The sequence below is a fragment of the Nicotiana sylvestris genome, chromosome 2, assembly GCF_000393655.2.
Source record: "Nicotiana sylvestris chromosome 2, ASM39365v2, whole genome shotgun sequence".
In the NCBI taxonomy this organism is placed as follows: Eukaryota; Viridiplantae; Streptophyta; class Magnoliopsida; order Solanales; family Solanaceae; genus Nicotiana; species Nicotiana sylvestris.
In genome coordinates, this window is record NC_091058.1 from 61,515,458 (window position 1) to 61,587,546 (window position 72,089).

General features: G+C 38.3%; 3 protein-coding genes across 5 annotated transcripts; 2 read left to right on the forward strand and 1 right to left on the reverse strand.

Moving 5' to 3' along the window:
* Window positions 1–23,442: 23,442 nt before the first annotated feature.
* On the forward strand, window positions 23,443–29,673 carry LOC104247099 (uncharacterized). 3 transcript variants are annotated; one of them, XM_009803048.2, is made up of 8 exons: window positions 23,443–23,531; window positions 24,254–24,353; window positions 26,057–26,124; window positions 26,777–26,849; window positions 27,258–27,367; window positions 27,461–27,565; window positions 28,776–28,875; window positions 29,265–29,673. In XM_009803048.2, exons 2-8 carry the CDS (start codon window positions 24,270–24,272, stop codon window positions 29,439–29,441), a joined length of 717 nt encoding a protein of 238 aa, XP_009801350.1. In that variant the 5' UTR covers window positions 23,443–23,531; window positions 24,254–24,269; the 3' UTR covers window positions 29,442–29,673. The 3 variants fall into 3 exon arrangements, with proteins under 3 accessions (XP_009801350.1, XP_009801351.1, XP_009801349.1); XM_009803049.2 differs by having other exon boundaries at window positions 23,526–23,870; XM_009803047.2 differs by lacking the exon at window positions 23,443–23,531 and adding an exon at window positions 23,535–23,605.
* A 1,145-nt stretch (window positions 29,674–30,818) lies between these two features.
* Window positions 30,819–35,825, forward strand: LOC104247098 (ras-related protein RABF2a). Its single transcript, XM_009803046.2, has 7 exons — window positions 30,819–31,157; window positions 31,691–31,768; window positions 31,871–32,038; window positions 32,149–32,197; window positions 32,587–32,660; window positions 34,379–34,472; window positions 35,490–35,825. The coding sequence occupies exons 1-7, from the start codon at window positions 31,119–31,121 to the stop codon at window positions 35,588–35,590; spliced, it is 603 nt and encodes a 200-aa protein (XP_009801348.1). The 5' UTR covers window positions 30,819–31,118; the 3' UTR covers window positions 35,591–35,825.
* Window positions 35,826–38,177: 2,352 nt separating this feature from the next.
* Window positions 38,178–39,717, reverse strand: LOC104247101 (probable aspartyl protease At4g16563). Its single transcript, XM_009803050.1, has one exon. The coding sequence runs from the start codon at window positions 39,715–39,717 to the stop codon at window positions 38,197–38,199; it is 1,521 nt and encodes a 506-aa protein (XP_009801352.1). The 3' UTR covers window positions 38,178–38,196.
* Window positions 39,718–72,089: the final 32,372 nt, after the last annotated feature.

The window sequence follows — 72,089 nt, forward strand, 5'->3', positions numbered from 1 at the left end:
AGACCTCCAGCTAGATGGGATGAGTTTGTAGATGCATTCATGGACCACTTCTTGCCTACCGAGACAATGGCGGCCCGTGCCACTGAGTTTGAGGTCCTCAAGCAGGGCAGTATGAGTGTTTGGGAGTACCATATGGAGTTTGTGAGATTTTCCAAGTATGCTCCCCAGTTAGTGTCGACCATGGTGATCGAGTTCGGCGATTTGTTCAGGGTCTTAGTCCCTTGGTGATGAACGAGGCTGCTACAGCGGCCTTACACTCAGATATGAATTATGGGAAGATTGTGGGATTCGCTCAGGCCACAGAGGCTGGGAAGTTGAAAATACAGGCAGAAAGGGAGAGTAACAGCAGGGCCCGATCAGTGGGTCACTCAGGGAGACCAGTTCAGAGAAGGGGGCCATCCGGGTCATCCCAGTCATATGCTCAGTCCTCAGCGAGCGTACCGCTATCTATGCACAGTTATCAGCAGAGCAGTCACTTGAGACCAGGTTCAGATAGCAGGAGACCTCATCAGTCCGATTGTCCAGAAGGGGGATCACAACAACAGGGGGGAGCTCTATGCCCCAAGTGTGGGAGATTCCATACGGAGGCTTGTTATTTGGATATCCCGGTGTGATATAGATGCGGGGTGAGAAGTCATATCCAGCGGAGCTGTCATGCGCCCAGACAGGGCATGGGTAGGGGATTTTCTCAGCCATCTGTTTCTTCAGCTACTACATCATCCGCGCGCCCTCCAGCTCCAGCAGGGCGTGGTGCAATTAGGGGTGGAACTCGTGGTAGAAGTGGACCTAGCCGATTTTATGCTTTGAGTGGTCGCCAGAGTGCAGAGGCTTCTCTAGATGTTATCACAGGTATCTTGTCTGTTCAAGCCATTGATTGTTATGCTCTTATTGATCCAGGGTCCTCTTTGTCTTATGTCAACCCATTCATTGCTTCAAGTTTTGGGGTAGAACCCGAACAGCTTCATGAGTCGTTCTCTGTATCAACTCCGGTTGGTGATTCTATCACAGCCGCGCGAGTTTATTGGAATTGTGTTGTCACGGTATGTGGTCGTGCTACCATGGCCGATCTTATTGAGCTTGGAATGGTGGATTTTGATGTGATTATGGGAATGGACTGGCTTTATTCGTGCTTTGATAAACTTGACTGCCGAACGAGAGTCATGAGGCTTGAGTTCCCTAATGAGCCGGTGATTGAGTGGAAGGGAAATGGTGTGGTGCCGAAAGGTAGGTTTATTTCCTACCTTAAGGCTTCAAAGATGATTAGGAAGGGGTGTATCTACCATTTGGTCCGGGTGGCGGACACCACTTCAGAAGTGTCTGCCCCCAAGTCTGTGCCAGTCGTGAATGAGTTTCTTAAAGTGTTTCCGGACGAGCTTCCAGGGATCCCACCAGATAGGGAGATTGATTTCAGGATTGATGTATTGCCAAACACGCAGCCAATATCTATTCCACCATACAGGATGGCGCCAACGGAGTTAAGGGAGTTAAATGAGCAGCTGAAGGATTTATTAGAAAAGGGGTTCATACGGCCAAGTGTGTCGCCGTGGGGTGCTCCGGTTCTTTTTGTCAGGAAGAAGGATGGGTCACTCCGGATGTGTATTGATTATCGGCAGCTTAACAAGGTCACCATCAAGAATAAATATCCTTTTCCTCGGATAGATGATTTGTTCGACCAATTGCAAGGTGCAAGGTTCTTCTCCAAAATTGATCGACGGTCTGGGTATCACCAATTGAAGATCAGAGAGCACGATATTCCTAAGACCGCTTTCAGAACTCGCTATGGTTACTTTGAATTCTTGGTCATGTCTTTTGGGCTAACCAACGCCCCGACAGCTTTCATGGATCTTATGAATCGGGTCTTCAAGCCATTTCTAGACTCCTTTGTGATTGTTTTCATTGATGACATCCTCGTTTATTCGCAGAGCTGGGAGGATCATGCCGATCACCTCAGGGAAGTTCTGCAGACTCTTTATTAGCACCAGTTGTATGCTAAATTTTCAAAATGTGAATTTTGGTTGGAGTCTGTTACCTTTCTGGGTCATGTTGTTTCCAGTGAAGGGATTCAGGTGGATCCCCAGAAGATTGCAGCAGTGAGAGATTGGCCTAGGCCCACGACCCCGACGGAGATCCGTAGCTTCTTGGGTTTAGCGGGGTATTATCGGAGGTTTGTGGAGGGATTCTCTAGCCTCGCCTCCCCTTTGACTAAGTTGACGCAGAAAGCAGTTAAGTTCCAATGGTCCGACGCTTGTGAGAAAAGTTTTCAGGAATTGAAGTCGAGATTGACCTCGGCGCCGATATTGACCTTACCGGAGGGCACAGAAGGATTTGTGGTTTATTGCGATGCCTCCAGGGTCGGTTTGGGGTGTGTGTTGATGCAACAAGGGAAGATTATAGCATATGCGTCAAGGCAACTCAAGAAACATGAGAAGAATTATCTGACGCATGATTTGGAGCTTGCGGCAGTTGTATTTGCCTTGAAAATATGGCGGCATTATCTTTATGGGGTCCATGTGGATATGTTTTCGGACCACAAGAGTCTCCAATATTTGTTCAAGCAGAAGGAGTTGAATTTAAGGCAGCGACGGTGGTTAGAGTTGATCAAGGATTATGATATGGATATTTTATACCATCCAGGGAAGGCGAATGTGGTGGCCGATGCTCTCAGTCGGAAGTCCATGGGTAGTTTGGCTCATTTGGGAGCGGATCAGAGGTCGTTGGCTCGGGAGGTTTATCAATTATCCAGTCTGGGGGTTTGTATTTCGACCTCAGATGAGGGGAAGGTTGTGGTGCGTAATGGAGCAGAATCGTCACTGGTTGCGGAAATCAAGGAAAAGCAGTTCATTGATCCAACATTGGCACAGATGAAAGAGGCAGTTTTGAATAACAAGACTTCGGACTTTTCACTCGGTGACGAGGATGGTGTATTACAATGTCAAGGTAGGCTATGTGTTCCAGATGTGGATAATCTTCGGGAGAGGGTAATGGCGGAGGCTCATAATTCCAGGTATTCGGTGCACCCAGGTTCTACAAAAATGTATCATGATCTCAAGGAAATTTATTGGTGGAACGGTATGAAGAGGGGTGTGGAGGACTTTGTGACTAGATGTCCGAACTGTCAGCAAGTGAAGGCCGAACATCAAAGACCTGGTGGATTGACTCAAAGCATAGAAATTCCAATGTGGAAATGGGAGATGATCAATATGGATTTTGTAGTGGGGTTGCCGCGCACTCCACGCAGGTTTGACTCAATTTGGGTGATCGTTGACCGACTCACAAAATCAGCGCACTTCTTGCCAGTTAAATCTTCCGACACAGCGGAACAATATGCCCAGTTGTATATCAAAGAAATAGTCAGGTTGCATGGCACTCCAGTCTCAATCATTTCAGGTCGAGGGGTTCAGTTCACGGCCAACTTTTGGAAGAAATTTCAGCAGGGCTTGGGCACTCAGGTAAATCTCAGCACAACTTTCCATCCTCAAACTGACGGGCAAGCAGAGCGGACTATTCAGACGCTTGAGGACATGTTGCGAGCTTGTACTCTTGATTTCAAAGGTAGTTGGGATGACCATTTGCCACTCATAGAATTTGCTTACAACAACAGCTTCCATGCTAGTATCCAGATGGCACCATTCGAGGCACTGTATGGTAGGAGATGCAGGTCTCCCATTGGGTGGTTCGAGGTTGGAGAAGCAGAATTTATAGGGCCGGACCTCGTGCATCAGGCCTTGGAGAAGGTCAAAGTTATTAAGGAGAGGTTGAAAACTGCTCAAAGTTGCCAAAAGTCTTATTCGTACATTCGTCGTAGAGATTTGGAGTTCAAAGAAGATGATTGGGTATTTTTGAAGGTTTCCCCAATGAAGGGAATCATGCGATTTGGGAAGAAAGGAAAATTAAGTCCGAGGTATGTCGGACCATACAGAATCATTCAGAGGATCGGTCAAGTGGCATACAAGCTTGAACTACCACCCGAGATGTCGTTGGTACATCCGGTCTTCCATGTGTCTATGTTGCAGAAGGTAGTGGGAGATCTGTCCGTTATTGTGCCAATTGAAGCTATTGAGGTTAATGAAGAACTATCTTATGAAGAAATTCCAGTTGTCATTCTTGATAGGCAAGTCCGGAAATTGAGAACTAAGGAAATTGCCTCTGTAAAAGTGTTATGGCGGAACCAGCAGGTTGAGGAAGCCACTTGGGAAACCGAGGAAGAAATGAGAAAGAAGTACCCACATTTGTTTGAATAGTTATGTAATAGCTTTCATGCATTTGGTTCCTGTAAACTCTTATCTTTTGATTTGATCTATGTTAAACTATTCCATTTTGACTATGTATGTTGCCTATGTGGCCATAGTTGGTGTTGAACAAGTTATGTTATGTCTATGGAACATGTATATACTGTTAAGATATGTATCTGGGGCCCTCTGACAGGTGGATAGTCCTAGTTACAAAGGAAACTCTGGCGAAATTCTCGGAAATTTAAGGAGTTAGCCAAATTTGGGGTTGATGATATATTTCATAATGTGAAAAAGCAGAAGTTACATAAGTATGGCTAATGGATGAAACTTGATCCTCATTCGAGGACGAATGATCTTAAGCGGGGGAGAATGTAAAACCCCAGGAAAAAAAATTTGCTTAGTAATTTAAGATTTTGTGGTGCCAAGGTAGGCCAAATATTTTATCTTCCGTGCAAATGAGGATTAAGGATATTATGGATATCAATTGGATATGTTAAGAAGTGTATAAGTCATATTAGAGGTGAATTGGGGTCTAAGGAGAGGCCTAAGTCTAAGTCAAGTTAGAAAGGTTTCATATTAGACGAAATCTGTAAATGAGTGCGCACAAGACCTCACTTTGAATGATCATATCTCCAGCTATATAAAGAGTTGTATGATGCATAACCTATCAAATTAAATCCCTTTGAGTTTAGTTTCCAACGCAACAAACCTTTTGTCATTTGGAGGTATATACGGAAAGTTATGACCATTTTACTAGGAAGGTGTCTCTAGTGCGAACATTAGCGCGAAGTCGCGCATTATGCTGAGTATTCTGCCTCCTGCGCGAACATAGCGCGAGCTCGCGCACCTGGAAAGTTTTTAAATATCCTAAAGACCGAAAATAAGAGAATTTGAGCCATTTCTCAAGCTTAGGGCTTCCTCTACACCCCCAACTCGACCAAGGCATCCAATTGCACACCTAAGGTGAGTTTTTAAGTGTGTTTTCATGGTGATTTCACTTCTCAATCACTAGTTACAACATGATTTTGATTGGGTTTCATAGGGTTTCTTCAAAATCTCAAGAACACCCCAAATTTGTCTTTCAAGATTTGGTCTACAAGAGGTAATCCTACACCTTAGACTTACATATATGGAGTTATTATGGAAATATGAGTATGGATTAAGTATTGTAACTCATGGGATGGGGATTGGAAGTCATAGGTGCCTAACCTAGGTTGTGTTGGTATTGTAGAGATTGTGAGGTGGGTTATTGGGGTATGATTCTTGGGGTAATAGTATTATGTATACATGCATGTACAAATTAGGTTTGTGGGAAGATTGATGAATATAAATAAGTAAAGATTGGGTTGGGGAAAGAAGAAAATCTTGTAAAAGGAATTTAAAATCAAGATGCTCAACTAGTGTTTGATAAAATGCTCAAATGAGCTGAAACCATGAATACCTTCCTAATTTGTGTTAATTTTGTTATGTCTCAAGTAGATTGGGATTGTTAGAATTTTTGAAACGTCATAGTAACTTAAGGAAAGCTCAAACGAGGTATGTATGGCTAACTTTGACCTTTGTAAAGTCACTTTGTTTGGTGTACGAATATTTGGTATGTGATATCTACGTGGATTATTTGTGGAATTCTTGTGATTGGTATGATTTGATTGTTCGTGGTTAAGTCTCCCGATATAATGGTGTACGTAATTGGCAATAAACCAAATGTGTGATTGTGAATGTGTTATGTGGTAAGAGTTGAGAAACAAATGATGGAAGGAAATCGTAAATGATGCAGTTGGAACAACTGTGGTAATAACATATATGGCTTGTATTGGCAATTATCGCGGTGACATAAAATGCATATGAGTTGTTGAATATGATGGAAATAGTATTGATGGCTATAGAAATTCTTTGAGAATTGTTGTTGTGAGAATTGTTGTTGTTGTTGTTGTTGTGTTGTATGTGAATTGTGATTGTTCGGTGGAATCGGGTTGCGCGCCGCAACACGAAGTAATAAGGTGTAGGTTGTGGTGATAAGGGTGGCCGAGGTAATAAGGGTGGAAAAGTGATCGAAATCACTGTTGAAATGAAAATATGAGAAAGTTGTGAAATCATTGATGTGAAAATGTTGAAGGGGAAATGGAGAGATTGTAACTTGTTTGGCTTGATGGTTTTCTTTCATGTGTATTTGATTGTTGGTTCCATTACCACTTGTTACTTGTGTATGGTTTGAATTTACTTAGGGCAAGTTTGTTCATACATACTAGTACAATTCAAATGTGCTGACGTCCCTTTTGCCGGGAGACGCTACATTCGTGTTATGATTGTAGGTGGATCCATAGCAGGTACTCCAGTCCACCGACCGTAGCTCCCCTTCACTTTTTGCCAGAAGCATTGATGAGCCCTTTTCCTCCCGGGGCCTTGCGTGGCTCATACTGCTTTTTATTTCAGAGTCTTGTTTTGGTTTTTGGTGTAAGGTATAGCCGGAGCCTTGTTACCGGCAAGTATTGTATCACTCTTTTGTATCCCTAGAGGCTTTGTAGACAGGAAATGTGGGTTATGTGCTTATGTATTTTGGGCAGTATAACTTGTAAACCATGCTAAGTAACTATGTATGCTATGTAAATCTCGTAAGAATGTGTTTAAATTTATAAATGACTATTTCACTTGGTTAATGGGAAATGGAAACGCGGGGTAACACGTGGAATAGGAAAGGTACCCAGGTCTGCTTGGCTGGGGCTGCCCGGTCGAGCGCCGGTCGGCCCCTCGATTTTGGGGCGTGACACGCCTATCAACCCACCTCCTAGCCAAAGGGAGAAACGACAGAGGTGGTGCATCCTGATCTATGGGTGGTAAAGGTGGCTAAAACTGCGGGAGCCGCTCCCAGGCCCAAACCTAATATACAATTTGGATGTAAAATTTAAGGTTTATTTTTATGATGTATGTTATAATGAAGAGAATATTTGATTATGTTTTCACCTGCAGCAGCGACATAAATCCTGCATCCTCTTGCTGGGTGCCCATGTATGCCTGACACATCTGTCGGTACAAGTAACCAAGAACAACAGCACCCCAGATGATGAAGAAATCTCAAGCTGACTAGGTTTCCTGAAGTGTTCGAAAATAATATGCCTCCAAACATAAGCAGCAGCAGCGACCTCGTGTACCGGTTAATATGAAGCTCCGGTGTATCATAAGTAATCTCATCATGCATGGCCTCCAAATGCAGCCGGATGGTTGTCAATGCAAGACGATTAGCCCCAACCAATACACCCTCAACCTCTAGACGAAAACCGGTGAGCCGCTGCAACGTATCCAGGTACTAAGCTCCCGTATAATATCTCATGGGTTGTGGCAAAGCAACATGAAGTCTATCAACCGGCAGCCCATACAGAACCTCCACATCCTGTAGCGTGATAGTGGCCTCACCAATGGGCAAATGGAATGTATGCGTCTCTAGTCGCCACCGCTCTATCAAAGTCATGATCAACGACCAATCCAGCTACAGCCGGCCAATCTCAATGATCCTATAAAAACATGTATCCTGCAGGCATCTGACTATACGGGGATGGAGCTGACGGTCTGATAACTAGGGATTCTAGCCTATTTTATGCTCCTTTTTGCTTAAGTTTTGGATTAAAAGTACGTACAAGTATTTCCAAAAGCTAACTCAGTATACTTGTTTGCAATGTTTGGTCAAAAAGAGACAATGAAGTCATAACCAGCTCAAAAAGGAGTGAAACCTGTACAAGTTCAAAGTTGAAAGCAAAGGGGCGCTGACAGCGAGAAATAGCAAGTGACGCGAGGGGCTTACCGCTGAGGCGGTCCTGATACCGCTCTCAGCGGATTGAGGAATCAGAGAAGTATTTCTGAAGCTTAACAAGTTACCGCTGCCCGTGGTGAAATTGCATGACAGTAGTGTCTCTGACGCGGCAATGGTCAAGTTCTCATCCTCAGCGGAAGTGAGAATCAAAGAACTAAGTCTGGAGCTCAAATTGAAGACCGCGGTCCGCGCTCTTATTTCGCGACCGCGATTGGAGGAGCGTTGAGGTGGTAGTTTTTCCGTTCCCAACGAACTCAAGTTCAGAACCATCTAAAAAGAGAAGAACTACGGTCCGCGCTTGCTTTTGCGCGGCCGTGGAAGTCCAAGCGCCGAGGCGACTCATTTTTCGCTATCAGCGGAATCTCCGTAGGGGCAATTTTGTCCGAAAAATTTAGCTGTGTAAAAATAGTTCTTTTTCAGATTTTTAGGGCATCTGTTGTTTGGTAGAGGATGTGAACAACCGTTTTTAGCCTTTTTGAGTAATTTTAGAACATCTTTAGCACTTAATCTTAGATTTTAATCTTGTAATTACTTTTTATGGCTTATATTTCATCTCCATTTTTGATTTCTTCTTTGATTATGAGTAGTTAAACCCATTAGCTAGGGTTGTGACCCAACCCTAGTGTGAGTATTTAATAGGTCTTCAATTTTAGGGCTTAAATGTTTATGGGTTAATGATATTTAGCATGATTTATACTTTAATTGTTGAATTGGTGGTTGCAAACACTGATTTGTGCCTTTTTGACTTAGGCTTTTCTTGAAAAAGAGAGACTAATTTTAGGAAATTAAGGCTAACAAGGAATTGGGGTGCATTCAAGAGATTGATAGCCCCAATTAAAGGGTTAAACCTAGAGATAGTAATACCCGACTTGAGCCAATTTTGCTTGCATTGTTTAAACACCCAATTAGGCTTGAGAAAGCCATACAAGGAGGTATAGAGTGAGTAACTATGTACACTGGTTATATCATGATCCCAATTATAACAAGTTTGTCCTAAGTTTTAGACCCTGTTAGATACCCACCTAGTTGTAAGTCACTTCCCTAGTCCCTTTTTACCAATTGAGAAAACCTTACAATAATATCATACTTAGCTTATTTTCATTCTTCATTAGTATTAAAAGTAGAATAGTAACCAAACAAAGCATGATTGGAAGTGCAATTAAGAACATCACACATAGCTAGATTAGATAGAAACCCAATTCCAAATCAATATTAGCTCTCTGTGGATTCAATCCCGACCTTTTGGGTAAAAGCTGCATCGACCACTCTTGCCATTCTATAGTGGTATAGGGTTGGAGCCGATCACGGTCCTTAAGAAAGTCCCACATTTCGTCTATTCTCCTAGAACGTAAAGTCTGAGCCAATAAATCTCCCTCCCATATGTAGGAAGACCTATGCTCGGCCTGTAGCTGTAGTAACTCTAGGGAGGCAGGTCCGGGATGCAACAGCGGAACCTCCATGATGACTACTATAAATTGAACAAAATTGATTGAATTATTTTTGCTTTTCCATTGCTTAAATATATTACAATACCTTGAATATTAAATTTTATTCAATATCTTTACTATATTGTTAAGTAGGTTGACACATTTTCAAATATTATAATTTTATATTTTATACATTAGTTTATTATGTTAGTTTTATTATTTTATATGTTAGTTTTATTATTTTATGTGTTTGTTAGTTATTCACCTATTTTTTACTATACATTATTTAATTATTAAATATTTATATTTTGGTTTCGGACACAATATTTGAGGCCCAGTAGCACCAATGTATCCTGAATTCTTATGTTCATGATGAATTTTTTTTTTCAATTTTTCACTCAGCATGTCTGTTATTTTATATGTTAGTTTATTATTGTATATGTTAGTTTTATTAATATGTTAGTTTTATTATTTAATATTGTCACGACCCAAAATCCACTAAGGGCCGTGATGGCGTCGGACACCGCTGTCAGGCAAGCCAACCAAAATACTTAATTAATTTCTCATTTTAAATATTTCCGAAATCACTTCTTTTATACGTTTAAACAGTACATCGTAAATTCCTCTAAATAAATAATGAAACATTTAACAACTTTTAAAAATTCTGAATAAACCCATAGACATCCCAGAACCCGGTATCACAAGTGCATGAGCAATTTCTAAGAAATAATGTAATACAACAACTGTCCGGAATACAATATTGAACAGGAAATAAATACAGTAATCTGAAAGAGACTCGCTGGCTGCAGGTCATCTCGGGAAATGCAGCTCACCTAAATCTTCATATCAACTATGCTACTACGCTCATTAGGCCACTAGAGATGCATGTGCATATGCAACAAAAATGCACAGAAGTGTAGTATGAGTACGAAAACAACGCGTACCCAATGAATATCCCGTCTAATCTCGAAGAAGTAGAGACGAGAGGTCGACTTTGACATTTACTAGTGGTCCAATAATAATATAGTGAAAGTGTGAGGAAATCATGGATTTTTATAAAGCAATTATAAACTCGTAAAACCAGATAGCAGGTAAACAACATCTCAAATAAATACGGATTTCCAAGGTTTACTTTTCATTATGCTTATCAACTATGTCTGGCCAGAGAAGGGAAATATTATCACATAACATTCTCAGGCAAGCAATACAAGCATGCACATATCATGCCGAGGTCGTATGGCTCGATCCAATAATATTTAAACTGTGCACTGCCGAGGGTCGAACGGCACGAACCATAGATGCATCTATTACCCCGCTCGCAAATCATCCATGCGACGCGGTCAACATAAAATAAACAAACACCTTGCTCGCGAATCATACATGCGACGCAGGTACACATGGAATCACATATTCAAACAGTTAATCAAGACTTCATCAGGGAACAACCATCCAAGGAAAATCCAATTCTCCTTTTACAATTTAAGAAAATGAAGCTCAATCTTTTAGAAATTCACTTACTAATCCGATGTGATTTAAGCAATCCAAACCGTCAATAGGATTACAAATATTTCCAAGTACAACATGTTTTTGGGTCCTAAACTACCCGGACAGTAGCATGATAGTAGCTACGCACGGACTCTCGTTACCTCGTGCGTACGTAGCCCCCACAATTAAGAGCACATAACCAATTAACTCACCTATGGGGACAATTCCCTCTTACAAGTTTAGAAAGGAGACTCACCTCGCTCCGAAGCCTATATTCCGATTCAAGAACGCGCTCAAACCTACAATTTGGAGCCGAGTGATCCAAAACTATTCAAATAGGGTAAGAACTAGTCAATACATGCTCAAAAGTTCATATTCTAATTATTAAACCCATTTCCCAACCCTAAATGCAAGGTTCCTAAAATTCATCCCCGGGCCCACGTGCCCAGATTCCGAAATTTCCCAAAGGAAGTTGTTCTCTATAACCTAAGGATCAATAATATATGATTTCTAATCCATTTCATAACCAATTTCGTGGTAAAATCTAAGTTTTATTAAAACCCTAGGTCTAGCTCTAACCCCTTGATTTCTCCAAATCTTTAGGTGTTAATCTACCCAAAACTTGAGTGTTAAACTTAGAAATAAGGGGGATAAACTTACCTCACGATGCTATGTGGAAATCCATTCTCAAGAGCTCCAAAATCGCTCAATACCCGAGTGCCAAATGGTCAAAAATGGCTGGGGCTCGACTTAAATGAAGCTGACTGCTTCAGCAGTTTCAACATCTGCTGTCCCGCATCTATGGAATTGGCTAAAAGGGTTGGGATCGCTTCTGCAGTCTTGAAGCCGCATCTGCGAAGCCGCTTATACGGCTAAGGAGCCGCTTCCGCGGTTTGGCCTGGCCAGCTCTGGGCCGCATCTGCGAGGCTACGACCGATTCTGCGGTCTCGCACCTATGGTCGACCAACCGCAGGCGCGGTTATGATAGAAGCAGATGCTTCAGCACTTCTCCAAGTTCCATCTTCATTCCGTTAACCACCCGGAATCCATTACGGACTTGATCGAGGCCTCAAATCATATCAAACCACGCTAAAACCACGAATCGACCTCCAATCCAAGCTTTATGAACTTTAGAATTTCAAACTTCTACTTTCGAGGTTTAAACCTATCAAATCACGTCCGATTGACCTCAAATTCTGCACGCAAGTCATATTCGACATTACGGACCTACTCCAAATTTTGGAATCGGAATCCGGCCCCGATATCAAAAAGTCAACTCTCGGTCAAACTTCTCAAAAACCTTAAAATTTCTATCTTTAGCCAAATGACTCCAAAATGACCCATGGACCTCCGAATTCACTTCCGATCACGCTCTCAATTCCAGAATTACCATATGGAGCTACTCCCTGACTTGAAATCCCAAATGGACATCGATTACACCGAAATGCACTTCAACCCAAACTTATGAAATTTCTTCCAAAATGCTAACTTCCACAGTAGGTGCCAAATCGCTCCTGGGTCATCCAAAACCCGATCCGGACATACGCCCAAGTTAGAAATCATCATACGAACCTGCTGGAACCTTCGAATCCCGATTCCGAGGTCATTTACTCAAAAATCCAACCTTAGCTAATTCTTTCAACTCAAAGCTTCCGAAATGAGAATTCTCTTTCCAAATCAACTCCGAACTTCTCGGAATTCAATTCTGACCGTGCGTACAAGTCATAGTACCTGAAGTGAAGCTGCTCATGGCCTCAAATTGCTGAACGACGTGCTAGAGCTCAAAACTATGGGTCGGGTCGTTACATTCTCTCCTACTTAAACATACGTTCGTCGTCGAACGTGCTAAGAACTGCGCTGGAGTTACCCCAAATCACTGTTTAACACCTCGAACACCTATCCGTGCTACCACAACTCAGTTGGGCACCCTAGCTTGATCAATCTGAAGGTACCCTTTTTCACTTAGGCAAATAAGCCTTAGAGCCCAATTCCAACATCCGGAATTCTCTGCCATGCATGTCCCAACATACACTCACCGAATCGATAACTACATGCGGTACCAAAACATGACTGCACACCTTAGCTGAATTCACACCTTGCACTACTTTACTCACAAGACCACAATAACATTCTCTGATCAATTTAGTCGAAATTCCATGAATCTGATGCTCCCATTGCACCTCATGACATATATAGGTCTTGCTCTAACTCTTACAATACCGCCACGACGGAAGAGATGTGTAGAAATTCATAACCAACTACTGAATCAATAATTCATTGGGTCTATACTCCTGACAAGAACCATCACCTCATTCTGAACAAAATAATGGTCTTAGCTCATTAATATACGTCATATAATCAGATTGCACTAACCCTAAATCCAATGATCTCGTCTTAACCAGTACGAACTGCTCAGGCAATAAGCCATCCCGGACACGATCAAAAGTCTCATATGATGCCACAATGTGCCAATAAGCTACCAATTCGAACGTGATACAAAGGAAAACGAACTTTGAAAAGGAAATCCAACTGCCCCGCTCGCGAATCATATATGCGACGCAGTCAACATAATTAAACAAACACCCCGCTCGTGAATCATACATGCGACGCGGGCACACAGCTAATATGAGTTTTCCTCAGAAAGATAGGAAACAAAACACATAAAAACAGGTATAGGAATCTGTACTTAACATCACACTATTGCAGCGCGCAACCCGATCCAAACAACATACTTATGGCGGCGTGCCACCCGATCCACACATAAAATTCACAAAAGAGTTACACACCGAGCCAGATTGCTCATTACAACAAAATACCGAATATCGGTCACAAGCACATTAAGTGCATAATACCATCCCTGGGGAGACATATAGCGCCATAGGCTAAAAAACTCAAGCACAACTGAGGTGCGATATACGATCTGAATCTCGATAGCTATCTTGCTCATATAACATCATCTCTACGCGGAACCTCAACATATAAAAAATTCACCAAGCCATATCTCCACTCATACGATGCAATATATCATTACATGAAATAGCTGACGACGAAATAGTACCCCGACTACTCTTTTATAAGGAGCGCATTGCTGAAATGAACACATCTGGCCTGATATAGAGCCCATATTCACATTTAGATTCATCCACAGACCTCAAGCTAATTCTGATCACACTAAACTAGTCTAATAACCTTTCAAAGGTCCATAATAACTCCTCATTTTCTCATAACACCCGAGAACTACTATCATGACCGGAGTAATCCTCCACAGTCCACAACCCAATAAACCAAATGCCCTCTAGGCATCAATTCTCAATTCAACGACATCACTACAATCTTCATACTTGGTTTAACTCTTCAATCAATCAAGTGACTACCTGCCACACTTATATAACCTTCTCGTGGGGCACGCTCCCACAACCTTCCGTAACATATAACAGGTCTGTACATCCAAACCACCGGTCGTACTAACGCTGAAAAGTGATCAAGAATCCTTAACCAGGATGCAAAGCCTTTTTCACAAAGCACCAATCTCAGGTGATGCCGAGGACAATACCAACCTACTTTAAACATCGAAACTCCTTTCCTGCTCATCTGAGCCCGTGACATCCTTGTCAACACTGAACTGCAACTTTGATCCTTACTTCAATTTCCATACCACTTACTGCACCCATCATGCCAATATGCGATAGAACACGATTTTCATCATAACTCCGAAACCACTAATAGATTACGCTTTATTATATAAAAACTCTTTACCTAACTCACTTCAGGAGAACCATAGTAACACATAGGTGAATTCTCATAACCGTAGAATATGCAAATCTCTAAGTAGTGGTCTAAGCCACTATAGCCCTTCCAGGATCCGCCTATACATAATAGGCCATAACACTAGAATACTTCAGAATAAAATCAATTACGGCGGCCAACAAGCCTTATAGGTGCCCTCACAAATCACATGCATAACTTGATCACGCTGAAGGAACTGATCACTACCACCAATATGTCAACTCAACTATGGCTAACCAACCTATCTTCTTTCAATTTATCCTTGATTGCCTTAGAAATAATAAGAACTCCATTCAACACATACACACTCCATCTGCACTCATCCTGAGTGACCTTGCGAGACCATGCTGTCTCAAATCCCACGAACCATTTCATACCTCCCAAATGCTACATTGCAAGTCAAAACATCATATAACATTCTAGGCCTCTTCTTATAAGCTGCTACCAAGCTTGATTCTTAACCGAACCTATAGGCTCGAAATCAGTAGGCACCATACTTTACCCCTTTGAATCCACTAGGACCGTTGTTGAGAGCCACCCGCTTTGACTTGGCCCCGGATATAAACGAATTCATGAATCTTCTAGCATATGAATACCCTCTCGACGAAGCACCCGACAAAATCACTTCCCTTGAAACCCGCATCTATACAAGGCATAAATCCTGAATCCTTCCCCAAGTTTGAATGTGAGCTAATATGGCCAACCATAGCACACCTTTAACAATTCTTTTGCTCAAATTACCACTTATATTATTTTCCCGTAGATGAAATAACCCATCAATATGCTAATAACCAGAAACCTCGCAAGTAGTTAACCATGCAACCCAATCATAGGCGGTGGAACTCTCCCATTTAGCTCGAAGCCACTATTACACAACTCTGGAATTCACCAGGATTCTTTATCTCTTATTGACATAACCTTGCACAATCAACCGCCAAAATTCTCAGACTCTTCCTGTAATACTCCTTTTATACTCTGAATCATCAACCACATTCGCACAACCGATCTCTTTGCTGTACAACCAATAGAATTCTTCGCAGAAACCTCGCCAACCATGTGACCGCTAACCTGCTCGCAGGGAATAACCCACATGTGGAAATCACTTCCCGACATCTTCCGACGCTGCTGCACGAGGTACAATCACTACGACATCAATAACCCATCTTGAGTCCGGGCTCACTCTCTAGCTGCACAAGTCCATTCACCCCTCATGGACATCAATTAAATGTGCGGCAACATCCTTCTAATTCAAAGTTATGTTGTATCCTTCCTCATTTCAAGCAGCTCCTTCCCGTTATATCAAATCTCCTGTTGCATAATAGCCCATGCTTCAAATTAAATCCGTAGGCCCCAATCACCAATCACTAAAATTCCCAAATCATTCCAAACTCTCCTTAAGGTGCGTAGTCATCCTACCACAAATCCCACACGCAACTCTGCCACTCTCCCACTTTGGCGGAACTCACCCCTTTAATCGACTACTTGACCTTTGCTTCTTATAACTGGCCTTCTAGAAATTTTAACCACCGCCTGACGCTCCCCACATGTCCTTCCTCATTCTTTGCTGCTCAGTTGTTGCCTTAAATAAAACTATCTTCGTAGCGCTTGAACCCACGAACTGCTACTAACTTTAAATCTCCCTGATGTCATCTTTCTTGGGCCATCAACACTAGATATACTAATTCAATCCTGAACCACCGCTCATCACGATCCCTGACAGTAGTCCCTCCATTATTATTTCACAATATCCTACCCCAAAGGCGAATTGAAGAAAATCATAACACCGGCGAACTCAACATATTCAATCGAGGACGACGATACCACGTCATAGATGAAAATTCCACCACGCTCGAAAATATTAAGTCGCGTTACTCCATCAAACCAAACTGGAACATTTATAGCCCGATTGCCTCTCTTCCGCCAAGAAATAAAATTCTAAATCTCTGAATCTTGCATTGAGTAAACATCCTTCCAAGTCATTCACTACTTCAACGCATAGACAAACACTCTACCAGTACACCAATATTGTGCAATAACAACGCACGAATCGTTATTACAATTAATGCCAAATCTCAAAACCTTAGGTAATACTGAAACTGAGCTGAAACGACAGAACGACCTTCCGCAAGGCGACGACAATAGCCCGATCAAATATGTAGGGAGGAACATCCCGCACCACATCTGTAGCACCATTAAATTTCTCAATTCCCGATTTATAATAAGTGTTTCACGTTGCATGAGATTGAGTAGGAAAGAAACAAAGGCATAAGCCACAAAGGAATCAAACCGCACGATGAGAAATCAATAAGGGAGGTGCTCCTAACAGTGTTGTAGCCTCTCGAAGATAAGTATAGATGTCTCCGTACCGATCCGCAAGACTCTACTAGACTTGCTCATGACTCGTGAGACCTAAGGGAATCTAGTGCTCTGATACCATGTTGTCACGACCCAAAATCCACTAAGGGCCGTGATGGCGCCAGACACCGCTGTCAGGCAAGCCGACCAAAATACTTAATTAATTTCTTATTTTAAATATTTCCGAAATCACTTCTTTTATACGTTTAAACAATACATAGTAAATTCCTCTGAATAAATAATGAAACATTTAACAACTTTTAAAAATTCTGAATAAACCCATAGATATCCCAGAACCCGGTGTCACAAGTGCATGAGCAATTTCTAAGAAATAATGTAATACAACAACAGTCAGGAATACAATATTAGACAGGAAATAAATACAATAATCTGAAAGAGACCCGCTAGTTGCAGGTCATCTCGGGAAATGCAGCTCACCTAAGTCTCCATATTAACCATGCTACTACGCTCACTAGGCCACTAGAGATGCATGTGCATGTGCAACAAAATGCACAGAAGTGTAGTATGAGTACGAAAACAACGTGTACCCAATGAGTATCCCGTCTAATCTCGAAGAAATAGAGACGAGAGGTCGACTTTGACATTTACTAGTGGTCCAATAATAATATAGTGAAAGTGTGAGGAAATTATGGATTTTTATAAAGCAATTATAAACTCGTAAAACCAAATAGCAGGTAAATAACATCTCAAATAAATACGAATTTCCAAGGTTTACTTTTCATTATGCTTATCAACTATGTCTGGCCAAGGAAGGCAAATATTATCACATAACATTCTCAGGCAAGCAATACAAGCATGCACATATCATGCCGAGGTCGTACTGCCCGATCCAACAATATTTAAACTGTGCACTGCCGAGGGTCGAACGACACGAACCATAGATGCATCTATTACCCCGCTCGCAAATCATCCATGCGACGCGGTCAACATAAAATAAACAAACACCCTACTCGCGAATCATACATGCGACACATGTACACATGGAATCACATATTCAAACAGTTAATCAGGACTTCATCAGGGAACAACTATCCAAGGAAAATCCAATTCTCTTTTTACAATTTAAGAAAATGAAGCTCAATCTTTTAGAAATTCACTTACTAATCCGATATGATTTAACAATCCAAACCGTCAATAGGATTACAAATATTTCCAAGTACAACATGCTTTTGGGGTTCTAGACTACCCGGATAGTAGCATGATAGTAGCTATGCACGGACTCTCGTCACCTCATGCATACGTAGCCCCCACAATTAGGAGCACATAACCAATTAACTCACATATGGGGACAATTCCCTCTTACAAGGTTAGAAAGGAGACTCACCTCGCTCCGAAGCCTATATTCCGATTCAAGAATGCGCTCAAACCTCCAATTTGGAGCCGAACGATCCAAAACTATTCAAATAGGGTAAGAACTAGTCAATACATGCTCAAAAGTTCATATTCTAATTATTAAACCCATTTCTCAACCCTAAATGCAAGGTTCCTAAAATTCATCCCCGGGCCCACGTGCCCAGATTCCGAAATTTTCCGAAGGAAGTTGTTCTCTATAACCTAAGGATCAATAATATATGATTTCTAATCCATTTCATAACCAATTTTGTGGTAAAATCTAAGTTTTATTAAAACCCTAGGTCTAGCTCTAACCCCTTGATTTCTCCAAATCTTTAGGTGTTAATCTACCCAAAACTTGAGTGTTAAACTTAGAAATAAGGGGGATAAACTTACCTCACGATGCTATGTGGAAATCCCCTCTCAAGAGCTCCAAAATCGCTCAATACCCGAGTGCCAAATGGTCAAAATTGGCTGGGGCTCGACTTAAATGAAGCTGACTGCTTCAGCAGTTTCCGCATCTGCGGTCCCGCATCTGCGGAATTGGCTAAAAGGGATGGGACCGCTTTTGTAGTCTTGAAGCCGCATCTGCGAAGCCACTTATGCGGCTAAGGAGCCGCTTCTACGGTTTGGCCTAGCCAGCTCTGGGCCGCATCTGCGAGGCTACGACCGCTTCTGCGGTCTCGCACCTGCGGTCGACCAACCGCAGGTGCGGTTATGACAGAAGCAGATGCTTCAGCACTTCTCCAAGTTCCATCTTCATTCCGTTAACCACCCGGAATCCACCTGAGGCCCCCGGGACCCCAACCAATCATACCAACCAGACCTAAAACACAGTACAGACTTGCTCGAGGCCTCAAACCATATCAAACCACCCTAAAACCACGAATCGACCTCCAATCCAAGCTTTATGAACTTTAGAATTTCAAACTTCTACTTCCGAGGTTTAAACCTATCAAATCACGTCCGATTGACCTCAAATTCTGCATGCAAGTCATATTCGACATTACGTACATGCTCCAACTTTCGGAATCGAAATCCGACCCTGATATCAAAAAGTCAACTCTCGGTCAAACTTCTCAAAAACCTTAAAATTTCTATCTTTAGCCAAATGACTCCAAAATAACTCACGGACCTCTGAATTCACTTCCGATCGCGCTCTCAATTCCAGAATCACCATACGGAGCTACTCCCAGACTCAGAATTCCAAACGGACATCGATTACACCGAAATGCACTTCAACCCAAACTTATGAAATTTCTTCCAAAATGCTAACTTCCACAATAGGTGCCAAATCGCTCCCGGGTCATCCAAAACCCGATTCGAACATACGCCCAAGTCCGAAATCATCATACGAACCTGCTGGAACCTTGGAATCCCGATTCTGAGATTGTTTACTCAAAAATCCAATCTTAGCTAATTCTTTCAACTCAAAGCTTCCGAAATGAGAATTCTCTTTCCAAATCAACTCCGAACTTCCCGGAATTCAATTCCGACCGTGCGTACATGTCATAATACCTGAAGTGAAGCTGCTCATGGCCTCAAACTGCTGAAAGACGTGCTAGAGGTCAAAACGACCGGTCAGGTCGTTACAAATATGTTAGGTTTATTAATTTATATGTTTATTTGTTTGTTACTAACTTAATTTTTACTATACTAAAATTAAATAATTAATTTTCATACCTATACAAGATTTAACTATTAAATATTTGCATTTTGGTTTCGGGCACAATATTTGAGGCCCGGTAGTACCAATGTATCTTGAATTCTTATATTCTTACATTTGTTGACTATAATTGGAGATAGTTTGTGTTTGAACTATCAGCTTTTTGACATATTTTTTGGAATAATATATACTTAAATATTAATTTCTATAACTACAAGGATACTACGCTAAATGACACTATATTTTACTACCTAAAAGGTCACTACATTAAATACGAGCACTACATTAGACCACAAGATACCACTACAGGAAACCAAAGTAAAAATTTGTTTAGTTTACTAGTCTTTTAGTAAATTAATAATCTTAACCGGATAAAAATAATAAATTAATTTAATCATAAAATAATCATGAAATTGCATATACTACAGTAAAAAGTAACTAATTAAAAAAAATTAACAACTAATAACAATTTCTCTATTTTACAAATATTTTTAACACACTAATACTATAGTCCGGATAAAAAGCAATAAGTTAGTTAAATCGCAAAACAATCACAAAATAATATATATATAACATATAAAAAATAATTAATATGCATTTTTTTATACAAGTTTTAACAAAAACTAAGTCGAAATACCTCGATTTAAGGTTTTTAGAAAGTCGAAGATTTTGTGATTTGGAGCCGAAACAAGCAACAACGTCCGAGATAACACATTAGCTAGCACGTGAGACCGAGAATCTTTACTTTTTGTGGGAATGGTGGGCTCCACTCAAGCTTTTTTGGATAAAAATGGGGGGGGGGGGTGTTTCTGTTTTGGAGAAGATGAAGACCGTTCTTTATTATATATATAACGTCTTTTGTTAAGATTATTTTCTATATTACACCCACCCACTCCCCCATGTCAAACAAACCCAATAGAGAGCGATCCACCCACCCCCACTTCCCCCAACCCCTTCTCATGCCGTGAACAACTTATGAGAACAAAAATTTCATCTCAACGCCATTACACATAGTGGAATAGAAGCGTCGCAAAATGCATGAATTTTTTTATCTTGATTGACTGGTTATGGGATTAAGTTGGATTTGTTGTTGTTGTTATTGTTATATTGATCGTCTATGACACTGTTAAAAAAGAGAGAGGACAAAACGAACCTTATGAATCTTAAGGAAAGAGTTTGTAAACTAAAAATTGGTCACATTTTAAGGAGGATGACAGGGAGTGAGGTTATATTTTTCAATCGTCGAACATCTCTTTCGATCGCTAGATATTTTTCCAGTCAGATTCCTTTCTCTCCCCACTTCAGTGTATTATTTGGGAACTAACTTTGGTTTAAAATCTGATAGAGTTTCTTGTTATTGTTTAATTTTTTTAGGATTTTTAATTTATGAAATTGAAGTGAGCTCTATTATATTAATCTCCATTGTTTCAAGTGAGGAGTAAGCGAAGAAGAAGATAGAAGAAGTAAAAAGAAACGAAAAACTTGGAGAAAAACTATAATAAAATAAGTAGGAAAATACATTTTTTAAAAAGGTATCGGAATTAAATTTTTAACCTGTGTTCTTTGTCTCTCACTCTCCTCAAGAGAAACAATAGCTTTGAAGGTGAAACATTTTATGTATTTATACTAAATTAAAAACACGAAAACTCTTAGGAAAATATCGTTCGCCTGTTTTACCATTTAAAACTAGAGCTCACATTGAATAAAATAGTCATTTTATTATATTTTTAATTCTAAAATTTTGAAATCAACTAAAACTTTATTTATTATAGTAGAAAATGCCAATATTTAGGACATTTAAATCAAGTAGAATTTTCCTTTTATAATTCAAAATCCTAATATTTAGGAATCAAATATAAGAACTATTTTTTATGTTAAAATACATTTTAGGAATTCAAATTTCAAAGTTCAAATATCTCACCACTAAACGTCAGATTTGGGTTCAAGACATACTATTTTTAATTTAAAGTATTGATTCGTCCATTTTTTTTGTCCAGTACTATTAATTATTCTAAAGTAAAGCTAGACGAGGAATTAGAGTTAAAATAAGCCAATATACGACTAAGATAAGGGAATTAATTTCTACTTTCTTCGTCTCAAATATTTATCTTAATTCCTAAAAATAGATAATTCAAATTATTTGTCATTTTAGAAGTTCAAGACAAAATTAATTAATTTTCCATTTTATCCTTAGTAGTAATTGTTCTTAAAGATGGAGATGACACATAAATAAAGTTAATATTCAATGAAGAGAGATTATATTAAACACATAAATAAAGGTAAAATAGTCAAAATTCCTTCTAACTAATGTTTTTTTAAGGACATATCAAATAGAAATACGATAAATAATTTGAGATGGATGAAATATTTATTAGTAATCAAGAGCCTTTAAATAGGTAGAAAGATGGTGAATTTGTTTATGTTATGAAACATTTATATTAACAACAAGAACATAACTCCAACCAAATAAATAATTGGTCACTGAAAGAAACTCATCAATTGATAATGATGATGAACGATTACAATTATAGATTTATTAGTATAGAAGTTGCACTAATCTACAGTGTCATTCGTCTTTTTTACCCTTTAAAAATAGATTTAGCATTGGACAACTATGTAATTTAAGTTACTTTCCCAATATTTAAGACTTTAAAATCAAGTCATATTTTATTATTACATAATATTTAGGAGTTCGAGATCAACTAAATAAGGATAAAATATATTAAGAAAAAAGAGGAAACTATAAAAAGTAAAAATGAAAGTTTCTTTTCAATGAAGGACAAAAAATATTATATATTCGTGTAAATTTTTGTGCCTATATCGTACAAGGAAAATTTTATCGTATAAGATCAATTTTGATCCTTTATTTTCCTTTCCATACAAAAATATTTTCTTGACTGTTTAAATTATATTTTATTATATTATTTCACATCTATAATTATTGCATGTGTTAATTTTCCTAATATTGACCTATTTAAGATTTTCAAATCAGTTTTATTTATCGAATATGTGTTATTTGAACCATGTCAGAAGTCTTAATATGTAAAATTTAAAATTAATTAAAATTTTAATCATCTTTGATATAAATTTTTATTTTTTAATAATTTGTTCTTCTTACATATAAACATATTTATTAATTGACGTGGTAATCACGTGCAACGCATATAGGGGTTAATTAAGTACAACCCTATTGAGGTAATTGTGTATTATCTTTATTATTAAATTAAATATGGGAAGCTTTTAAGTTTACAAGTACATATTTACCCTTTCTTAAAAATTAACCCTAATTTGGAAAAAAAAATGCCTACACTTCCGATAAAATATAAAAAAGGAAAAAAAAGAAGACAAGCCAACTAGCAAAGGAAGAGATCTATCGCCATATTAATTAGTTCTCTCTTTGTAGAAGATTGAAGTTCACACTGGTAAATTGCTTTCCTCTCATGTACATACACATTTCAAGCAAGTATAGTATGAGCAAATATGTTTGTTCATATGGGTAAACTGTTTTGCTTCTGCATCGCGTTTCAGTATAATAACATTTTTTTATCACTACTATTGATGGAGTAAATTATGCCTTCTTAAGAGAACTATTTTCGTGTGGGGCAAACGAGGCTACAATTTAATTTTCTCTACGATTTCCGTTTTGTGATTCTCAAATGAAAGGAACATGCACTAGGAATTCGGCTCCCACTAGGGTCAATTGGGCGGAGTGGTAACTCATTTGAGGCCCTTCCGTTTTTTCCCCAATTTAAGTACTGGAGGTAGTGAATTGTATGCATTCAAGTGGGTTCTTTTTCATTTGATTGATCCATTGTGCATTCGTAATCTACTGAAGTTGATTATAATCTGTTTCAGTTATTACTTGGTTTTGAATTAGAAATACTATGAATATGTGATTATTTGGGCAATTGAAGTAGGAAAAAGAGGAACTGTTTAACTAGGACTATGTACACTTCTTTTTAGTTCATAATTTGAAAATTTGGAGAATATGGCTAGAAGTGCATGATAGAGGTAGACTGAAAATTGTATATATCTAAAAAGAACCTGTTGTGATGAGTAGAAAGTTGGCATATTGTTGTACATTTTTCACTCGAAAACAGACCGAGTCTGAAAGATTGACTTTCTTGATTCTATTGTCAAAAAGTTTTTTAGAGGGTGTCATGGGTTTGAGCAAAACTGAAGTGAACTTGAAGAGATTGCTTGTAACTGCACCACAACAGCAAAATCAAGCAAAGCTTATACATGTAAGTGCATATATCATTCAAGTTCGATTTTTTATAAAGGAATGATGGTTGCATTTTCTCATTTTTCTTTTCATTCTTCGAAATAGCTTCGGTGCTTTTTGTTGCATTTATGTGAGACTGGTCGTGAATATGATGAGTTTATATATATATAAAGATATTATATTCTTGTACAGATGATTCTAGTCCTTAAAGGTTTAAACTTTCTGATCACTATGACATGCCTATACTCTAATATGGATTTTTGTAATTTAATTTCATGTTTTGGTGTTTGAGTGTGGGTACATCTGGTTATCTCATTTGGAAAAGTGTTTTTAGACCTAAATCACATGTTATAAATTCACAAAAAGGATGTTTGGTCATCTTGATTTCCTGAGCTATTAAGAGGCTTATTTCTGTGACTTTGATGATATGCTTTAAGAAGCTTACTTTGAAACACTAGGCTTGTGTAAAAGAACCTAATAGGTTTCTTTGACTAACAGTAGATCAGTAGCTATATGTTTTTTTTTTTTTTTTAATTTAAAATTTTATTTTCATCTTGTTGATTATTTTGCTAGAGGTTTTTAAGAATTTAAACAATGTGCTATTTAATGGAGCTCATATTATCTGTGTGGGCTGTGAGCATTTAAGAGTAAGGCTTCTTTGTATTTTGGGAGCTTTAAATATTTGGGCAGCTTCGAGTGAACTAGTAGCTCTGTTGATTCACTAACACAATGGAGGATGCTGGGGATTTCCATTGTCCAATCCCCATATGAATTCATCCTTAAAAAAGGCTACGTATTTTCATCCTACTTTGGGTTAATATCAGATAAAGGCATAATGCTACTGATTAAGTGGTCTTTCCTCAAGTAATTTTATATGGACCGTTTGGAAAGAGATGAACCATTGTGCATTTGACGGACAGAGAGGACTAATGGTTAACTTTGCCCGCTTGTTAAATATACTTCCTCCTATTTTAGTTAGTGTTGGTAAGAGTGATAGTGTTCTAGGGGTTCAATATTGGGACTGGAGTGCACTGGTATAAAACACTTGCCTTCTCTAAGGATACATCTTTTCGGACTTTAACAACAACAAACAACGACAAAAAACCCAGTGAGTTCCCACTAGTGGGGTCTGGTAAGGGTAAGATGTACGCGGACTTTCCATACAAATTTTGTATACAATGTTGCACCCCACTTGCATGCCTTCAACACATTTTACCTGTAAAAAGTTCTGTTTGGAGCAAAAGTACTTTTTCCTGATCTCTACATGGTGATTAAGATCAGTAATACTGCAATATCATCATATCCAGGATAAACATAAACATGGCTTAGGATGACTCATCCATCTACTGTTTTAAAAAAAAAATCTGATATAGGATAAGAGATAGAGAGTCATAGTAATACCTCCCTGTCTTCCCAAACCTTTGGACTTAACATGCATCAAACTGGTTTTTTGATGTCTCTGGTAGATACTATTTGTTTCAGGAATCTGATCTTTTCCCTTGCAGTTGTATATTCTCTGACATAGTTGTTAATTGTGAAAGTTAATAATTCAACGTGCACGCAGCTGCAAATTGTGACATAGGTTGTTTCTATGAAAAACTTTTCAGAAAATCATGGCATAGGCAATTTGCTAATGTGGGGAATTGTGCAATTCTTGTCATCTCGATTTTTCTTTCAACAGGGATATGTATTTATTATTTCTATTTGTTACATCTTTCACAGTATGTTGCTACTTTGCGTGAACTGCTGGAGCAGGTGGCTGAAGAGAGGAATCCAGACGGATTACCAAGGTCTATATGCTTTATTCTTTTCCAATTATATAATTTGAAGAAAATTACATGTTGCTACACAAATTTCCAGCACTTTTGGCTTCCTTACCTTCTGTGATTTTTTTAATAAAGTTCCTGCGTTCTGTTTCTTTAGTTGGAGTTATCATTAAAATTTAAATGTATGCTGCCTAGCCATTTCACTCTACCTAAGTAATAAATTGGAAACCCTCTCAGGGTCGATTAAAAGGAAATTACCCTCTTTCACTCTCAACTCCCCCTACCCTTCTCCAAATTTGGACATATTACAGTTATATTTTTGAGTTAGTGGACAAATATCCTGCCTATAATGAAAATTCCGCATCCTGAGCATGACTAATAGCCTAGTAATGTGACACTGGAAGTCATGATGCTGGGATTAGTAATCTTTGTGCTGACCATTTGGCAGTGTGCAGCACCATACCACAGGAGGACAATAATTCCTTTCATGTATCCCTGGTCATTCCACAGATAACTCTACTTTTTCTTAATCTACTGCACAAGGAGAATGTTTTAAATGTTTATTAGCTTGGCTTGACGGGGTATATATTCTTAATGGGTCTCTTATTTATTTTTTTAGTTACCAGATGCTTTTTTCCTGATGTGTGTTCAATTTTCATGTTGATTCCCAAAACAGAGTTTCAAAAGCTAAGGTGAACGAATATGCAGAGAACATTGAAGCCATTGCTGCCAAGTTAGCTGTGCCCATGGTATGCGCAAGCTAGTTTCATTTTTTGTGATTTATCATTCTGATTTCACCTTGAATTCTTATACGAAAACATATCATATGGAGGTATTTTACGGAATATGAAAGAGCTGGCATTTTTTTATCAATAGGCTGTCACTGAAGTTTAGTGCATTATTTGCGCTGTTAGTCCATAGTGCTCAGCATTTCAGACTTCACCATTCTTTTGGCCTTACTGCTACTGTTGTTTCCATAACTCCGTTCTTTTGATGTCTTTGAACGTGGTTCAATCTTCTCTTCTGGAGTCTATCTTTCAACTTATATTAGATCAACTTGTTATAGTCATATGCAAGTAGTCTGTCGAAAATGTTTTTGCTTCTATTTGTATTATTAACATATCAATGATCTGCTATTGTTGTTTAACCAAATCCAGTCTGATGTGCAAACACCTGAGGAACCTGTGGCTGAGACTTCAAGCAGCGGAACTCCCAAAGCAGAAGACAGTGTGAGTTCTGCTTCTGAAGGACTGAGAAGAAGAGTCGGGTACCTGCATGGCTCTTTTGTCATTTATAGCCATTGTAATGTGCCGTTTATCAGTATCTCGCTTGAACGTGATTATTTTTGGGAGTGAAACAGGGTCCATTCAAACAATGAGGAGAGATCTCAAGACTCCATCGATTCTGATCAATCAGCTGCAGTCAAACTGGATGATGCTGCACGGACACATATTGAGAAGCACAGGTGCTCTATCTGTACTTCTTTTCCATATTGATACTTGTAGACAGTTTTTATGTGTTGGCATCTGTTCCACCAAGGGATTTCTGGTGTGTATTTGTTCCTGTAAAGAAGCAGCTTTCCATGTGTGATTAAAAGTGATAGTGGATATGCGCTCTTCTTTAGTTATTAGAAAAAATAGTTGATATGCTATTAAATATAACCAGAAAAGTCCCGGCATGAAGGAAGCATGATACTCCATATCTTTTTTTTTTCTCTCTTTTATTTACCAAGTAGAAGAGATGGAACACACCGAGTAAGCCTTTATGAGCTACGTACAATTCTGTCACTTTGTTGGCTAATCAGGTATATGCTCTATGGCTAACAGCTTGCCTTTCTGAAGTTTTCTTAGATGATGTAGGTTGGCAGTTTTGACATTCTAGTTAAGGTAGCATTTCAAATTGATTGAGCTGAAGAGAAGCATCTTTTAACTAACTGTTCATCTTCATTTGTGTAAGTTTTAGAATTTCTTTTTGTGCTTTGAGTGCTCTGAAATTGCATCAATTTGACATACTAAACTAATCTTAGCTCTGAGGTTATATGCACCCCAATTCCCAGTTATGTTTGATAGACTTGGCTACACAGGCAAATTTTTTTTGCTAATTTATGGTGTATTTTGAAGAATCCACATGAAATGCCCACTTGCAGTAGGCACTGTTTGACACACATTTCTGACACAATAAGTAAATAAATAAATGATCAATGTAATATAGAGCCTATCAAGCTCCAACACTTTTTGCTTAAACTATAGTTGGAGTCTTCAGACTGAGGGGCTACTCTGAAATCTGGCTTGATCAACATCATAGGAAGGAGCTTTAATACTTCTTTCATAGAGTTAATGCAAAAAAGAATGGGCGTTGCAATTAGAAGATTATATTTCCATGAGTTTTATATATGTTTTATGGATAACATGCTGACAAAGCTAGCTGAAAGGTTGAAATTAGCATTTACTAAATTAGTCTAATACTCAATATGCTTTTGTGAATGGAGGCAGATAATAGACTTACAGCTGCATTTTGCTGCAACGCATATGTTTGTCCAATCTTTTCCGTTGTAGGAGAAAAGTTACAAGAAAAATTAATCACTTATTTGTGCAACTTTTCTTTTCTCTGGAGAGGGGTGAGGGTAGTTAGGGAGAGTCCCCTGATCATTTATCAGATGTTCTCATCTTTTGCAGGAAACTTCAGGAGGACTTGACTGACGAAATGGTTATTTTGGCACGGCAGCTCAAAGAGAGTAGTCTCATGATGAATCAATCTATCAAAAATACTGAGAAAGTAAGTTTTATATTTCTTTTCACTCTGCTTAAATTGTTGGGAACCATCTCTAGCAATTTTTGCTTCGAGATGATTTTGCTGTCTCCAAAACATTTTACTATTTTGCCTGTAGGAGGCAATTGAGACTATTTGGTAGCTGATAGCCTGATACTATCTTTTCTGGCACACAACATTATTTATTAGTCTTAACTCTGGCATTACTACACGTTTGATGATTCTTTACTAGTTCTGTGTGATAAGAAATGGAATGCTTCAGCGTTCAATCTGTTTGGATTCACTCGGATTCTGAGTTATCTTGTCAAGTTATGGTCTTTTCCTTTTATCTCTTGTTAAACTTGGTTACTTTGTGTACATTGGCCTCATAATTGTCACATATAATGTGGATGCAGATACTTGATTCAACTGAGAAAGCAGTTGAGCATAGCCTAGCAAGTACAGGGCATGCAACTTCCAGGGCTATGGATGTGTATTCCCGGAGTTTCAAGACTACATGCTTCCAGTGGCTCTTGATCTTTGTCATGACATTAGTTTTTGTCATGGTTGTATTACTTATTCGAGTGACTTAGCAGCCGACCCCTTTGTTAGTGGAGATTTGACAAAATGTTTGGTTTTATTGTTACCGTGTATAGTAATGTAATCTGTAATTTTAGTTTAACAAAGTTAAAAGTTATTTGTGGGGGGGGGGGGGGCGGAGGTTATACAATGCTTGCTGAAGGCGAAGTGTGAAAAACACCTGCATTACTCAATTTTTTTTAAAAGAGTTTTTTAAGCTTAATTCAATATGCTTTGTTGATATAATACTGATTGTCAAGGAGTAGAATTTTTAGTTGCTTTTCTCCTACTTAGGGTGGTTTGGTAGGATGTATAAGAATAATGCGGAATAAGGTGTATTAGTAATGCATGGATTAGTAATGCATATGTTACTAATGCAAACATTAGTTATGCATATATTATTTCTTATATACTGTTGGTGTGGTGTATTAAAATTATAATGTATTGCATAATTTTTAAGAAAAATAGTTGGTTACAAAAATGCTCTTCATATTCTCTAGCTTTAAAGGACTTTAAGGACAATTTTGTCTTTAAACATACTAATGCATGCATTAATAGCCTTGGTATTACTAATGTCATGGTTTTCTATGCTTTACTAATGTATAGGATAATACCAAGTATGATGTATAACTAATACAAATATTAGTTATACACATTGAAAAAATCTACCAAACAAGGTATTAGTAATGTATAAAACTAATGCTTGCATTATTTTTTCAAATGCCTCCTACAAACGATACCTAATACTGTTTGTTGTTGATCAAGAGCCGACACTAAAGCTGGGAAGGTTCCAACAGAGGTCAAACTGGTACGAAGCCACGGCGTCTTCTTCCACACCCCCAAAACAAAAAGGCAAAAAGGAAAGGTCCTGGTTAAATACGTGCTTCTCCCTCTACTTTGTAATTTAATTCCACCCAAATTAAAAAAACAAGTACAAAAGATATAAGAAAAGTTTAAATTGTCACGTAATTTTTTGACACAAATAATATTATAGATATTTTTTCATGTTTTCCTTTATCAAAGGTCTAACTTGTTTATAACAATTCATAAAGACAATTTTTTCATTTCTTCAGATGAAACTTTTGTTATGACAAAATTAAGCCAATTTAGAGGGAAGATTTATGGTTCAACTCAAATACTCCAATTTCCAGAGCAACTTTTTTTAAAAAAAAAAACAGAAAACTTTTCATCAAAACTATATATATTTTTTATTGCATATTCCCGATGGGACCACCAAAACTATATGAATATACTGAATATTGGACCGTCAGTTCAATATGAAACATTAAAGAAACATTAGACCAAATTAAAGTTTAAGCGAAAAGATAGGCACCACACAAATTTTTTTTCTTTTTAGATTATTTTACATAGGGGGAGATGGACTGGACGGTGGAAAAATAATTCGCACAATTTGCATTATTTTCTTAGAAAATTCCAAATTAATACGTAGAAGAAAAAAAAAAGTTGGAAAATTCCAGATAAAAATAAAGGAATCTTCTCACCATCAACAAGAGAGAGGAACTTTGGTTGAGTGTCCCTTTTTTTTGCTATTTCTTGACGTCAACCTCTCTTCTTCCTCTTCCTTCTTTCAAGTCCTAATTCTAATCAAAACCCTAATTGAACGATCACAAAAATCTCCATCACAACCAAATAATCACTTCTCTTTTGCAAATTTTGATCAATTAACAACTATGGCAACCAGTGGAAACAAGAATATGAACGCCAAATTGGTTTGTTCTCGCATCTTTGATTTATCAATTTTGCTTATGGGTTGAGCTTTAATTCCATAAAGATTCCTTCTTTTTGTCTTATATGATCTGGGTCTTCTTTAATTCTTCAGAAATTTGATTCTTGACTTAGAATTTTTAATTTTATTTTTGGGTTTGATAACGAAAAGTCCTTCAATTTGGATTTCTATTGCTCCTTGTTTCCTTATTTGTAAAATTTAGATATGGTATTTCTCTTAGTTTTGTGCTTTGCCAGTAAGTTTATTATTCATGTATACCTTGATATGCTGAATTTGATCTTTCACTTGGTTACTATTTGCTGATGCTATGTTGTCAAAGTAAAATTGTTTATGGTTTGAGTTGGTTTGTATATTAATATGCTAAATTTGATCTTTCACTATTTGTTAATGCTATCTTGTCAAAGTAAACCTGGTGATGGTTTTTTCCGCCGTAGCTATTATGATATTTTTTTATTTTTATGCCTTTTGCGGTTGTACTGAAGTTTGGATAAAGTATTGAAGCGTTTTTGGTTTTAGGTGCTTCTTGGAGATGTTGGAGCTGGAAAATCTAGTCTAGTTCTGCGTTTTGTTAAAGGACAATTTATTGAATTTCAGGTAGGTGCTTAGCTCACCATTTGATATGTGTAGCTGGAAAGTCTAGTCTAATTCTGCACCTCCTATTTGACATTTTTACTTAATTCGGCTTTCTTATTTTAGGAATCAACTATTGGTGCCGCATTTTTCTCCCAAACAGTAGCAGTAAATGATGCAACTGTAAAATTTGAAATATGGGACACAGCAGGCCAAGAGAGATACCACAGTCTTGCTCCAATGTACTATAGAGGAGCTGCGGCTGCTATAATTGTTTTTGATATCACAAATCAAGTAATTCTCCCACTTGATTCCATCTAGTCGTCATAATTCACTCGATACTGATCCCGTAATGTTTGCCAGCATGAACTTGCTAACTTAGTTTCTCAATTATTTATTTATAGGCATCATTTGATAGAGCAAAAAAGTGGGTTCAGGAGCTTCAGGCACAAGGTACCTTTGACATCTTAAGTTGCATCATTGTCTGACTTTATTCCTGTAAGGCCGTACTGAAATATTCCTAACTTAAATTAGTATGTCTAAAATACTTGGTGATGTATGATTAGGAGGGTTTTAGCTGCTTAGAGCAAGGTAGAATTTTTTGGCAAAATATGATGAAATATTCTAACATTCAATTAGTGGGTAATATGAGGGGATCGGTTGGAGTTATTGCTTCGCATATGGGTGAGTTGAAAGTTGAACATCGTCGCACAATGAAGCCAGAATGGAAGGAAATAAGCACTGTTTCCTTTTCATGGATGGTGCATACAACAGTGTTCTTTCAATAACACATATTGTCTTTTCATATATCTTACTTTTCTCTACCTCAAACTACGTCCCAGGTAATCCAAATATGGTGATGGCACTTGCGGGGAATAAGGCAGATTTGTTAGATGCAAGAAAAGTGGCTGCAGAGGTTAGTGTTTTTGTACCTGTGACTCAACACTGCTTTCCATACGATAGATAGTGATGTGCAAAAGCACCACAAAAAGCTTAGCCGGAGATATGGGTGTCAATTTACACATGATGTTGTTATTCGCCCAAGTATTTATGAATTGCGTGAATGATAATTTAAACTACATGGCCGGCATGACCAGTTATTCAGGGTTTGCAAGGTTATAGCGGATACCCTAAGGTATTGAGGTGTTCTTCAGTGCTATTTTCTCAACCTCATGTTACTGCCTACACCTGAAAATTAGAAATTTACAACATGCATGTGCTTAAAGCTCCATTCTTGGCTATCAAAAAAGCTTCATTCTTGGTCTACGCTGTTGTTTTTTTTTTTTTTTTTCCCTTTCCCACTTTCCTATTCTTGGGTTGCTTTTTTATTGGAAAAAATTGGTCTCTCTCTCTCTCAGAGAGAGAAACACACACACACAGACACACACACACAGAGTAATGTTAGAATTGTTTAAAAAAAAATTAATGTGCAATCTTTAATTTTGAGAAAGGCAACGATATATTCATCAGCACAAAGAAAGTGCTGGCAGGCATTTTTACTTGGTGGGAACTGGAAAGAGAGAGAGTAACAAAGCTAGTTACAGGTTTTCTGGAAAACTAGACTTCCCAAAAGAAAATTAAAATAGGTGAGCTTAATCCTTCAAACTTTGGCTTCACATCTTTTTAGACCAAGTTTGATCTGGATGCTGTCGAAGTAAACAATGATGCACACTGGGAGGAAATACGTCCAGATAATGCCACTTTGGATCACATTTGGAAACACCCCACCCCAAAAAGATTAAAGAAAAAAAAATGTTTTTTTTTGTCGCCAAAATAGGATTAGTGGCTCCCACTAAATCCAGATCAAGAAAATTCTGTAACAGGCACTTATACAGTTTCCTTTTCTTTCTTTCTTTTGTTCTTTTTTCTTTTCCTTTTTTCTGATTTTGATAATGGTGGTGAGATTTGTACAGCAGTAGAAAATATATAAAACTTTATTCTGTTGGAGAGCCTATATGATTGGATATTGGAATGAAACGGTTAAAAACAAAGCAAAATGGGCAATCAGTATTCATAACCTCAACTGTAGTTGTTGATAACAGTGGTATCACGGCTAGTTTGTGCAGATCGACTAGTTTATCGGGTACCTACTACTTCCACCAACATAGTCATCGAGTAACTCCAATCTGTAAGGTTTTGACAAATGAGAAGACATACCTAGTGTCCTTTTGGTTGGATACGGAACCTTGGTTCCCAAGATTGTTACTCCAGTTCTCGTACTGGTAGGCCACTTCTTGGGGCCTAAACTCATATACATGTCTTCTGACCCAGCTATGGCAAAAGAGGTTCTATATGGCTGAAAACCTATGAGTTTGTGAAACTTGCAATCTAGATGTTTCTGTAGAAAACATTAAACGACAGGTTTTCGATTTTTTTTCTAAACTGGGTTGGTAGTTAAAGATAGCAGCACGATCCAAAACTCAATTGGTTAGTGAATGCGTCTGGATGCCTGTGACCCTTTTTACAAAAATTTCGTCTCTATGAGTTTTAGTCTATTTATTCACTTACTTAAATACACATCCAAAGGATCTCAAAGTCCTCAAGGCATTAGCATTATATCGGAATTGATATTCTACTTAACAGTTTTTTCACTGGAATTGCATCATTACTGATACGTTACTAATGCTGTTTCAGGAAGCACAAACATATGCCCAGGAGAATGGTCTTTTCTTCATGGAAACATCTGCAAAAACTGCATCTAATGTTAATGACATTTTCTATGAAATAGGTAATTACTTGCATTCATTTTCTGTGTTTATGGGCTGCCAGCTTTTGTGGTATGAGGTCATTTGCATATGAAGTCAATGTTCTGCTCTTGTTGGCTATGCATATCATTATCGTGCGCTATCGGTTTTGAACCACTACTTATATGCATTTTGTATGACATGACATTACTGGGAACCAAATTGAGTAATTACTTTGGTACGTGTTAATATAGTAGAGGAAAAGGAATTTATTAACTTATTAAGAAACCTTGTTTCTTTATGTTGCAATTGACATGCTGATGCGGAATAATAATACTTGTTGCAGCAATACATATAAAAGAAGTAACATAAGAAGTTAGTTTTTAGTTAATCATCTCTTACCTATGATCTCTCATTTGCGTTTAGTAATGTTTATAGTATTTTTTATTTAGTTATGAGAAGAGTTACTGTCTGGAGAGCAGAGTGTTACTCATTCATCCATGTTTTAGTAATCTCATATTTCTTTTAGTTAGTATTCTAGTATATCTAAATCTTACTCTTCCTCTTAGTGATGTTCTTAATTTGATATAATCAAAAATGGATAACTGTAAATTTTATATAATTAACAATATTACACTAATTATATTTATTCAACTATGATAATAAAACGAATACTGGAGTGTAAAAAGTGATTTAATATGGGTTGAGGATATCATTGGTGGCAAATCTCTCTTTGATTTAAGAATAGACACGTTTATATGACACTACATATCCAGATTTTAATACAATGAACCAAAACTCCAATGACAAATACAAAGTATCTCTGCAATACAATGTCCAAGTCGAATTTTGTCTTCTTGAGCCGAGGGTCTGTCGGAAACAACCTCTCTACCCTCTTGGGATAGGGGTAAAGTCTGCGTACACTCTATCCTCCCCAGACCCCACTTGTGGGATTTGGGATTTTACTGGGTTGTTGTTTGTTGTTGTCGTGCATATAACTGGCGACTTGTTATTTTTATCAATCTGAATATATAGTTCTTAAACTGTTTATTCACTTGCAGCAAATAGACTGCCTCGGCTTCAGCCAGCACAAAATCCATCTGGGATGGTTCTTATGGATAGGCCTGCTCAAACACCGGCTAGTGCTTCTTGTTGCTCTTAAATGTCTATTAGTGCTTCTCATTACAATGCTGTTTTTTGTTTAATGTGTTTGTGCTGATTGTTAAGAGTTTGTTGTGCCATTTCTCCATCATTGTACAGATATTTCATGAAAAATTCTTCAAGATGATTTGACTCTTTTCTTTGAATCCTCCCTATGTAATGAGATTCTATATATGACATGCTTGAGTGGTGCTATTAAACAATATATAATATGTGCTCTTTCTTATGGGTTCCAATTATAATGAGATTGGGATCGTTAATAGGGTCGCCCATGGGTAGTGCAAGATAAAGCTAATTAACAACTCTTCCCGTACCAACTCTCTTAATTCGTACTGACCCGAGTCTGGCCACTATGAAACATTAAAACATTGTTAAAAACGAGATGTCAAACAAGAAGTTAGTTTTTGCTTTCATTTTTCTGGTTTCACCTGTCTACAGCAAAGCAGTTTACTTCATGTCTCACTCTGGCGAGTCCTGCTGGTGGTAAGGCGTGTATGTAGTGGGCGTGTTTGGATGTATGAATTGTGAAATTTTGAAAAAAAAGTAATAAAAATAATTCAAGTTGAAAATGGTATTTGGAGCTGTTTTTGAATTCTTGTGAGTGCTTTCAAGTGAATTTTGAAAAATAACTTTTTGGAGTTTTTAAAATTTCAAAAAAAAATCGAAATTTAACTCAGGTGAAATTTGAAATTTTAAGGCCAAACACTCATTCCGAAAAAAAGTGAAAAAAGTTTCGGAAAAAAAGATTCTTTTTTTATGGCCAAATGGGCAAGTAAATCAGCCATTATTGATGTTATCACTTGGTCGAGCTGTCCTCATCTTGACCAAACTATAATCACATATACACTAACCTCATATCACTATTTGGTATTCAGGCCAGAAATTGGTAACTTGGGATTGAAGTAATAGTTGTTGGCGGTTCGATTGAAGGGTAACAGTCATTGTATTGGAGCAACCATCAGTCAGCAATCAATAATCGATATTTGCTGAGCTAAACAATCTGAATTCTAGATCTCAACGAGCACTGTTTGTTTTGGATTATGTGAATGCTTTTTTTTTTTTTAATGCAGAATAATCACTGTCACTGAAATAATAGAATACCACCAACTACGCGAAAGTGACTGATTTAATTAAGATTAAGAACAAACCTTATGAGAATGGAAAACTGGAAATTCTAGAAAGATTATATCAGAGGACAAGACCTCAAAATCGCCGAAAATTAAAGAAGGTTCCAAATTCCAATAATAACACAATACAAACAAATTATGCTAGCCCCCTTTAACTCTTCTCAATGCGACTTTATAATATCTGTTCTATTCCTTAACAAAAGATAATATTTGTTCGTCATCTGTCCAGTGAAAGGCTAAGAGATCAACTTTTTTTAATATTCTTCTTAATAACTGTTCAAAGCCAAAATTAAATAAGATGTCTCTGATATTACAAGAGCTATAATAGTGTTTGAATCTCCTTAGTATAAAAGGATCACATCAATCGTTTTCTATCAGGTGACACACATAATCCTATACTTATATATTATTTATTATCATTGCTAAGTTATAAAACTGAAGCAAATCTTACAGTGATAAGGATGTAACATTTTGATCCCATCTTTGCAGCTATACAAGAATATCACTAATAACATCTCTTCCAAAGTAAAATTTTAACAATAATCATTTCCTCGTGAAGAAATTGAATAAGAAGATACATTTAATTTCAATATGCTTCTTTATTTCCAAGCAACTAGCTACAATATACGGGAAGGTGCACGTGGCTCCCATTGATGATATTGGGGAGAAGGTGCACGTGGCTCCCATTGATGACAAGATGCGGGAAGCGAGACTCAGATGGTTCGGGCATGTACAGAGGAGAAGCCCAGATGCTCAAGTAAGGAGGTGTGAGCGGCTGGTTATGGAAGGCACGAGAAGAGGTAGAGGGCGGCCTAAAAAGTATTGGGGAGAGGTGATCAGGTAGGATATGGCGAGGCTTCAGATTTTCGAGGATATGACACTTGATAGGAAGTTGTGGAGGTCGAGTATTACGGTTGTAGGCTAGGAGGTAGTTGAGTCCTGCGTTACTTTGTACCTTTGTAAGCCTAGTCCGGTGGGGTTTTGTCTAAGATAGCTAGGGGCAATGTCGTGTCTTACTATTTTCTATTTTCGACGCAGGATCCATTTACTAGCCATCGTTTTTGCTTTGCATTTTTCTTCTGCATTTTATGTTCCTTTTTCCCTCCGTGGTGAATCTAATATTCTCTCCTTTTGTCTTTTTATTATCTTGAGCCGAGGGTCTTCCGGAAACAGCCTCTCTATCTTTTCGGGGTAGGGGTAAGGTCTGCGTACACACTACCCTCCCCAGACCCCACTTGAGGGATTTTACTGGGTTGTTGTTGTTGTAGCTACAATATACATCCAGCTCAATCCTTCGGATTGAACGAGAATCATTTTTGCTTGTGCTTTTTAAAATAAGAAAACTTTCTTCATCGATACATAAACGCATCATTAAACGAAACAAAAAAAAACACTAAATTCAAAATTACAATTTCAAGCTGAGATCCACATATAGTGTTTTTGGACAAAAGCAGGTAGCAGAATCCAATTTTTTCATTATTTATTTCTTGTGAAGTCCATGAGAAGCTGCAGCTGCGGCACAATCAGTGTTTTGAAATCCAATCCTTTCCTTCTCCAAGTCATACACAACTTCCACATTTTGCTGTTGGAAGCTTCCAAAAATCCCAGCTGGCCCCTCTTCAGAATCTTCCATGCTTTGGAACAACAAGCATTTCACCACTGTTGAATTTCTTGGTGCACCCATTGCATAGAAATTATTCCCATTGGGCAAAACAAGACTCACATTGTTCAAGAAATGGAATGTAATTAAAGGGAAATCATCGGTAGCTAGAGTATTAATGTTGTTACTAGGGCATGGGAGCTTGTAACAAAGATCAAATCCTGTTCGTGCCTCGACTTCCTCTGCTCGTGGGTAATTTATCGATGATTCAAGAGCGGTGAGAAGATTCGAGTAGAATGGCTCAGGTAAGTGAGTATAAGTGGTTCCAGAATCAATCAACATTCCCCCATTGCCTAAAGAATCAACTTCTCTCAAGGCTAAGGGTACTTGTGCAGTGGCACCACCATTCCCCACAGTTATGGCCTCTAGGCCAATGTAATAGAAGTTAGGGTACATAGAGCTTTTCAACATAGGAGTAAATTGGAAATTTTCTTTAGAAGAAATAGCTTGTTGACCTACAACTAGAGGGCTTGACATATTAGGGTTATTTGCAAACTTGAAAGGCAAGAAGCAATGTGAAAAACCCTTTTGAAGAAACCCTAATTGAGAAGGTAAAGAAAGTGGACCTTTCCCAAACCCTACAATCCCAATAGGCTCTCTATAAGTTGTTCCAACACATCCAAAGACAAACTTTTGGACTTCCCTAATATTAGAATTAGGGTTTGAATGTACTCTTAGGGTATCCCTAGTTAGGGTTCCAGTTACAACACCTTCACCATAGGTGTAAGCAAAAGAAGGACATGGTCTTGAGCAAGTGCCCTTAAGTAGGCTACTTAAAGAGCATCCTGCAACTGTGCATTGATCGAACGCGTTATCGGAGCTATGGATATTAATACAAGAGTGGCTATCACAAAAATCCCTAGAGGAAGAAGATGAAAATGAAGGAGAGAAGCTTGACATTAACTTGTGATTCTTATAATCATCACAATCTATACAATCGAAGGATAGGTTTCCACAAGGTACCCAAGTAAGGTCACTCCCTGTATCCATATACACTTGGATAATTTGTGGGGGTGTTCCCAAATTCAAAGTTATCAAATAACCATCCCTCACTTCTCTCAATGGCTCCATTATGTCGTCCAATGTCTCAAAGGTTTTTTTCACCGAGTTATACGAAGACTTGGGAATCGAAAGGCTATTTTTCGAACGAGTTAAACTTAACACCAACGAAGAAGAAGGGGTTCTTTCCTTAGCATAGCATTGGTTGAAATGAAGCAATGCACTAGAAAGAAAAAAGAAGATCAAGAAGAAAGTTATGAGGCGGAAAGGTGTTTTCATTTTCCTTAAAAATGATTTCTTCCCATGAAATAAGGCAAAGGGGAAGCTGGTATTTATAGCCATTTCTAGTGTTAATGGTGGAAATTAGGGTTTCTGAACTTCTACTTAGGCTTTTCTGTGCTAACAGATGTTGCATGGTGAAGAATAATTAAGTTTTCCTTTTTATTTTCTTTTGTCTTTTTGGTTAAATTTCAGACTTATTATTTTTGTGTTAGGAAAGAAAATAAGATAGTATACACCGGATTCTTATTCCACAGATATTATTTTAAGTTCAATATTTGTTTTCTTTCTTCAGATGTTTGCGGCAGTGAAAAGTATGACTCAGCTTTGCATGGCTTATATACTCATTCTAGAAAGGGATAGTAGGCAGCATTACCTGAATAGATCGATTCCGTACGTACCAATGTATTAAAAAACTGCTAAGGCGTGCTGTTATTTTATTTCTATCAATTATTTATCTATTATTATTGCTAGTATCTCTTTTATTTAGGACATTTAACTGTTATTATCATTAGTTGTTAATAAAGTGAAGAGGGTATCATGTTTGAGTCTAGAGGCTGCCTTGTGGAAGCAAATGAGATGAACGAGTGGTTGGCACGAGCAATGCACACAAAAAATGCTAGTATTAACAAATCGTTTTGCTAATTCACACTAGCACATGATGACGCGAGAAGCTGCGCATCTGACAGAGATTTATATGAGATTTGGACCACTTTTCGAACAATTGTAGTTTTGGATTTCAAAAGTAGGCACGAATTCACAGAATGTAGTAACTAGCAAGTTAGGTTACAGCATTAAAAGACGATTTCTCGTTGAGCCTAATCAGGGTAGTATGAAGGCTAGCTAGTTCTGGGGTCGGTCAGTTGAACCCACGGATGCATGTGCTATTTTTTATCATTGTTCAAAGCATGAGTTATAAGTTACGTGTTCAAAGTCATAGAAACAGTCATCGATATTTCCATTAAGATATGCTGCCTATGTAATATCTTATTGGTACGGCCCTTTCGCAAACCCTGCATAAATACGGGATGCTTTGTGCACTGACATGCCCAATAGTTGAGATTGTTAACCTTGATGATGACATTAAACTAATTCCTCTTATTTTCAATTAAACTACTCACAAATGCAATTGGGCTATTTGAATTGATTTTAATTCCTGCAAGTATTCGAGTTAGAGATGAGTAGAAACCTACCCGTAATTGTTTTTTCATAACTAGGATGATTTCTATTGAAATATGCATTTATTCAGACGAAGAAAGATGAGTTTTTTGGCTAATGCAGTTTTAAGTGCTTAGATTATTGCTATTATGCTATGATACGATGCATAATGTGTGTTCTTATCTATATTTTCAAAAGCATGTTTCAGAATTTCCTACGTAGACTTCCTAATATGACTCTTTTAAACTTAGTAAAGGCGGCCATAAGTATGAGCTTTCGGTATCAAGTGTACGCAATGAGATTTGCGCATAAGTTCTGTACCTTGGAAAATCAATTCAAAGTTGTAATGGAAACTATATTGTTTAGGATTTATTAATTATTAGTTTATTTAATTCATGTCTAGTTAAGATTTATTTATCAAATTCATGTTCGAATAGTGTTGGGAAATGTGTAAGGCTAATAGAAGGGAAAAAATATTTAAAAGAGAAAAATAATGGGCAGAATGTCTGTTGAAAGAAAATTTTCAGGGAATGTGAATACGAAGAGGACGACACCGCAAAATGCACGCCGAATTCTTCTTTCACATTTGCAGCTTGCCTTTTGACTCTTATGTCTTTCTATCTTTCCTTTCTTTCTTTTTCTTTGACTTTTTTCATTTTGCTCACATACGTTTTTCTTTTTTTCTTTTTTTTCACATACACCAAGGTTTGATTCCATCAATCTCCCCCTCAAATCTATGTTACATCAAGAAAGAAATTTGAAAAAAAGAAATTGTTATTCTCTGGTGGCGCCTTCATATTATCAGTCTTGAATGCTAACTGATGTAGTGCACAGCCTCAGTTTGTCAACACCGACAACTTTGGTCAACATGTCTAACGGGTTCTTCGATCCCGGTATCTTTCGTAGGCAAAAAGTTTCTTCACTTATCAACTCTCAGATATGATGATACCTCAACTGGATATACTTCGATCTTGCATGAAACATTGGATTCTTGGCAACATGGATTGCAATCTAGCTATCACTGAAAAGCTCATAATTGTCCTGCTCTTTAAGAAAATTCTCGAGCCAAATCATCTCTTTACCAGCTTCTGAGATTGCCATGTACTCTGCTTCAATGGTAGATAGAGAAACACTTTTCTGAAGTCTGGACATTCAGCTAACATCAACCAAATTTGAACACGTAGCCTGCGGTACTTTTTCGACTATCCAGATCGCCGCCTAAATTTGCATCAGCGAAACCTTATAAGATAATATTGTTCTTTTTAAAACAAAGTGTCATACTTGAGGTGCCTTTGAGATGTCTCAATATCCATTTTACACCTTCCCAATGCTCCTTTCCTAGGTCTGACATGTATCTACTGACAACTCCAACCGCATGGGCTGTCAGTTCTAGTGTAAACCATAACATACATCAAACTTCCTACTACTGAAGCATATGGATCTTTGGACATGTACTTCCTTGCTTCATCCGTCTTAGGTGATTGGTCCTTCGAGAGATTAAGATGGATTCCGAGTTGAGTGCTTTGGTCTTTGCATCATGAAGACTGAACTTGCTTAGTACTTTCTGTATGTACTTTTCTTCAGACAATTTTAAGATTCCTTCAAACATGTTTCTGCTAACCCTCATCCCAAGCATTTGCTTAGCTGGTCCTAAGTCTTTCCTTTCAAACTCCTCCGCCAGTTATTGCTTAACCATGTTGCTCTTATTTATGCTAAATCCAACAATTAGCATATTATCAACGTACAACAGTAAAATGGAATAGGATTCATCAAGATTTTTGATATAACAGCAATAGTCCATCTCAAATCGTGTGAATACATTGTTATGCATAAATCCATCAAATTTCTTGTACCATTGTCGGGGAGCTTGTTTCAAATCATATAAACTCTTCTTTAACTTACACACAAGGATTTCTTTACCAGAAACTTGCAAACCTTCAGGTTGCTCCATGTAGATGTCTTCTTCAAGGTCATTATACAAGAAAGCAACATCTAACTGCTCCAAATGCAAATTTTCTGCAGATACGATACTTAGCACCAACATGATAGTAGTTAATTTGACTACAAGAGAAAGATCTCGGTGTAGTCAATTCCTTCCTTCTGCTGAAAGCCTTTTACTACTAATCGTGTTTTGTATCTCTTTTTACCATCATGATATTCATTGACTCTGTACACCCACTTGTTCTGCAATACAATTGGTGGAGAAAAATGAAGAAAGATATAGTTTGGTTTGTAGCTCGGTGTTTAAATTGTCAACAGGTGAAGTACAAGTATAAGATACCGGGCAAAATGCTTTAGATACTTGAAATTCCAGAGTGGAAGTGGGAGTGTATTACCATGGACTTCGTAGTTGGACTCTCACAGACTTTGAGGAAGTTTGATGTTGTTTGGGTGATTATAGATCGGTTGACCAAGTCCGCACATTTTATTCCAGTCGGTACTACTTATTCTGCAGAGTGGTTGGCTAAGATTTATATTCGCGAGTTGCCATCATGGTATGCCGGTGTCCATCATTTCAGATTGGAGCATCTTCATTACCTCGAAAGTTTCCCCAGGCTTGAATTAACCCTATTCCACGACAACTTGTTCATCCCTCCGAGTATTTTCCCGGGACTGTTCGGGCTCGACCTTGTTAGGGACATGGCTTTAGTTCTGCAATTGTGCTATCACCGCCTGTTGAGCCTGCAACATTTCGAAAATCAACTGCATGCTCACCCCATCACCTTCACTTTCATCTTGCAGCACTTCTCAAGCAACTGGTTGGGGTCCCCCACGACCGTTATTTTCGGAATCAATTGGTAAATTGATGTTGATGGCCACCTGTGAGTTAGCATTGACCAGTTCGGCGGCTGGAACACTATTGGGATCGACCGCAGGCACATCATTGGTAGGCATCGCGTTATTATTCTCACCATGATGGCCTAAATCAGCATCAACGTCCAAGTGAACAAACTAAGAATTGAACATCCTTAGGCTAACCTGAAATCAAATTTTAAAGAACAAGCGTAAAATATGGTATGTTATGGAGATTCATATCAAATCACCACTATTATCCTTAGTCCACGGTAGGCGGTAAACTGTTTACCCCAAAAAATGAGTAATAATTAAATTTGTACGCGGTTTTAAGGATATGTGATTTAATTCAATACTAATAATAAGAATAACAAGTAAATTGGTTAAAGATAAAATAAATGATCAAACCAATCACAATATGATGACCAAGCCTGATCTTAGGTTGAACAATGGAATTCATCCTCGATCGGACCTTCGTTACAAGCTCGATCGCGAATAAATAAGAGAACAAATGAAAAACACTTTGAACAATAACTAGAAGATAAAAATAAACTTTATTACTTTAAACTATGTATCACAATGTGTCAGAACAAAGAAAATCTTTCCCTTTATATAGTAGGGGAATTTCAGTTCTAGTACAAGTCTAAATAAGGTATAAATCTTCTTTTTTCGATAAATGTCGATCCGCAGTTGAGATCGGACGAGATCGAAAGGTAATATCCGGTTGAGGGTGAATACTAAGGCCTCGTACTCGTCATGCATAACCATTCTCCGCGTTTCCAAAGGTCCAAAAACTAGGTCGTAGTATGTTATTTCACCGTTTTCGATCTCAAGTACATCGTTCATTCCTCTCAGCTTTCGATATCAGAGGTCCTTGGGACTCGATTATAATTACGTCAATTCATGTTTCCCCTTTGTTTTCTCATTGGGGAATTGGGGAAAACTCTGCCCCTAATTTTACCCGTACACAATTTTAACATGAAGATCTACCATGGAATAAACTATGAAGAAAAATAATATATATAATGACGAAAAAGTAGAAGGCATGATTCTCAAATTATCATGAATAAGAGAAAGTGGCCACTAAGTTACCTGTGTTGATTCTTTTTGTTGTATTTGAAAACAAAGTGTGAGCACGTGATTTGTGCCTCACACGAATTACTCCAAAAGAATTCCCAAAATTAGGTCTTTTGTTTAATTATGTGTTATTTTTAGGAATTATTGTGTGATTTTCCTAATTGTTTGCATATATTTGTGTGTTGTTGTTGTTATTTAATTTTATTAATCCATTAAAAATACAAAAAATATAGCCTTTGCATTTAAGACTTGATTTTTACATTTTTTAGAATTAGTTAATAATTAGGTGTTTTACAAAAATGAAAATTCACAAAAAATAACATATTTTTGTATTTTTTGTCAAATTGTGTGATTTTCTTTTAATTTAAGTGTTTAATTGTTTGTGATAGGTATTATTTAAAGTTAATTAATATTTTTAAGCTAATTTAGGTCTTCTATAATTTAATTTAAGATCTTTAAGTTTAATTTTTGAAAGAAAAAGAGTTAATAAAAGAGAGGAAATCAAATTTGGGCCAAAAGATCCCCAAGCCCAAACGAAACTCGTCCAAACCCACCCCAAACCAGCCCAGACCCGTCTACCATACCCGGTCCACCCCCAACAGAACCATACAACGTCGTTTGGACACGTTTTGATTAGGGCCGTCAATTTCATTAGATCGAACGACCCAAAGCTTTGACCATTACCCGAACCCGACCCATTTCATCTGAGATCGATCCAGTCTTTAAATCACTGAAACGACGTCGTTCCCATTAGTCAGATGATCCACGCCGTTGATCTCGTTTGATCGAACGGCCTGGATCCAATTTCACCCCAATATATATTTGTCCAAACAGACCCCCACCCCCTCATAACCCCCCCAACTCATTTCTTATCCCCTCAGACACCAAATATAACGCCGCCCCACACCACTTTCCTCAGCCTCACCAAAAATCGCCTTACGACGGTTCTGATGACCCAAACCGCCCCAAAAATACACCCCATAACCCCCTCCATCCCCTTTTCCCGGATCTGTAACATGTTACCTTCGAACATGCCTGAATCCCTTCGAATATCGATTCAAAAGGATGAACCCTAGCGCCGCCCTAACTTTCTCCGGTGGCGGCGCCGACTCCAATCCCTCCCAAATTAACACCACACAACCTCCACAACCCCCTCATGCCCAATATCATTAGTTTCCCTCGAATGTATCCAGAACTCCTCGAATATCGAATCTGAGTTCGAGCCTTAGAACCCTAAAATTTTGACCAGTGCATGAAAGATCGTTTGGTTGGATTTCTGGGCTTATTCAAGCTTGTTTCATCACAAAATAATAACTCTGGTTTGTTCTGCATTAGGAACAAACGTTTGGTATTATTTTGGGCTGATTCAGAGTGCCAAATCCAAGTTCGAGCCTATCCAGTGAGTTCTTTCCTAGTTTTTGTTTATTTTCATTAATGTTATTCTAATATTCGTCTTCCTCGTCTCTTTTTCTTTTTCTGGTCAATTTCAATTGAAATTCGATCAGTTCTTTGGTATAAATTATTTATGTTCACTATTGTTTCTTTAAGATTTGGTTTTATAGATTTGTTTCGTATAATTAGGATATCAGCTTGTTTTAAGACTGTGAAATTGTATCTCGTTAATCAATTAGTCAAAATAATTAGGATTAGTTCAATAGGTTTGGTATTAACCTCTTGTCTAATTATGTCGATAAGAACTGATTAATATAAGTAATTCAAGTGTTTACCTACTTAAGAAGTTTCTAGTGGATAGTAGGGTAGTATTTGCACTAATGGATTAAATAATTGAGGGGATAATTGAGTGGACAATTGAGTGGATGATTAAAGAAATGAAAAATTGAATTGGTAGTGGAAAATGCACTAATGGAATGCCCATTTAAGAGGGCTGAAAATCATAATAGAGAGAGGACATTCTGAGAGAGATTCTAAGGGAGATAGAGCTTAAGATATAGAGAGAGGACATTCTGAGAGAGATTGGAAGAGGTACAGATAGAGAAGAGAGCTAAGAGATAGAATTTTTAAAAAAAAATCAGAAACAGTTGCAGAATTTTAGGAAAATACACTGTTTCATTGAACATTTGGTATTTTCTGAAGTTTTCATCTAGTATGGAAGCAATTTCTGGTTAGCTGATACTAAAAAGGGTTTAATTCGAGTCTGGTTTGGGCTCTGCTGATTCATTGAGACTGAAATTAGGCTCTAGACTATTGCATCTCATCTTTTGGTTTCAAAACTAGTCTGCTGGTTCATTTTCTGGTGATGAATGCTACTGCTGCTGTTGTTTACTGTGATCACCACTTTTTCCTTTTGTAATATCCAGGTACGCTATCAAAACTTATCATGGAATTGAGAATTGATTAGCATGTAGGGAGCTTTGGAAGTTCAAGTTGAAATTTGAATAGACTTTTTAAAGTTCTGATGTGGCTATTGTTAATTCTTACCATTATATGTGAATCAGATGATTTATCTCGTTTGATTTAACTTCTGGTTTGTGTTAAGTGTTGGTTCATGCTAATAACTTAGTGTGATGTAGTTATTTAGATCTAGTGCATAATTTCATAATACTGGGGTTATAATATTGTTTGAACTCTATGTAAATGAATGGACTGTTTCAAGCTTTAATCGATATTGTTCAAAGCATGTCGAGTCTGCTTTTTGAGTTGTTAATAATACCTTAAGTATGAAATATTATTCCTTAATTTCAGATTGGTTATATGTTCAATTGGTAGAGACCCTCCTCTGTTTTCAGTTAATTCTTAAGTTTAATGTTGATTGGGAACTCGAGTCTTTCTAGCAGTTAATTTTCCTGGATCTGTCTAGTTAAAGGTTGGTTACTTAGTTCAAGGGTTGAGGTTTCGTGATTGTTGTTATAATTGGGGCAAATATATGGATACGTAGCATGAATGAGCCTGTATGTCTATTGTAATTTGGTTTAATCACTCACGAATTATCCGGTTAAAAGAGGAATCCCGGCATGAGCTATGTATTATTCAAATAGGAGTCAACGTTTGCTTTAAATTAATTTAAAGTCGTGTGAATGGTATAATAAGAGTTACCTTTGGTTGAGGCATTGTGATCTAAATTATAAGCATTATGTATCGTTTGGGTCAAATGGTATGATAAAAAAGGGATCAAAGTGTGTTCTAGATTAATTTTATATAGGATTGGGAATTGGATTCATTTTATTTGCTTCAAAATAATCTGATACTTGCAAGTTTAGGAACTCGATGTTGGGTCTCTTGCTCAAATGCATTGAGCTCTCAAACTTGGGCTCATTCGTAGGCCCAAATGAAATTACCTCTTTCAAATAAGACTTGGACCCTCTCCCTTCATTGGGCTTTTGGTTTGTTGCGCTAAACTGGTCCATCCCTCTTTAAAATAATCGCCTCAGGCTAGAAATGGAAATTCATTCATGTGTGCGCATGTTTTGGGCCTAGTGTAACTGTTTTCTTGCAAATTGAATAATGGATCTTTAATTTTCAGAATTTGTCGATCTTTTCCCGTTAGTTGGGAGATGTATAATCTTTCATGTTAATTCTAATTGGACTAGTTCGAATGACTGTTTGTAATCTCACCTAGATTTCATATGCTCAAAGGAAAGAGATGAATGAACTTATATTAATATGTTAAGTTACGTCCCTATTTGGGTAATTCGAGCGGCCACTGGATTTGCACTGTATTTGACTATTTTGCATTGCCTATGGCAATTAAGAAATGAATGTTGGAAGTAGATGTGATCAAACTTTCAATGCGTGAATTAATATGTATATAATTTTCTTTAAGAGTTGAATTGTCTAATGATTTAGACGCGATTTAAGGTATTAAAGTGATTATGTACATGTTCGCGTGACATAATTACGATTCTAAGAATCAATTCGGAGTATGCGTTCGCGCAACTTCGAACCAACTTTCTCAATAATAAAATGATTGCTAATAGGACGCTAAATTAATTTTAGTTCAAATAGCTTGAGGTGTGCCATCAATAATTTAATCATACATAGCCCTCGTATTAATTTTGACATAAAATGACAAATGTTCGTAGTTTGCTTTAGGCACGTTTAATATACTATTGTGGTTGTGGACACGTTCACGTGACATAATTACGATTTCTAAAAAAAATAAAATTAAAGTATACGTTCGTGCAACTTTGGTCGAATTTTTTTATAACAATAAAACGTTACTAATTGGGGACACATCCGCGTGATTTTTGACGCACCAAACAAACGGGTGCACGTGCGCGTGACCCGTTTCAAGATAATTTTCTTAATTAAAAATCGTTTAAAGTTAAAATTGCACATAGGTTCAAACTGTTCTAAATCAGATAATTAAGCCGGATATAACAGTTACGCGACCGTGCTAGAACCACAGAATTAGGGAATGCCTAACACCTTCTCCCGAGTTAACAGAATTCCTTACTCGGTTTTTTCGTTCGCGGACTGTTAAACAGAGTCAATCCTTTCCTCGATTCGGGATTTGAACCAGTGACTTGGGACACCATAAATTATCCCATGTGGCGACTCTGAATCTTTAAATAATTAATCCCGTTTCGATTGTCCTTTAATTGGAAAAACTCCACTTACACTCCTTCTCGGGGGTATAGGAAAAAGGAGGTGTGACAACTCTGGCGACTCTGCTGGGGACCGAACCCAGAATCTCTGGTTCAAAGTTCAAGAATTTGAGCTTAGAATAATTGTTATATTTGGCTTTATTTTTTTTGATCTAGTTTTGTTCACATGTTTGTTCCTAATGTGCGAAATTTTGTTTTTTACCGCTTTGATATTATCTGAACTGTATATATAAACTGTTACGAAACCCCTCTTCTTTCTGAGTCTTCTGAATTTATGGTGCACACATGCGCGTGGCCCACATTTCTATTAGAAGTCATACCAAATAGAACGAAGTTGGGCTAAGTAACTAGGCCGGGTAGACTTTCGTACTCCCGGTACGTTGTCCCCACTTCGGCTCAAGTTGTCCGCTTGGGTAAGCCAGGTCTAGAACAATATACCCCAGGTTTTACACTTAGAATAACTCAGCTTTATGTCGGATCCCTAGTAGGAACGTTTGTTTGCATCATGTGCATTTGACTTCGGAGACTCAACACAGGGGTTGGGTCTGTCTAGGATAGGTGCACCCGAAATGAAAAGACCATCCTGATGCATCTTACTTGCTACTTGTGCATTTATTTGTTTCGGATTTGCATGTTGACCAGCTTATAGGAAAAGTTAGAAAAGGAAAATCAACGTGAGAATCGAGAAAGAAAATTGGCTGTTTTCGAAAAAATAATTTCCAAAATATGTTGAAATTCTTACGAAAGTTTGAAAAAACAAAAGAAGGAAATTTTGTGTTTCTTTTAAAAATAATTTTATTATTACGAACTACGTAAGTTTGATTCTCATCGGATGTGAGATACGTAGGCAACCCACATCGGGCCCAACTATTAAAAAAATATAAATAAATAAATAAATAAATAGATAATTAAAAATGTGGGTACATAAATGTCATTGTGTTGTCACAAGTAAGGCGATGTCATTCTTGTCCAAAATATGCCGAATGTCCCCAAAAGGGCACCGGAAGGCTATTTTTTGCAAGAACAGCCGCCTTTGGTCATTTTTTAAAAAAAAAAATCGCCGGTTAGCAAACACAGCCTTTAAACCTTCTTCATCAAAGTATTTTTTATATATATGAATATTAATGATTTTTTTAGTCTTGATTATGGTTTTTTTTAAAAAGAATTAAAATCACTCACAGGTACAAAATGAGCACCATCCAAAACCCATCGTTCACAGATGTAGATGAGTTTCTGTTTCGGCTTCAGGTGTGGTGGTATGAGTTGGGAGGAGATGGTCAGAAATGGGTCATTAAGTATTTGGGAGCTCTCACAGATATTATGAAAGTTAAACCGCACAATAATTTGATTACGGCACTAGTGACTTTTTGGGACCCTATTCACAATGTCTTTCGCTTCTTTGATTTCGAGCTTACTCCCACATTAGAGGAAATAGCTGGATATTCTGGTTTTGACGGAGATTTGAGAAACCAGAATCTTATATTCCCAAAGGCTCCCTCAGTACACCGATTCTTTGATCTTCTGAATATCAGTAATCAAATCAGAAAAAGCAACGTTGTCAAAGGGTGTTGTTCTTTCAACTTCCTATATTCAAGGTTTGGAAAGCCGGATGGATTTGAAATTCATGAAAAGGGCCTTACTAACAAACAAAACAAGGACACCTTGCAGATTCACTGACGCTTCGTTTTCATGGTAGCTTTTCTAGGAATCATGATCTTCCCAAACAAAGAGCGGACGATTGATATTCGCATAGCCAGAGTCGTACAAGTCCTCACTACCAAGGAACATCACACTCTTGCCCCGATCATTCTCTCAGACATTTATCGGGCATTGACTTTGTGTAAGTCCGGGGCGAAATTCTTTGAATGTTGCAATATTTTGTTACAAATGTGGTTGACTGAACATCTCCGACATCACCCCAAGTTCATGCAGTATGGTCCAAGCAAGGACAATTTCATCGAGAGTTATGAAGAAAGAATAAAAGATTATAAATCTCCAGAAGGGGTGGAAGCCTGGATATCCCATTTAAGATCTTTAATGGCGAGTCAAATTGAGTGGACTTTGGGATGGCTCCCGGTAAGAGAGGTGATACACATGTCAACCTTAAAGAGTTATTTGCTGTTGTTAGGTTTAAGAAGTGTCCAGCCGTATGCGCCATAGAGAGTTCTAAGACAGTTAGGGAGATACCAAGTGGTGCCTGATGATGAAGATTTGAGTGTACAAGTGATTGAGCTACACCCCGAAGCCACTCTCCCTGAGGCTTTAATCCAGCAGAGATCCTGCAAAAGGTGAGATAAATTCGGGCTATGCTAGGTGGTTTGAGAAAAGATCCCATGTGGATAATGCACCAGAACCTGATCCTAGAAGGCCCATAAAAAGACCGCATGTTCAAGTCTTTGATGACAAAGTCCAAGAACGGTTGGCTTGGGGTGAAAAGGAAAAGGGGTACAAAGCAACTATTCATGCCTTAGAAGAAAGCCTGAGGAACCTCAATTTGGAGAAAGACTTACAGGCACAAGAAGAAGAAGGTGAAAAGAAGAGTCTGATTAGCGAGAATAAAACTCTCCGCGCTCAATTTCAACAGATGAAGAAAGCCTCTGAAGCGTCATTCAGAAGTTGGAAAGATCAGAAAATTATTGCCAATCTGATGGAAAAAATGCAAGATTATGACTCCATCTAGACAAAGACTGAAAAGGCGTTAGACAAAGCTAAGGAAAAAATCATACAGTTAAATGAGGATGCCAAATCTAGTGAGGAACGCCAAGTAATGAGATTTGAAGAAAAAATGGCTCAATTCGAGAGAGAGAAGGACCATTGGATACATTCAGAAGCTCAACTCCATGCATAGTTGGAAGAAATGAGAAGGTACAATAGAGAACATCAGCACACAGATATTGATAGGGAGAGAGCCCAGGCAAGACTCGATCAGGCCAGACTTCGAGCTCAATTGGAGTCAGCTTTAGATCGCGAAGACCACATAAGAGATATAGCCACCACTCGCCAACAGCGTTTGCAAAACCAAGACCAGAATCTCCAGGACTTCAGAGCACAAATCCATGATTTGGCTGTTTACACCTCTCAAAGTTATGTGAACTCCCAAGGGATGGATTATGAGAGGTTTCTAGAGCATGAACCTACTTTTACCCATCATCTTGTAATGGAGTTAGAGAGGATGTACCGTACACTAAGAGGTCAGCCGGGTCAAGCTCCACCGTGAGCAGATGTTCCAGTGATTAAAAGCAAAAGATTGTGGAGTGAAGCGTGGTCATAGTTGTTGGAACTTTTCATATAATAGTCATGTTTTAGTTTAAGTCCATGTTTAGTCTTTTAAACCATTTTTTAAAAGTATTTTCCAAATGTAATGTCATTTTTGTCTTTGTACTGTTTCGTTCGTTAAAAATAAATAAAAGTAATAATAATTGTTTTCGTCAGAACTACGCCCGGTCTGATTCATGCGGGGTCATGATACGTAGGCAATCTCCATAGGATTAGACCGCAACCAAAAGAATAGAATAAAATGAATAAAGGGGGAGAGGAATAAAAGATAGGTGTGAGTGACAACCGAGCAAATACATGATAGAAAATGGTTAATTGCCTAGGTGCATTGCATCCCAACGTGCAATTACATATGTGTTAAACTCTAAAAACTAACAAGTTTGTTGTTTTCTAGAGAATTCAAGCAGTTAGGTTATCTAGAGTATACTGGCACATTATCATTACCAAACCAAGTCAAAAGGACCAATACCAGAAATCATGTCTATCCCGGATGTCGACACAAGTGTTGAGGTAGAGGAGTTGGATGTCAGTAAAATGAAAGAGGAGATGCTCAAACTTAAGCAACAGATGGCCGAGATGTATCAGGCCTGGTCTAAAGGACAATCACCCCCAACTTACCCTGCTAACCCTGCTTCCACCCCCCACCGGCTCAAACTCAAGATCATCCTACCACCAATCTATCCCCGAGTTTTCCCATTTACCAGCACTACCGGGGCACCACTTCTCATACACCACAATCTCCACCCTCTAAACCAATTCCATACCCTCCTCCACCAGTAACTCCTGTCTTCGTAGCACCTCCACCAGCTACACTCCACAAATCTCCTAGCAAGCCTATGTTCCAGGCCCAGGACAACCAATACTACCCCTCGGAGCCCACTTTCAAAGCTCTAGAAACTCATTCCTATACTCTTCACTTTGACCTCCCGATAGAAGCTGATAAACCAGTCAAAAATACCGAACAGGAGGAGGTGTTCAAGAAAGTTAAAAGCTTAGAACAATTATTCAGAGACATGCGGGGGTTAGGAGGGCAAGTCAGCGTGGCCTACAAGGACCTATGTCTGTTCTCAAATGTGAAATTTCCAGCAGGTTTCAAGATGCCCAAGTTCGATCTATACAATGGGCACGGCGATCCAATATCCCACTTGAGGGGTTTTGCAGCACGATGAGGGGAGATGGAGGAAAAGATGAATTGTTAATGGCTTACTTCAGTCAGAGTTTGAGTGGATCAGCATTGGAATGGTACACCCGCCAAGACCATGGGAGATGGTACACATGGGATGATCTGGCGCAAGCATTTTCTTGTCACTTCCAATACAATCTTGAGATCATTCCAGATCGATTGTCCTTGACTAAACTTGAGAAGAAGCACGGTGAAAGTGTCAGAGAATATGGTTTCAGATGGAGGGAGCAAGCAACAAGAGTAGATCCCCCAATGAAGGAAAGTGAGATGGTAGATTACTTCCTACAGGCTTTGGAACCTACTTACTATGGCCATTTGGTCTCAGCTGTGGGAAAGTCATTCAACGAAATAGTAAAAATGGGGGGCATGGTAGAAGAAGGCCTCAAGTCGAATAAAATCATGAGTTATTCAGTTATCAAAGCAACTACTCAGGCTATTCAGGGCGGCATAGGAGGGATTGAGAAGAAGAAGAGAGAGGAAGCAGCAATGGTTGATTCAGGAACTTGGTCCGGATCCAGAGGTTCACCTTACCACTACAATCAACCTCGACCCCACCAACAAACTTATCACCACAATCCACTCCAACACTACTATCCCTCACCAGAACCTCCTTTTTCCGTCCACGATGCATAAGCATACAACCAACCTTCTGCCCACACTCAATGGCGGGCTCCTGTCCTACCAAATACTTATCCACATCCACGAGCTTACCAAAATACTCCCGGACCAAGTTTCAGGCCTAGTGAAGCACTCAAGGGTGAAAGGTTGCAGAAAAAGAAAACCTTTACTCCGTTGGGAGAATCATACATCAGTTTGTTCCACAGGCTAAAAAAACTAGATATGCTAAGACCGATACAGTCCAAACTGTCAAATCCTCCTCCAAAGAATCTTGACTATACTGTCAGTTGTGAGTATTGTTCTGGTACTCCGGGTCATGATACAGAAAAGTGCTGGCACTTGAAAAGTGAAATACAGGAGCTTATTGATACTAATAGAATTGAAGTTCAAGCTCCCGAAGCACCCAATATCAACAGGAATCTGATGCCAGCCCATCAGGAGGCAAATATGATCGAAATAGTGCTTACGGAAGGAGAACCCAAGAAGCCATCACAGACCATCATGATGATTCAATTTAGTGGAGTCAAGACAAATAAACCATCAGCAGATGAGAATTTGGTTCTCAAGCAGAGCAAAAAGAGTGTTGAGCCATCTGTGGGTTATTATCAATTCAGTAACCCAGTTAGCAATAATCAACAGCAAGGCTATTCCATGGAATTACGAACGGGTAACGGTGATGTACAAAGGGAAGGACTTCAAAGAATAAATATGTGAAGTACAAGGTTTAACTCGCTCGGGAAGGTGTTTTACTCCCGGGGAATTAAGAAGAGCTAAAAATAATCCAGCACTAATAAAGAAAGCCGTAACTGAAGAAGAAGCAGAAGAATTCTTGAGGAAAATGAAGCTGCATGACTACTCTATCGTGGAACAATTAAGAAAGACGCCCGCTCAAATTTCCCTATTGTCATTATTGATCCATTCGGATGAGCACCGTCAAGCTTTAATGAAGATCTTGAATGAGGCGCACGTTCCCGATAAGATCTTCGTGAATCGCTTGGAAAAAATAGCCAACAAAATCTTCGAAGTAAACAGAGTCACATTTTCTGATGATGAGTTGCCTGTAGAAGGTACTGAGCACAACAGAGCTCTTTACCTCACATTAAAATGTAAGAACTCTGTGGTAACTCGGGTATTGGTTGATAATCAAGCGCAAACATCTGTCCTCTCTCCACTCTAAGCAAGTTGAAAATAGAAAATGAGAGGATCCATAAGAACAGTATTTGCGTACGGGGATTTGACGGTGGAGGTAAAGATTTGGTTGGGAACATAATGTTGGAGCTGACGATAGGGCCAGTCGAGTTCACAATGGAGTTTCAAGTGCTGGATATAACTGTTTCCTATAACTTACTGTTGGGTCGACCATGGATCCACGCTGCTAAAGCAGTCCCATCAACACTACACCAGGTAGTCAAATTTGAATGGAATAGATAAGAAATAGTTGTGCATGGGGAAGACAGTGTATGTGCTCGCAACAATGCCATTATACCAGTTATAGAAGTGGAAGATGACCAGGGACCATGGGTCTACCAGGTTTCAGACACGATGTTGGTAGAGAAAGTTCCGGAGGGGAAATACATTCAAAATCCAAAGATAACCGCCGCATCAGTCATGGTAGCCTATGAGATATTGAAGAATGGTTTTGTACTAGGTAAATGATTGGGCTCATCTTTGAAAAAGTATCATACAGCCGGTGTCTCTTCCCGAAAACTTGGGAACATTTGGTTTAGGATTCAAGCCCACTGCCGCAGATATAAGAAAGGCCAGAAAGCTAAAACAGAAGGCATGGGTCCTTCCAAAGCCAGTCCTATATCTTTCCAAATCATTTGTCAAGTCCGGTACCAGAAGTCGCCTGGTAACAATAATTCCCAGTTCTATGATTAATCCTGATGAGGAGTTAATTGAAAGATTTAAAAAGTTGTTTGATAGTGTGAACATGGTGGAAAGTGGTGAAGGTCCTAGCAACGCAGAAATTCAATTCGTTGGGCCAGAAACAATGCTTAATAATTGGAAAGCCACTCCTCTCCCCATTCGAAAGGAGTCGTGGTAGTTTATTTTGATTTTCCTTCAGTTTGTCTGGATTATTCCAGGGTTGTAATCTAGATTTTTATCTTCCAGTCTGTTTGAAGTTTGCAAACCTTGTTTCATTCAATGAAATGTAGTTTCCCTTTCTTTATTATTCCTGATAGTTTTTCTTTTGTTTTTCTTTTCTGTACAGTTCTTTTTACGCTGGCTCTAGTGATATGGCATGCATATGGAATCCTTAGCCCAGTCTTAAAAATCAATTTGATTCTGAAATAATAGTTCAAGAAGTAGGTTGTGATTACGAATCAGAATACGATGAGGATGAGGCCTTCGAAGAGATTAGTAAGGATTTAATTCACTTCGAAGAAAAACCCAAACCCAACCTGAATGATACAGAAGCCGTCAATTTAGGAGACATAGATAATATCTGAGAGACTAAAATAAGTGTCCACCTCGAGCCAAAGATCCGGGAGGAGTTAATCAAAGCACTCATCGAATTCAAATATGTTTTTGCATGGTCATATGATGACATACCGGGTTTGAGCACTGATTTAGTGGTCCACAAATTGCCCACCGATCCAGTATTCCCTCCCGTCAAGCAAAAGTTGAGGAAATTCTAAATTGATATGAGTGTGAAAATTAAAGAAGAAATCACCAAACAGTTGGATGCAAAGGTCATTCGGGTCACTCGATATCCCGTTTGGTTGGCTAATCGGGTCACTCGATATCCTGTTTGGTTGGCTAATGTCGTGCCTATGCCAAAGAAAGACGGCAAGATCAGAGTATACGTCGATTACCGCAATCTCAACAAAGCAAGTCCGAAGGATAACTTCCCACTACCCAATATCCACATTTTGATCGATAATTGTGCCAAGCATGAGATAGGATCTTTTGTGGATTGCTATACCGGGTATCATCAGATTCTAATGGATGAAGAAGATGTAGAAAAGACGGCATTCATCACGCCGTGGGGAACTTATTTCTACCGGGTAATGCCATTTGGTTTGAAGAACGCCGGGGCAACTTACATGAGAGCAATGACTACGGTGTTTCATGATATGATACATAAGGAGATTGAGGTATACGTGGATGATGTGATCATAAAATCAAAGCATCAGGCCGACCACATTGGGGATTTGAGGAAATTCTTCTTGAGACTTTGCAGGTACAACCTCAAGCTTAACCCTGCCAAGTGCGCATTTGGTGTTCCATCCGAAAAGCTGTTGGGATTCATAGTCAGCCGGCGAGGCATCGAGTTGGACCCATCAAAGATCAAAGCAATCCAAGAATTGCCACCTCCGAGGAACAAGACTGAAGTGATGAGTCTGTTAGGGAGGTTGAACTACATCAGCTGGTTTATTGCTCAGCTCACGACAACTTGTGAGCCTATTTTCAAATTGTTGAAGAAGGATGTTGCGGTCAAGTGGACTGATGAGTGCCAAGAGGCGTTTGATAAGATAAAAGGATACTTGTTAAACCAGCCCGTGCTGGTTCCGCCAGAACCAGGAAGACCTTTGATTCTTTACTTGACAGTCTTGGAAAATTCATTTGGTTGTGTACTAAGGCAGCATGACATCACCGGCAGGAAAGAACAAGCCATCTACTATCTTAGCAAGAAGTTCACGGCTTATGAGGTTAAGTACACTCACCTGGAAAGGACATGTTGCGCCCTAACTTGGGTGGCACAGAAATTGAAATATTATTTGTCATCCTACACTACTTACCTCATTTTACGCTTGGATCCATTGAAGTATATCTTTCAAAAGCCTATGCCGATAGGAAAACTTGCGAAGTGGCAGATTTTGCTCACAGAATTTGACATCATCTATGTGACTCGGACTGCGATGAAAGCCCAAGCATTGGCCGATCATTTGGCCGAGAACCCGGTCGATGAAGAGTATGAGCCACTGAGGACTTATTTTCCTGATGAAGAGGTGATACATATTGACGAGTTAGAGCAGGCTGAAAAACCAGGCTGGAAACTTTTCTTTGATTGGGCTGCTAATATGAAAGGAGTAAGAATAGGAGTTATGCTTATTTATGAAACAGGGCATCACTATCCTGTTACGGCTCAGCTTCGATTTTATTGTATTAACAATATGGCCGAGTACGAAGCATGCATTTTGGGTTTAAGGCTAGCTGCATACATGGATGTCCAGGAAGTCTTGGTCTTGGGAGACTCGGATCTTTTGGTACATCAAATTCAAGGAGAATAGTAAACACGTGATTTGAAGCTCATACCATATCGACAATGTTTGCATTATCTTTGTCAACGGTTTCGATCAGTGGAGTTCTGGCATATTCCAAGGGTCCATAATGAGGTCGTCGATGCTTTGGCTACCCTGGCACCAATGTTGCACCATCTGGACAAAGCTTATGTCGATCCTCTGCATATTCAAGTCCGAGATCAGCATACTTACTGTAACATGATTGAAGAAGAACTTGATGGCGAACCATGGTTCCACGATATCAAGGAGTACATCAGAATGGGGGTATATCTAGTGCAAGACACGGGGGATCAAAAGAGAACAATTCGACGGTTGGCAAATGGATTCTTCTTAAGTGGAGGAGTTTTGTATAAGAGAACACCAGACCTTGGATTATTAATATGCATAGATGCTAGACAAGCTACGCCTGTCATGTCCGAAGTACATTCGGGAGTCTGCGGACCACATATGAGCGGATATGTGTTGGCAAAGAAAATTCTCCGAGAAGGCTACTATTGGCTTACCATGGAGCGAGATTGTATCAATTTTGTGCGCAAATGTCATCAGTGCCAGATACACAAAGATTTGATTCACTCTCCACCATAGGAATTGCACACAATGTCAGCACCATGGCCCTTCGTTGCCTGGGGCGTGGATGTCATTGGACCAATTGAGCCAGCAGCATCCAACGGGCACTGGTTCATTCTAGTAGCCATTGATTATTTCACCAAGTGGGTTGAGGCCAAAACTTTCAAATCGGTAACCAAGAAAGCAGTGGTCGATTTTGTTCACTCAAATATCATCTGTCAATTTAGAATCCCAAAGGTGATCATCACAGATAATGGTGCTAATCTTAACAATAACTTAATGGAAGAGGTATGTCAACAGTTTAAGATTACACGTCACAATTCTACCCCATATCGTCCCAAGGCGAATGGAGCAGTCGAGGCAGCCAACAAAAACATAAAGAATATACTTCGGAAAATTGTAGAAGGTTCGAGGCAATGGCATGAAAAATTACCATTTGTGTTATTGGGATATCGCACTACTGTTCGCACTTCAGTAGGTGCAACTCCTTATTTGTTGGTATATGACACTGAAGCAATAATACCTGCAGAAGTTGAAATCTCTTCCCTTTGGATTGTCGTTGAGGCTAAGATTGATGATGATGAGTGGTTCAAAACCCGTTTGGAGCAGTTGAACTTGATTGATGAAAAACGATTGGCAGCAGTATGTCATGGCCAGTTATATCAAAAGAGAATGGCAAGAGCGTACAACAAAAGGGTGCGTCCCCGAAAGTTTGAAGTGGGTCAGCAAGTGCTGAAACGTATCCTTCCACATCAGGTTGAAGCAAAAGGCAAGTTCGCCCCGAATTGGCAAGGGTCATTCATTGTGACCAGAGTATTGTCCAATGGTGCTTTATGTTTAACTGATATTGAAGGAAAATGCATAGACATGGCTATCAATTCTGATGCAGTAAAGAGATGTTATACATGATTTTCTTTGGTATAATTGTTGATTGTTTGTATTTGGCATTGTTTCGAAGATTGAAATGACGAAGGCAATTTGTTCTTCTATCTAAACATTTTACCCTTTGTTCCCCCTTTTGAACCGCATTTGTTTCTTTTATACCCCTCTTTTGGAATCAATAACAAAAAGAAAAGGAAAGAAAGAAAAAGGGAAAAGGAAAAGAAAGAAAAAGAGAAAAGAAAAGAAGTGAAAAGAGAAAGTATAACAACAAGGAAATTCAGGTGTTAACTATGTTTGACCTGATTTCTGTTAAGGATACGTAGGCAGCCTCACGGCTCGGTCATAGTAAAATAAAATATCAAAAGATCCCCAAGCAAGAAACTGGGGCAGAAGTTATACTTGTAATAAGAAATGTGATTCCAAGAGTTTTAATTTTAAAACCCATGTCAAAATGTTTTGAGCCTTTGATACCCTTTCTTTTTAGCTCCATCCAAAAGCCCACATTACGATCCAAAGAAAGACCTTCCGATCAGTCTTCGAGATATGCCAAGTCGAGCAATGTAAAGAGAATTCATAGCAGGGGCAACACTCCGGCTTAAGCAAGAAAAATAAAAAATGAGAGAGTCTTATTAGTGAAAACCCTCATGGGCACCATGAGGCGACGAAAGCTGAGAGAAAACAAATGAGAAAGGTTTGTCGGTGAAAACCCTTCAGGGCACTACAAGTCGAACAAGGTCCATAAGATTGGCGGAAAGTAAAATTGGGTTGTGGAAATCTTGGAGCACGGAGTAAAACAATTGGAAAGGAGATTGGTTAAATAGACTGGGCTGATTAATCCAAAATGCATACCATGATCATTAGTGCCAGTGACTCCGCTTAGATAATTTCCTTTTTTCTATCTCCAACAGTCATCCAAATCTGGATTTTCTTCTTTATTCTTAATTCTCAAAATCGTCGCATTTCATTGCTGTTAATTTTTACTCCCCTAAAGCTCTTCCAAGGTTAGCCTTGTTTCGACAAATAAGAAGGAATGTCAAAGTATACTACCAAGATTCAAAATTACACAGAGCAAAACATGGCTAGGACATGTTGGAGATAATATGATGAAAATGAGACATAGGGTGTAAGCAAAAGTGGAATCGGTGGAATGGTTCAGTAATGTTATGGGATATATACAATTTCAGACAGAAGGTTCAGAAGTGAAAACAACAGTTGGGGATCCTGCAGTTGAGGATCAATCATGAGGTCAAAATAGTCCTTTCGACCAGTTCAAGGCAGTCTGTTGAAGGAAAGCAGGGTAAAGAGAAAACCCTCCCCAGCAAGGATGCCACAACTAACCACCACGTTTTGAACTGACAAGATTTTCTTTGATTTGAAACAGGGGCAAAGATGGCATTTGTTTCAGGAAGCACCCTGTGAGGGAACCAAGTACCATGCAGGTTTGATCGTATAAATTTTCAGGACCCTCCTGGAAAAAATGGGACTTAGTTTAAAATTTAAAACAATCATGAGTAGAAAGATCTAGCATAAATGTACCCCCAAAAGAATATAAGTTGGCTTTAAAGCTTTTATTGCTGGGATAGGATTTAATTTGAAGTTTTCATGACCCACTTGGAAAATGGGACCTAGGTTAAACCCTAAAACAATCATAGGTAGTAAATATAGGACAAATGTGCACCAAAAGGAATATAAGTTGGCTTCAAAGTTCGCGTAAGAGTTATCAGGACCCTCCTGGATAATGGGACATAGTTTAAACCTGGTTTAGATAACAAGACTTAGAAGAAGTCATGCCTTTAAAAGATATAACTTAGATTTAAAATTGTTATTTAGTTAAGAGTTGTCAGGACCCCCCTGGATAATGGGACTTAGCTTTCAAATTCATATTAATATTTGGTAATATGCTTCAGTTTAACACTCACAGATGCGCCCACCTACCAAACTGGGGAAGAAAACCTTCTTTTGTTTTGTCTATTTTTGTTGAAGTCAGGCGTCCACTTGGAGAACAAGGAACAACAGTTGAAGTATCAGCAGTCAGGCGTCCACCTGGAGAACAAGGAACAAAAGTTGAAGTATCAGCAATCAGGCATCCACCTGGAGAACAAGGAACAACAATTCAAGTTTTAGCAATCAGGCACCCACCTGGAGAACAAGGGAGTACAATTCAAGTTTCCGCTTTCAAGTTCTTACTGATGTTTGGTAACAGGATTTAGTTTACACTCATATATATACCCAGCTACCAAACTGGGGCAGAAATTTTCTTTGCTTTTGTCTATTTTGTTGAAATCAGGAGCCCACCTGGAGAACAAGGGAATACAGTTCAAGTTTCAACAATTAGGAGCCCACCTAGAGAACAAGGGAATACAGTTCAAGTTTCAGCAATCAGGAGCCCACCTGGAGAACAAAGGAATACATTTCGAGTCTCAGCAATCAGGAGCCCACCTGGAGAACAAAGGAATACAATTCAAATTTCAAGTAGTCAGGAGCCCGCCTGGAGAACGAAGGGAAGAAGCAATTCAAATTTTAAATAATCAGGAGCCCGCCTGGAGAACAGAGGAAAGGAAACAATAGTCAAAGAAAGACATTTAAAGGGGTTCAACAGTCAGGTGCCCGCCCGGGGAAGAAGGGAAAGCATTTCAAAGAATACCATTCAAGTCATCCACAAAGGAACTTCTGAGGAGAATACAAGTCAATGAGGCAACATCAGTCACAAGATCAAGTTTGAAAATAAATCTTTGTAAAGCATAGATTATAGCTTAGTCTAGCTTCTTTATTTTGTCATGGTGCAGTAAGGAGGTCAGTAGGCAGTATCAGCAACAGCAATAGCAGTAACAGTAAAACAGCAGCTTCATGGTGGTCCCAGCTACCAAAACTTCCCGAACTACATTGACCTGATTCCTTTATAGCCAAGGATATGTAGGAAACCTTTGAAGCAGAGGTTCGGTTAAATCTTTCAAAAAATGCTTCCCACGGAGTGTTCAAATAGGCAAAAATTGCACGTATCTGCTCACTTTATCTTTGCACGAAAACTCTTCGTGTTTCCGGACAAAGAGGGGCAACTGTAAGCACGTGATTTGTGCCTCACACGAATTACTCCAAAAAAATCCCCAAAATTAGGTCTTATCTTTAATTATGTGTTATTTTTAGGAATTATTGTGTAATTTTTCTGATTGTTTGCATATATTTGTGTGCATGTTTAATTTTATTAATGTATCAAAAATACAAAAAATATAGCCTTTGCATTTAAGACTTGATTTTTACATTTTTTAGAATTAGTTAATAATTAGGTGTTTTACAAAAATGAAAATTCACAAAAAATAACATATTTTTGTATTTTTGGTCAAATTGTGTGATTTTCTTTTAATTTAAGTGTTTAATTGTTTGTGATAGGTGTTATTTAAAGTTAATTAATATTTTTAAGCTAATTTAGGTCTTCTATAATTTAATTTAGGATCTTTAAGTTTAATTTTTGAAAGAAAAAAAAAAGAAAAGAAAAGAAAAGGAGTTAATAAAAGAGAGGAAATCAAATTTGGGCCAAAAGATCCCCAAGCCCAAACAAAACCCGTCCAAACCCACCCCAAACCAGCCCAGACCCGTCTACCATACCCGGTCCACCCCCACCAGAACCAAACGACGTCGTTTGGACACGTTTTGATCAGGTTCGTCAATTTCATTTGATCGAACGGCCCAAAGCTTTGCCCATTACCCGACCCCGACCCATTTCATCTGAGACCGATCTGGTATTTAAATCACTCAAACGACGTCGTTCCCATTAGTTAAATGATCCAAGTCACTGATCTCGTTTGATCGAACGGCCTGGATCCAATTTCACCTTAGTATATATTTTTCCAAACAGACCCCACCCCTTCATACCCCCCCCAGCTCATTTCTCATCCCCTCAGATACCAAATATAACTCCACCCCACACCACCATCCTCAGCCTCACCGAAAATCGCCTTACGGCGGTTCTGATGACTCAAACCGCCCCAAAAATACACCTCAGAATCCCCTCGATCCCCTCTTCCCGGATCCGTAACCCGTTACCTTCGAACATGCCTGAATCCCTTCGAATATCAATTCAAAAGGATGAACCCTAGCACCGCCCTAACTTTCTCCGGTGGCGGCGCCGACTCCAATCCCTCCCAAATTAACACCACACAACCTCCACAACCCACGCATGCCCAATATATCATTAGTTTCCCTCGAATATATCCAGAACTCCTCGAATATCGAATCTGAGTTCGAGCCTTAGAACCCTAAAATTCCGACAGTGCATGAAAGATCGTTTGGTTGGATTTTTGGGCTTATTCAAGCTTGTTTCATCACAAAATAATAACGCTCGTTTGTTCTACATCAGGAACAAACGTTTGGTATTATTTTGGGCTGATTCAGAGTGCCAAATCCAAGTTCGAGCCTATCCAGTGAGTTCTTTCCTAGTTTTTGTATATTTTCATTAGTTTTATTCTAATATTCGTCTTCCTTGTCTCTTTTTCTTTTTCTGGTCAATTTCAATTGAAATTCGATCAGTTCTTTGGTATAAATTATTTATGTTCACTGTTGTTTCTTTAAGATTTGGTTTTGTAGATTTGTTTCGTGTAATTAGGATATCAGCTTGTTTTAAGACTGTGAAATTTTATCTCATTAATCAATTAGTCAAAATAATTAGGATTAATTCAATAAGTTTGGTATTAACCTCTTGTCTAATTATGTCGATAAGAACTGATTAATATAAGTAATTCAAGTGTTTACCTACTTAAGAAGTTTCTAGTGGATAGTAGGGTAGTATTTGCACTAATGGATTAAATAATTGAGTGGATGATTAAAGAAATGTAAAGTTGAATTGGTAGTGAAAAATGCACTAATGGAATGCCCATTTAAGAGGGCTGAAAATCAGAATAGAGAGAGGACATTCTGAGAGAGATTCTAAGGGGGATAGAGCTTAATATATAGAGAGAGGACATTCTGAGAGAGATTGGAAGAGGGACAGATAGAGAAGAGAGCTAAGAGATAGAAATTAAAAAAAATCAGAAACAGTTGCAGAATTTTAGGAAAATACACTGTTTCATTCAGCATTTGGTATTTTCCGAAGTTTTCCTCTAGTATGGAAGCAATTTCTGGTTAGCTGATACTAAAAAGGGTTTAATTCGAGTCTGGTTTGGGGTCTGCTGATTCATTGAGACTGAAATTTTGCATCTCATCTTTTGGTTTCAAAACTAGTCTGCTGGTTCATTTTCTGGTGATGAATGCTACTGCTGCTGTTGTTTACTGTGATCACCCATTTTTCATTTTGTAATATCCAGGTACGCTATCAAAACTTATCATGGAATTGAGCATTGATTAGCATGTAGGTAGCTTCGGAAGTTCAAGTTGAAATTTAAATATACTTCTTAAAGTTCTGATGTGGCTATTGTTAATTCTTACCATAATGTGAATCAGATGCTTCAACTCGTTTGATTTAACTTCTGGTTTGTGTTAAGTGTTGATTCATGCTAATAACCTAGAGTGATGTAGTTATTTAGATCTAGTGCATAATTCAGAATACTGGGGTTATAATATTGTTTGAACTCTATGTAAATGAATGGACTGTTTCAAGCTTTTAATCGATATTGTTCAAAGCATGTCGAGTCTGCTTTTTGAGTTGTTAACAATACTTTAAGTATGAAATATCATTCCTTAATTTCAGATTGGTTATATGTTCAATTGGTAGAGACCCAACTCTATTTTAAGTTAATTCTTAAGTTTAATGCTGATTGGGAGCTCGAGTCTTTCTAGTAGTTAATTTTCATGGATCTGTCTAGTTAAAGGTTGGTTACTTAGTTAAAGGGTTGAGGTTTCGTGATTGTTGTCATAATTGGGGCAAATATATGGATACGTAGCATGAATGAGCATGTATGTCTGTTGGAATTTGGTTTAATCACTCACGAATTATCCGATTAAAAGAGGAATCCCGGCATGAGCTATGTATTATTCAAATAGGAGTCAACGTTTGCTTTAAATTAATTTAAAGTCGTGTGATTGGTATAATAAGCGTTACCTTTGGTTGAGGCATTGTGATCTAAATTATAAGCATTCTGTATCGTTTGGGTCAAATGGTATGATCAAAAAGGGATCCAAGTGTGTTCCAGATTAATTTTATATAGGATTGGGAATTGGATTCATTTTATTTGCTTTAAAATAATCTGATACTTGCAAGTTTAGGAACTCGATGTTGGGTCTCTTTGCTCAAATGCATTGATCTCTCAAACTTGGGCTCATTCGTAGGCCCAAATGAAATTACCTCTTTCAAATAAGACTTGGACCCTCTCCCTTCATTGGGCTTTTGGTTTGTTGCGCTAAACTGGGTCATCCCTCTTTAAAATAATCGCCTCAGGATAGAATTGGAAATTCATTCACGTGTGTGCATCTTTTGGGCCTAGTGTAACTGTTTTCTTGCAAATTGAATAATGGATCTTTAATTTTCAGAATTTGTCGATCTTTTCCCGTTAGTTGGTTGGGAGATGTATAATCTTTCATGTTAATTCTAGTTGGACTAGTTCGAATGATTGTTTGTAATCTCACCTAGATTTCATTTGATCAAAGGAAAGAGATGAATGAACTCATATTAATATGTTAAGTTACGTCCCTATTCGGTAATTCGAGCGGCCACTAGATTTGCACTGTATTTGACTATTTTGCATTGCCTATGGCAATTAAGAAATGAATGTTAGAAGTAGATGTGATCTAACTTTCAATGCGTGAATTAATATGTATATAATTTTCTTTAAGAGTTGAATTGTCTAATGATTTAGACGCGATTTAAGGTATTAAAGTGATTATGTACACGTTCGTGTGACATAATTACGATTCTAAAAATCAATTCGGAGTATGTGTTCGCGCAACTTCGAACCAACTTTCTCAATAATAAAATGATTGCTAATAGGCCGCTAAATTAATTTTAGTTCATATAGCTTGAGGTGTGCCGTCAATAATTTAATCATACATAGCCCTCGTATTAATTTTGACATAAAATGACAAATGTTCGTAGTTTGCTTTAGGCACGTTTAATATACTATTGTGGTTGTGGACACGTTCGCGTGACATAATTACGATTTCTAAAAAATATAAAATTAAAGTATGCATTCGTGCAACTTTGGTCGAATTTTTTTATAAAAATAAAGCGTTACTAATTAGGGAAATATCCGCGTGACATGATTTTCGACGCACCAAACAAACGGGTGCACGTGCGCGTGACCCGTTTCAAGATAATTTTCTTAATTAAAAAGCGTTTAAAGTTAAAATTGCACATAGGTTCAAACTGTTCTAAATCAGATAATTAAGCCGGATATAACAGTTAAGCGACCGTGCTAGAACTACGGAATTCGGGAATGCCTAACACCTTCTCCCGGGTTAACAGAATTCCTTACTCGGATTTCTGGTTTGCGGACTGTTAAACAGAGTCAATCCTTTCCTCGATTCGGGATTTGAACCGGTGACTTGGGACACCATAAATTATCTCAAGTAGTGACTCTGAATCTTTAAATAATTAATCTCATTTCGATTATTCTTTAATTGGAAAAACTCCACTTACACTCCTTCTCGGGAGTGTAGGAAAAAGGAGGTGTGACACAAAGACGCCATAATTAAATCAAAGTACGATGGCAGTTGCATCCTCTAGATAGATCATAATGCAGCAAGTTTGATCTGATGTGGACATGACGCTAAATTCCTTAAACTGCCATCTTGTCGTCATCTCTTCTTCTTTTTCTTTCTTTTAACAAAAAAAAAGTGCTTTGATACCCTTTGTAATTCTGCTTTTGCATTTCGCGCTCCTACAGTTAGAAGAAAAAAAACACTTAATACACCTATAGTTTGAAATTTTTTGTCATTAGCTTACTAGTTACAAAAACAAAATTATAGGGTAAAAACCTTATTGTAAGAAATTATTATTTCCTTATTTCCCAACCCAGGTATTGTTGCGGAAGCCAAATGTATATAGTGTGAATAAGTCACAACTACTATACCAAAAATTATGACAGCCACCAAATAATAAATAAGACAATAAAGCAACAATAAAGGGAATACCAGAATTTACGAGGTTCGGCTAATTTTGTCTACTCCTCGGACACAACCAATATTTTATTCCACTCCAAAAATATAAGTGAAATAATACTAAAGAGAGAAGATACAAATGCCTTAAATAGATGAGAAGGCAAATGAGAGGTGTGTTTAAATCCTAAACATTAAGCCTTCTTTTATAGGGGGAAAATCCGCCCAACTTTTGTTTTCCCACCGATGTGGGACAAACATTTTGCCAATTTCAACAAATCTCCACCTTGGCAAAATTCCACATCTTCAATTTTCTCTCAATAACAAATTTTGGTTGTGTCTTCATCTTCAATCTTCAGTGTTCAACAATGTTGATCAAATCCAAACAATGTTGAAACTTGACCGCAGTCACCACCTTTGTCAGCATATCAGCAGGATTCTCCGTAGTATGAATTTTCTTCACCGTGACTCCACCTTCTTCTATGATTTCTCGTACGAAATGATACCGAACATCAATGTGCTTCGTCCTTGCATGATAAACTTGGTTCTTCGCTAATTGAATAGCACTTTGACTATCACAAAAAATTGTGATACCTTTTTGTTCAACACCAAGCTCCTTTAGCAATCCTTGAAGCCAAATTGCCTCTTTCACAGCCTCTGTAATAGCCATGTACTCTGCCTCTGTTGTAGACAAAGCAACTGTTGACTGCAAAGTAGACTTCCAACTAACTGGTGCCTTTGCAAAAGTAAACACATAACCAGTAGTTGATCTTCGTTTGTCCATATCACCCGCAAAATCTGAGTCACAATATCCAACTACAAACTGATTGTCTTCCTGCTCAAAAACTAACCCGACATCTACAGTATTATGAATATACCGTAGAATCCACTTCACAGCTTGCCAATGCTCCTTCCCTGGATTGTGCATATATCTGCTAATAACTCCAACAACTTGTGAAATGTCAGGCCTTGTGCAAACCATTGCATACATCAAGCTACCAACAGCATTTGCGTATGGTACCTTTGACATATACTCTCGTTCAGCTTCATCCATTGGCGACATAGTAGTACTTAGCTTAAAATGGGGAGCAAGTGGAGTACTAACTGGCTTAGTCTTGTCATCTATGCCAAAACGTTGTAGTACTCTCTTCAAATATTCTTTCTGAGATAAACAGAGTTTCTTTGAACGTCTATCTCTAATTATCTCCATGCCAAGAATTTTCTTTGCCTCACCCAGATCCTTCATCTCGAACTCCTTCTTTAGTTGAATCTTCAACTTATCAATTTCTTCCGAATTCTTGGAAGCTATCAACATATCATCAACATATAGGAGAAGATATACAAAGGAACCATCTTTAAGCTTGTGCAAATACACACAATGATCGTATTTGCTTCTCTTGTACCCTTGCCGCAACATAAACTCGTCAAATCGCTTGTACCATTGTCTAGAAGATTGTTTCAATCCGTACAACGATTTTTCAAGTTTGCACACCATATTTTCTTTTCCAGCAACTTTGAATCCTTCTGGCTGAGTCATGTAGATTTCCTCCTCCAAGTTTCCATGTAAAAACGCAGTTTTTACATCCATCTGAACTAGTTCCAAATCCAATTGTGCTACCAAAGCCAACATAATTCTAATGGAGGAATGTTTTACAACTGGAGAAAACACTTCATTGTAATCAATTCCCTCCTTTTGAGCATATCCTTTGGCCACCAATCTTGCTTTGTAGCGAACATCTACTTGGTTAGGAAATCCTTCTTTCTTTGCAAATACCCATTTGCACCCAATTGCTTTCTTTCCCTTCGGGAGATTGGCCAATCTCCATGTATGATTCTGATGAAGGGACTGTATTTCATCATTCATGGCAATCCTCCACTTATCTTCTTCTGAACTTTGGACAGCGTCTTTATAAGTGGTAGGAACATCATCAGCTACAATTGAGGTTGCACAAGCAACCGTCTCAATGAGACGAACAGGTTTCGTTATTGTTCTTTTTGGCCTGCTGGTTGCTATTGATTCAAGTTGTTGTTGAGGTTCCTGAGTTGGAATCTCCTCTACTGGCTCTCCTTCCAGAGGGTAATCTTCATTTGTTTCCTCCTCTGCTTCTTGTGTAGGAAAAATAAATTTTCCCTCAAACTCCACCTGCTTAGAAGCACCTTCATTTTGTTTGGTATCTTCTGTTACCTTATTTACCATAGCAGATTCATCAAAGGTAACGTCCCTGCTGAATATTACTTTCTTTGTCATAGGACACCATAAACGATATCCTTTGACTCCAGAAGTAATTCCCATAAAAATAGCCTTCTTTGCCCTTGGATCCAATTTTGACTCCGTCACATGATAATATGCAGTTGAGCCAAACACGTGCAAGGAGTCATAATCTACAGCAGACTTTCCATACCATTTTTCAAATGGTGTCTTGCCATCAATAGCAGCAGATGGTAAGCGATTAATGAGGTGGCATGCATATGTAATTGCCTCAGCCCAAAATTCTTTGCCCATGATCATTTTTGTATTCACCTCCATTGTCTGTGCGAATACACTTGATCCTCTTGCCTGTTTGATTCTCCACCATCGTCTTCCATTTGAGAAAAATTCCCAACACTTCATCTTTGCTCTTCATTGTATACACCCATACTCTTCGGGAAAAATCATCAACAAAGGTTACAAAATAGTGCTTCCCACCCAATGAAGGTGTTTTGGAAGGACCCCAAACATCAGAGTGTACATAATCCAAAATGCCTTTAGTATTATGGATCGCTGTACCAAATTTAACCCTTGTCTGTTTCCCTTTGACACAATGCTCACAAAACTCCAAGTTGCAAGCCTTTACTCCTTTTAACAATCCTTGATCTGATAGAGTTTTCAAGGATTTTCCTCCAGCATGTCCCAAGCGCATGTGCCATAGCTTGGTTGCTTCTGCCTCTTTGTCGTCACTGGATGTCACTGTCGCTGTCCCAATAACTGTACTGCCACGATAGCGGTACATATTATTATTCTTCCGATTAGCCTTCATTACCACTAGTGCACCGGAGCATACTCTCATCACTCCATTTTCTGCAATGATTTTGAACCCTTTTGATTCCAGGGCTCCCACAGAGATGAGATTCTTCTTCAAATCCGGTACATATCGAACATCTGTTAATGTTCTGATTCATTCCATCATGGTTCCTTAATCGTATTGAACCAATGTCATATGAGGTAAGAGGGTTGTTATCCGCTGTGTGGATGACTCCATATTCTCCTTCTTGAAATTCCACAAACCAGTCCCTGTTGGGACACATATGATGGCTACAAGCCGAGTCCATCAACCATATGTCTGATGATGTTGATGACTCTGTTGTAACTAATGAGAAGTCTGAATCATCACAATCAGCTACATTTGAATCCATAATGGCCTTTCCATTATTATATTTGGCCTTATTCTTCAACTTCGGACAGTCTTTCTTCCAGTGCCCTTTTTCTCGACAAAAGGCACATTCATCTTTGCTGGGTCTGGATTTTGACTTGGATCTTCCCTTCTTTGTCCTCGTTTGATTTTGAGGACGACCCCTCACAAATAGTGCTTCTCCTTCTCCGCCCTTCTGTTTTTCTCGCTTTCTTTGTTCATAGCTGTACAAAGCCGAACAAACTTCTCTGAGAGAAATTTCGTCATTTCCATGGAGTAGAGTAGTTTCAAGGTGCTCGTACTCATCAGGAAGTGACGCCAACAACATTAAGGCCAAGTCACCATCATCATAAGTTGTATCCATATTTTGCAAATCTGTGACCAACTTATTGAAACTGGTGATATGTTCATTCATCGTGGTACCAGGAACATAGGTGAAGTGAAACAGTCTCTTCTTCATGTACAATTTATTTTGACTGTTTTTCTTCAAAAATTTATCCTCCAGTGCTTTCCATAATTTACTTGCAGAAGTTTCCTTTGTGTATGGATATTTCTGCTCTCTAGCAAGGTAGGATCGAATGGTACCGCAAGCAACACGGTTGAGAATCTTCCAATCTTCTTCTCCAATAACATCTGGTTTCTTTTCTTCAATGGC

What these genes read in the sequence shown, in the direction of transcription:
- LOC104247099 (XM_009803047.2), top strand. Translation starts at nt 23,550, where the DNA reads ATGTACATACACATTTCAAGCAAGTATAGTATGAGCAAATATGTTTGT. An exon ending in GGACTGAGAAGAAGAGTCGG is followed by an intron (nt 27,368 to 27,460) that starts GTACCTGCATGG and finishes GGAGTGAAACAG; the next exon opens with GGTCCATTCAAACAATGAGG. An exon ending in ACACATATTGAGAAGCACAG is followed by an intron (nt 27,566 to 28,775) that starts GTGCTCTATCTG and finishes CATCTTTTGCAG; the next exon opens with GAAACTTCAGGAGGACTTGA.
- LOC104247098 (XM_009803046.2), top strand. Translation starts at nt 31,119, where the DNA reads ATGGCAACCAGTGGAAACAAGAATATGAACGCCAAATTG. An exon ending in GACAATTTATTGAATTTCAG is followed by an intron (nt 31,769 to 31,870) that starts GTAGGTGCTTAG and finishes TTCTTATTTTAG; the next exon opens with GAATCAACTATTGGTGCCGC. An exon ending in TGACATTTTCTATGAAATAG is followed by an intron (nt 34,473 to 35,489) that starts GTAATTACTTGC and finishes ATTCACTTGCAG; the next exon opens with CAAATAGACTGCCTCGGCTT.
- LOC104247101 (XM_009803050.1), bottom strand. Translation starts at nt 39,717, where the DNA reads ATGGCTATAAATACCAGCTTCCCCTTTGCCTTATTTCATGGGAAGAAA.